Here is a 72,089-nt window from a genome sequence, read left to right as displayed (position 1 = left end):
AAATACAAAGCAAGAACGATCTCTACATAGGTCCTCAGTGCCAGGTGGCCACAGCAGTATCTCCTGGGGGATAGCGCTATGGCCAATTCGGAGTGGAATGCTCCTGAACCTGAAATCACCAGGAGTCATAGAACTAGATCCAGTTTTACTGGGGGCATTCCTGGTGGTAATAGTGCAAGGAGGAGCCGCCATTAGTAAAGTGGCACCTATTATGCTATTCCTGTATTCAGCAAGGGTTTTCCTGGTGGCAGACACAAAAGCAACTCTGTCGTCAGGAAAACAACCTTCCCACACTCACTGAAAGAAAGATAGAAAAACTGAGAAAAGCACTGACAGGACAGCCACCAGTTCCTTGATGATGTATTGTTACCAACCTCTTCTCAGTGACACAATGACCTTGGTATTCTCTGGGGTTAACGGGCTTTGTCAATACTCATAGATCACAGAAACTGATGCTTTCTTGTTAATGGTGAAAACCCCTCCCAGGAACAATGTTCTGCTATGAGACTATGACATATTAACAACCGTGTTGTACTGATAATATTAGGTATACAATAGTTCCTTAAGGTTTGGTGTCTAGTATGTAAGTGGAACAAGAAGGGCTATCTATATGCTCATAAATATTAAATAAGGTGTCCCCACCTGTAGATTTAGAAGTTATTGCAAGTCTGCCTATTCCCAACTTTTTTCTCACCCTTTGTACTCCTGTTTAGGTTGAGCATAGCATTGCACAAGCATTACTTTTCCAATGTGTTGGTATGTATCTGGGCTTTTGACCATGCCCACCGCACGCCCATCACTATCACTCGTTCATGGGCTTGCCCTTCAAAAGTCCTTTATTTTCATAGGTAAATGCTTTACATTTGTCCCTCCTTGGGCCGCTTTGAATCTGCTCGCTTATGTGAAACTGTATTACTTTTCATTTTCAATTTATGTGGCAAGAAAAGTCAGGTTAGGAGTTTACAACGCTAATAGCTCTAACTCGAGCAAATGAGAGTCCCATTGCATTGCAAATGCTTGTTGGTGAATTGCTGTGGGATGGAATAGAGCAGGCAGAGTGACAAGCTGGGCGAAGGTTGGAAAGGGGAGGTGGGCTGAGTAATTACCAGCAGCAGTAAAATATTTTCCAGACTGTCAGAGTCTTGCACTCAGTCACAGGCAGCAGTGCGATGTCCTTGGTACCGGTTGAGGGACAAAAAAGGCACAGAATGCTCAGACAGTTTTTGAGATAGCACATGTCTATCTCCCAGTTGTTACAAGCTCTTACTATTTAGAAGCTCCAAAGAATGTGCTTCTACAAAACATCATGATGAGACCAGTGTGTTTACAGACACCTTAACTCCTATTACCTACACCTATCAGATGAATATGGGCATAGGTAGGTTTATGTGAGTATTTTTTGTGTGACTATCAGATTTGATTCTTTGATATCCCAATCACACAGGTTTCATTTTTTGGATGACATCTGAAGTGCGCAAAGAGGCACGGTAGTATTTACAGACTGAGGCCCAACTGAAGACCACGAAAGCAATCAGCCTCTGTTTACTCTTGAGAAGCTTGATTGTCTACCCATTTGCAAAAATAGACACATGCACATTTTTAATATAGTAGTACACTTTTAAAATTTGCAAAAATCAAAAGAACAGTCTGAATTTCCTACAGCATATTTTCAAGGTACACTTTGCAGTATTGCTTTTACTCGGAGCTAAAGCGTCAGGCTGGACCTTGCCTTTCCCCAGGCTCCAGAAATGAGTCTTTGTGGGAGGTGAGTGTTTTACAAACATGAAACATCCTAAGCTACCACCCCACAGACAAGCATTTGCAGGCCTTTTTGTTGGAGGGGGCTGAATAATCAAAGGCCATGCTGTGAGAGGAGAGTATGGTGAAAAAGCAGCTGGTTTTATCACTCTGGTGAGTTTTTGGGGTCATCCCATCAACCTCTTCCTCCCCTTATGCTGACACAAGCAGAGAGAGGGCGGTGATTCCCATTACGAACATCATGGTGTATCAATTGTGAGAGTATTTGAGTATTCATAAGTGTTGCTTTATATGTACAGGCTTGTGATTTGTTAGATTGTGTGTAACTCTCTGTGGCTTTGTATATGGCTATTAGGTGTCTGTAATGTTGACTGTGTCTGAGGATTTGGTCTTTGTGCTGTTGGATGTATGAGGGTGTCACTGGTTGTATGGATAGGTAACTGTGGCAGTGTGTCAGTTTTGATTCTGAAGATGACGTGGTACACTATATATCGAGGGTGAGGTGACATATGAGATCTTAGGGCCTGATTTAGATGTTGGTGGACAGGGTACTCCCGTCCACTGAAATTTAAATCCCATGATGTGCTCCGGGATTTATATGTCAGCGGATGAGATATCATCACTGATGTGACAGTAACCCAACCGCCATATCTAATTCAGGTCCTTAGTGTCTTCAGGGCAACGGGACGCTATTTAGCTGTTTAGGGTGTGTGATGTGAATATTTTTCCTGGCTGGTGGGTGTGATCGTTGGTATTTGGTGGGAATTGTAAAAGTCTGTAGAATGTTGTGAGCTGGAGCAGATTGAATGTTTGGCTGAGTTTGAGGATGTTAGGTTGTGTTGGTAGAGTGCCTGTGGATATTTTGATGGTGATTGGGTGCATGTTGAGAGTCTCTGGGGTGCTTTGAGTGTGTGCACATACACTGTGAGTTACTGAGTGGCATTAGGAGGTTTTCTTTGTATGTTATGGGGGTGTCTAGGGAGCACTGGGGGTGTTCAGTGAAGTGGTAATAGTGCCTTTGATGCATTTTGAGTGTCATGGTTTTGATGGGATCTGGAGCGTATGCTTACAAGAGTTATTAGGTTAAGCTTCTGTGGCATTATGGGGCTGCCTGGTGTGTGTGATGTTAATTTCAAGGGTGTTTTTTGCCTGTTGAATTTATAAAGAGAGTCTGAATGGAGGTGGGTGCAATTCAAGGGGTGGAATGAACATGCCTTTCCAAAGTTAGTATGTGCAAAAGACTGTGACTAGGTAAGTTGGGAAAGTGTCAAAGAGCTCTTGGAGAGTCTTTGGGGGATGGTAAGGGAGTCAGAGGGCATTTTAAATATGTGAGTAGGTTGTGAGGGCTCCTGTAGGCTCTGTGAGAGCCACTGGGACTCTCAAGAGGGTGTCTGCATGTATTGTGATAGTCTTAATGTGGAGCTTTGGGGCTGCTTTGTATCTTGACTGTGTAAAGGTACACAGTGAGATTGCATGAATAACATTGTGAGCTTGCCTGAGGTGTGGGGTCTTGTGAACGATTCAGGATTCACCGGCATTTTAAAAGCGTATGGTGCATTGTGAAGGTGTAGGGTTGTTTGGATTGTTATAAGGGTCACGAGGAAGCTTTATGCAGCTCTCTAGGGTATGTAGTGGGACTCTTTAAGGTGTCCCATTTTGGGTTGTTTAGTAACTAGAAATTGGTATATGTGTGAAGGGGTGTTTTTGGTGTTGTAAGTCTGTTTGATCAGAGTAGATGTTTGTGGGAAGTGTGAGGGTGCCTTGTAGGTTTTTGGAGAGTGGCTGACTATTTTAATGGTGTATGGGTTCACATTGAGTGTTCTTGGATTGCTGGGGGGGGGGTTGGGTGTCCCGAGAATTTGTTGGCAAACTGTGAGAGTGTTTGGCATTGTGAGGGGTTTTGGGAGTGCTGATGGCATATTATAAAGTGAAGACTGTGCGTGAGCAATGTTGCAAATCTATATGGGTGCATTGTCAGAGTTAAGGTGTTTTGGTCTGTGGTAGGGGTTTTGAATGATGTTGGATAGTTTTGGGGACATAACACAGTTAGCTGAATGAATTGTATTACTATCTATTGAGCATCTGAGGTCTGAAAAGTGTTGTGTGCATCTCCAAGGGGATTTACAAGCATATCTGGAGCATTATGAGGGTGGTTGGTTGAACTGTAAATGTCTGAGCATCTCTGGAGGTTTTGGCTGAGTACCTGGTGATTTTGTATGGGATAACCCACTGAGATCAAAATGACCCTCAAAGTGTTTGAGGTGTGTATGACGTAGGGTTGCCTGATTGTATGTGGGCTTTGTATAAGTGTTTAGGGTGTGTGGCTCTCTAGCAACATGTTTGCACACCTTATACATGATGATGGAAAGTACATGAATGGGAGGATGTGTCAGTGTGTTTGTGCCTCAGGCTGATGATTTGGAAACATTTTTGTTAGTGCATGTGTTCAAGTGTGTGTCAGTATGCATGCATTTATCAACCAGTGTTTTTACCTTCTACAAAGCCCACCTACACTAGGCATACCACAGTTTTACAATGGCCAGAGCCAACACCTATTGTTCTTGTGAGACCCAAACCCAGGACCAACCAATCAAAGTTCCTGACTGCCATCTTTTGTGATTATCTCTTACCAAGCTAGCCATTATCAGTACTATGCTGTGTCTCTGTCATGGGTGGTTCTGTGTGAGTGCAGTGAATTTGTTTTTTTAACACTGTTGGTATGCTCACATTTATTAGGTTCCTGATGTGCATAGTTTTTTGGGTTGTATGTGAATGTGAAGATAAGTTCTGATGGTGTGTGTCTGCATTGGGGTTGCAGGATCCTTGTGGTTGATAGAATATTTCCATTGGGTGACGTTTTCAATATCAATCGCTTGGGCCAAACAAGGTCTGCACTTCCTCCATGAATTTCATGTGATTTTTCTATCGCTTGTCTTTGCTGGGAGGGAGTTCCATAGTGGTGCAGCTTGTGGGGAGAATGAGGTTCCACAAATTTGTATCTTGCTGTAAGGGGGTGGTCAGATGGGTTGTTAGTTTTGAAGACAGGCTCTTGTTCTGAGAATATTTTTGGCACTTAGCGTGTATAAACCATGGACTTTGCCTTGCATGACCTTGTGGACAGTGCAGAGTCAATAGCACTGCTCTACCTAGTATAAGAAATAGCAGTCTTACTTAATAGAAAATGATCCAGAGAAGCATACCGTGTTGACTGACAAGTGGGTGGATAGAAATCAGTGGTAATTCAGTCACGGTTGATGTGGAAGTGAGAGAGAACCAGGTCGATCTATTTCTTTTTGGCAGTGATTTGTTTGGCCTTGTTTTAGCATTATATGGTTTCACTAATACCAACTGAAGCGTTGTGTGAGTTAGTAATAACAGAACTATTTGGATCCTGTTGGAGTCTGTTGACCGGTGATGAAGGTATTAGAGCACAGTGAATTGAAGGCAGGTTTAGAATGTTGAATTTGCAGTTACATGCTGATGAATAAAGATGTGCAATACTAAGCTCAGTGTGTGGCATAGTCATTTCCATGAGTCAAGGCTGCGGAGGAAGCCACACCAAGCATGTCCTGCATGAGAGTTTCTGATGGGATGCTTTGCCTCTGAAAGTGCGCCTTAATATCCAGTTCTGCGTGGCAAGAGGGTGAGTGTGGAAGAAATGGATGCGTCTGATTTGTGAATGTGTGGCTATTAGTATTAAGTCGTTAAATTATGTTATTTCTTCAGTTGGTGGAAACTGTACACTTGAGAACACTTTGATGATGATTGTGATGGAGAAGAAGAAGAATATGAACAATCACGTGGCCCCAGTGACAAGACAGTTGGACATTGCCAAAGAAGCATCACTCAAGTAAGTTGGTGACTAGAGTGTATACCAAATCTGTAAGCCTCATGGGTAGCATCTTGGTATACGCTCTAGGAATCTGATCTAGTTCTTACTCTTTCAACATTAGAAGCATGGGGTCAGGTTATAGGCATACTCCTTTTTTCCCCCTCTTGGATGAAACAGGAACTTCAACAACCATCATCTATGCGTGTGTAGCCTAGGCACAGTTTTTAGGTTCATGGTTTGCAGCTTGCCTTGAGCTAATGCTGCCAAGAAACCCACTTTGTACAGTTGGTTCAAGGCAACCTCCCTCTCCGTTTGTTTCTCCAGGCTGTATCAAGAACGTTTAGTACAGGGACTGCTTGAAGGCGTGCTCTCTCTCTTTTTTCCTTTCTAGGTGGACGATTAACTTCAAAAACCGTCAGCTACACATGTGTGTCCTAGGGACAGTTTGTAGGTTCATGGTTTGTAGCTTGCCTCGAGCTGAGGTGCTTTCACTGGCGGGAGATCCACAGCACCACTTTGTTTAGTTGGTTCAAGGCAATCTCATTCATCTTTCGTTTCTTCTGGCTCTACCAAGAATGTTTAGTACAGGGACAGTTTGTGGGTACACTGTCTCCCTTTTTCCCCTTCTCGGTCGACCAGGAATTTTGACAACAGTCAACTACACATTTTTAAGCTTAGGGACAGTTTGCCTTCCACCAATGCCCTCACTGAGGTGTTTTTGCTGACATGAGACCAGTGACACCACTTTGTACAGTTGGTTCAAGGCAACCTTGCTCTCATTTTTTTTCTGCTGTCTGTACCAAGAATGTTTATTTAAGGGACAAGTTGTAGGCACACTCTCTCTCTTTTTCCCCTTCAAGGTGGACCAGGAACTTCGACAACCATCTACTACACATCTTTAGCCTAGGGACAGTTTATAGGTTAACTCTTTGCAGTTTGCCTTCCTCTAATGCCCTCACTGAGGTGTGTTTGCTGGCAGGAGACCCACAGCACCACTTTGTACAGTTGGTTTAAGGCAACCTGCATCTCATTTTGTTTCTGCTGTCTATACCAAGAATGTTTAGTTCAGGGACAGGTTGTTGGCACACTCTCTCTCTTTTTCTCCTTCTAGATGAACCAGGAACTTTGACAGCCATCAACTACACATTTTTAGCATAGGGAAAGTGTATAGGTTAATTCTTTGCAGTTTGCCTTCCTCCAATGCCCTCACTGAGGTGTGTTTGCTGGCAGGAGACCCACAGCACCACTTTGTGCAGTTGGTTCAAGGCACACTCGCTCTCATTTTGTTTCTGCTGTCTGTACCAAGAATGTTTAGTTCAGGGGCATGTTGTAGGCACACCCTCTCTCTTTTTACCATTCTAGGTGGACCAGGAAATTCGGCAACCATCAAACACACATCTTTAGCCTAGGGACAGATTGTAGGTTAATCTTTTGCGTAGGCAGAGATTACCCACAAAAATGTAACCATGATTTTATCTAAGTGGTGATTCAGGCTATAAATCACATGTTAATTAGAGACATCATTGTACATTTTATGCAACCAAGACTTGATGGGTAGGGCTAAGTTTTGTGTTCCACAGTCTAAGGATGCAGACCACTGCTGTGGCTAATGCTGTTGCAGTCTGTTGTGCCCATTAATAAAGCATCTCTGTGTACAGGTCAAAGAGACATACGAGAGCTGTCTGTGCTATTAGGCGGCCACTATGTCCACTGTATCCCTCATCTGTGGTCTGAAGGTTATTCAACATGGTATGTTCCCAGAGCAGTTATAGAGTATGTATAGTAATTGTGGCAACTGGAACACCAGCAAGTTTTGTTATGGTCACTAGTATATCGTCTGCATAGGATAGTGCCTTGGATGCCCCCCGAATTGGGATAATTTGTTTTGTCATTAGATTCTCAGGTAGCATTGTCAAGGATTCTAGCTTAAGTATAACTAGCAAGAGAGAAAGAGGGCACTCTTGTCTAAATCCCCAATTGATGTTAAATGCTGAGGATGTATATATAGCCTTTGCACATAAACGTAAGAGGTGGTGTTTGTATACCCATTTAACTCACACCATGATTTATATTCCTATTCCTACTTTTTCCATGATTCAGAACAGCTATTCCCATTGAACACAGGAAATGTTTTTCTCCATGTGGAGTGACATTGCCAGCTTCTTCTCCTAGTTTCTTTCTTTCATCAGGGTGTGATTTCCCTGTTTAAGGGAATATACAGTAAAGAAACTAGCAGATCTTTGTTTACTTTGTAATACTCTGCAGGGTATCCATTGATCCCTGTGAATATACTGTGGGGGAAGTTCTTTGTCACTGTCCCTATTTCATCTTCCAAGATTTTGTCATCTAGACTTTGCATCTTATCATGCATGAGCTATGGGGATAGGTCTCATTGATTAGTGACCTCTCAAGGTCAGTGTTTGATGAATCCTAATCATCAAGGTGCAGCACCCCCTTTGTCATATTCTGAGGGTATCGACTGTGGTCATAACTTGCCTCTGGATGAAAGAGGCATTTGCTGGTGCATTGATTTGTTCCCAATGGACCATTGCTTTGTTACATCTTCCAGCTAGTTCACTTAATCTCCTGACTGATGAAAGTGTAATCTTGTCAGTGGCATCCTGGGTGGGGGCTGCTGAAAGGTGACAGTCCAGGACTGTGTGACGGGCCAGGGTAATCCTCACTGTCCATACTTCCCTCTCCAGTCTCCTGAGTCTCCTGAGTGGGGCCTCTGTTTCCATGTGGGGCACTGGCACTCCTTGGCCTTTCCGTCAAGGTAGCATGGGTGGTGGTGCCTGTGGGGGGGAATGGACATGTATCTTACATGTACTAATTCGAATAAAGATACACAGCTCTGCACTATTTTTTGCTGTTTATTCCACTGCTGGGCCAGACGGGGACCTATTGTGGGGTTGTCTTAACATTTTGCATGGGATGTGGAGGGGTTGTGGGCATGCAGGGTGACTGGATGTAGTGATTGTGGCCTAGGTGAGGTAGTGGTCCTGGTGGTAGTTGGAGGGGTGGGGTGGTACATGAATTACAGGTGTGGTGGATATGAAGTAATTGTAGATGACTTACCCGAGTCCATTCCTCCAGTGAGTTCAGTGAGGCCCTCCGGGTGCAGGATGGCCAGTACCTTCTCTTCCCAGTCAGTGTAGTCAGGAGGTGTAGGTGGGGGTCCTCCACCGGTCTTCTGGACTGCAATGTTGTGCCTGGATGCCATTAACCTCACCTTCCCACGCAGGTCGTTCCATCTCTTGCGGATGTCGTCCCTTGTGCGTGGATGTTTTCCCACTGCGTTAACCTTGTTTACTAAAGTCTGCCATAACTCTATCTTCCTGGCGATAGGTGTGTGCTGGACCTGTGCCCTGAAGATTTGTTGCTCGACCTTCAGTATTTCATCCACCATTGTTCTTAGCTCCTTATCTGTGAAGAGGGGTGCTTAGGAGGTGCGTGTGTGTTGTGGGTGGTGTGTTGTAGGATTATTGGTGAGGGTGTTGTTGTGTGGTTTGGTGTGTGACTTGTGTGATGTTGCGTTCAGTGTATGCGTGTTGTGTTGTCAATCTCAGTTGTCCTATTGGCAATGCAAACGATTGTGGGGTGTGTATGTGAGTGTTTTATAGTGTGGATGAGTGTCAGGTGTGTCAGTTTCAAACGTGCCAATGTGTGCATTTTTTGCTGCTGGGTCCACTTGCTGGCCATGTCGTTCGACATCCACTATCCATTGCAGTGATTTGTGCATCATTATTTGGAGGGCGGGTGATTAGTCTGCTTGGCAGTGGTGGGGTAGGGTGTGCAGCCTTTCTGCCATCAAGGGCCCTGGCGGTGGCCTGAGATAGCAGAATTTTTGGAGGTTTATGATTTTGGCATCATTATATGGTGGTGGGCAGTTCACTGCCAATGGCGGTCTTCTGTTCACTGTCTCCCCAGCGGTCGGCGGTGTTTCCTTCCATGTTCATAATGACCACCATAGTCTCTACACTACACATACTAGTGGACGGAACATATGCCACGGTGTCATTGAGTACCCTGTGTGGCAAAATTTTAAAGGCGTGTGTGAATTTTGAAGTGCTTGTTAGGGAACATATGTATGCTACACAAGGACCACCCTGATTACCAACGAGAACCTGAGTGAGAGTAATAAGTCAAACAAATATCCTGTGGGACATATTCACCAACATTTCTACTTGCTTGAAAGTGTACAAAAAATGTTTAGCTTCATTTTCAAAGAAAAAGTTGAAATGTTGATGAAAGAGTCCATCATGATATTTATTTTGCTTTCTACTTAGAACGTAGGTAGTATTCACTATCATGTCTGCCTTGGTTTCAATGGTAGATATGCTCGCTCAGTTTAAGGAATGGGCCTCGCAAAGCTCACTGCCAACTTGCCTCCACAAAGAAAGGAAAGAGTTGGATTTAGCACAGTAAGTGCACTGATGGTGCATGAAAGATGTTTTAATGAGCTTCAAGTAGCTAGGGACCGAAAGCATTAGTATAGGTTCACTTGGCAAGGATTATTCAGGACTCTGATGAGGACAGAGATATGAAGGAGTGAGAAAAGCTTATGGTAGGTGTACTTTCCCAGGGATATTGCATATGCAGGAGGTGGATAGTAAAGGTAGTAGAGAGACACATCATTTACATCTATGGATTCAAACCCATTGGTTCAGCACTTGCACTGAATTACTATGACACGTATGGGTCAGTGTTTGACCTTCATTCCATGTTGATCCTTCGTCAGAACTTAGTAGATGTTCAATTTGCTTTATAATAAGTGCATTACAGTCACTGCACTGCACATGACCATGGCTGGTACACATGCTACATTCTCATGGACTACACTGTGTGACAAACACTACCCTTATTCACAGTTTATGAAGTTCTTTTTAGGGTACTTTGCAAAATTTCCCCAGCATGTCTGCCTTATTTTCAAAGGAAGGTATGCTCACTGGGTTTGAGGAATAGACCTCGCAGGGCATCTTCGGACACTCCTAGTTTGCATCCACAAACTGGAAGGAGTTGGATTTAGCACAATGAGTGCGCTAAAGGTGCATGAAAGACATGTCTTCCTGAGCCTCAAGTGGCTGTCATGGGAGCCATTAGTAAAGGTTCCTTACACATGCATTTGGTAATGTTCAGGAAGAATGGGGCGGTTACTTGACAGGTGGTAAAATGTAGTCAAATATATTCCATCCTGTGGTGTAGGAATTTGATGGCCCCTTGTCTGGTGGCAGTAAGTTGATCTGAGTGCAATGATCATTTGGATTGCACCCATAGCCGGTGGTCTGAAAGTGGTATGTGTTGTGTGTGAATGGCATATGAATGGCCCATTAAGTGGTTGGTGCCATGAGGCTTCAGGGCTCACCTTCAGAAGGCTTGGTTTCAATATTCAGATACTTTGATAAGTATTTATGCTTTGAAAGCAGAATTTGTGGAGGTGTTAAAACCAACCAGTGTGAGTGGTGAATTAATTTTAACATACTAGTACCAGGGGAGTCCAAGGGTTAGGACTTGTGTGGCTCTCACCAGTTTTTGTCTTTGTTCTATGCATTTACGTGCTGTATGTTGTAATAAGGTTTAGGGTGGTTTGGGGGTGTTTTCTTGGGGTTTTCCTTTTGTTTATTTTTATTTTTTGTTTTTTTATGTTTCTGATGAACTGTAATCCGCATCCCTATAATGGCAAAGTTATTAGAAAAAACTGTCTCTGCCTTTTTGGAGACTAATCATATTCTCCATGACTCCAAATCAGGCATTCGCCCAGGCTATAGCACAGAGACGTCCTAACTTGAAGTATATGAATTGATTAAAACAAATAGAGATGGTAGTTCTTAGGTTATGTTGGTACTTTTAGATCTCTCCCTGGCATTTGATATGGTGTCACATATTGTTCTGTTACATAGGCTAGAAATGTTGGGCATCACAGATCAAGCATTGCTTTGGCCTAAGTCTTTCAAGGCCAGTTGAACCCAGGCCATTTATCTTCCTACTTTCACCACAGAGGCTATGGCTATGACCTGTGGAGTGCCCCAAGGTTGTGTCCTCATCCCCACTCTTTTTTAACACTTATATGGCTACAGAGGCTAATTTAGTAGAACCCCTGGGCATGAAGTTAGTGTCTTATGCTGATGACTCTTTTTGTCCTTTCAAGAGAAGGTCCCATCCACATTAGGCTGATTAGTTGGTCATGGACTGGAGGAATTCCAGTTTTTTGAAGCTTAATCTTGCTAAGACCAAGAATCTTTTTTTGGCATTAAATCCTTTCCAGATGCTGGCCAATGGTGGCCTCCTGAGATGGGATCCCTCCTTGTCCTTCTACAAGGGCCCCGAGCCTGGGGGTTAACTTTGATGCTGATCTAAATTTTGAACCACAAATTAAGGCATTATTTAGTTCCTGTTTTTTTGACCTTGAGATCACTCAGACTTACGGTATACCTTATACCACTGGATGATCACAGAACCATTGTTCATGCCTTGATTTCTTCAAAATTGGACTAATGTAACAGTTGGCATTTAGGCAACCCGAACCCCTTGATACAGTGCCTACAGATTATTCAAAATGCAGCGGCTTGTTTGATCTTCAAGATTCCCCCTTGGGTCTCCATTTCTAATTATCTACGACAACTTTATTGGTTGCCCATTAAAAGCAGACTATGATTCATGGCTCTTACTCTGGCATTTCATATTTTTAACCAGAAAGGTCCCAGCTAACTTAGGAACAGGTTCAAAGTTTCTTTCCAACTACACTCTCTGCAGTCCCACCACTGCCAAACGTTTGTAATACCCAGAATTTGTAAGTCCAGGAGTGGGGGTCGCTCCTTTTCCTTCGTGGCAGCCAGGTTGTGTAATACCCTGCCTCTGACCCTTGGAAGTTCCCCGCCCTAATCAATTTTCAGGAAGATGCTAAAATACCTTCCTGTTCTACTCTCCTTAATAGTTCTTTGAGTCCTCTCATTGTAGTAGCCAGTTCCGCAAGCACCGAGACACCTTTTTGGTAGTGGGTGCGCTATAGAAATTAATTGTATTTTATTGTGTTGTCATATTCTAAATATCAAAAATAGTGCTGTTAGTTTGGGAGGGAAGTGCCCTACTGCTTTAAAAAAAAAAAAAGGTTTTGGGTGTATACATTGGCAATGCTTAAATCCTGTTAGCCTTGGCACAAGCAGCAGGCAGTTTTCCAGAGAAAGTCTGGTTAAGACAAGAATAAATATGTAAAAGACAATAAAAAGATTAAATTTAGAAAAGAGGAACCATATATATGACTGAGGTGAAAAGCACATAGAAAGTTCAAACCATCAAATGAGAAGTTGGCCATGACCTAGGCGCAACTTTAGGTCGACTGCAAAGGGGATGGAGATGGGTAGGCCAAGTGACTTGCACCAGTCAAAGTTTTTACCGCAGGACTAATTTTATTTTCTTGATCTCAAAGACCTCTAATGGGGCAAAGAAGCTGAAGCTTGCATTGGCACCTCTAATTCAGAAACATCATCATAGAACTCCAGCTGAAGCTTTGGTTTCTATGCCAAAATCTCACAGCCGGACAAATCAGGCACTAAAAGATTGCTTCACCGTTGGGGTAGTTTAGCCATCTTGCTCATTCCAGGCTTTTATCTTCAGACTGACTCACTTATTTGGTTTTCAAAATTCACCAGTGAGGCAGACCTGAAAGATGTAGCTGGGAAGTACTCCATAAGTTTGGATGCCTTTACCTTCAGGTCAGACTGCATCCTTTTTCAGGGTAGTAAAAACATCCATGGAGGACAACCTTGTTTTACTTGTGGAGACTGCACCCTCCCTGGGGGATCCTCAGAACATTGGCTCTATCCTTTGGTTGTGGAAACATGAGTCCCAGTTTTCTCCATCTGCTTTGAAGGAATCTTCTGTTCACACCTACAGCTCCATGGTCCACTGAGAAGAACTTTTGTCTGCCTGCCTCTCCCCAGCAAGGGATCCTGTGGGGTTCAATCCTCAATGGTCAGTTGGGCTTCCTTGGAGTTATGGGTCCCCCTTATATGCCCCTGTAGCAGGGAACAGGAGGCCAACTATTTGCCCCTTGAAGAGTCGTCTGTAAAAAAGGGGTCCCACTAATGCTGAACAAAGGCACAGAGATCAAAAACCCAGACAGGAGAATTCAGGATTGTTTTCTCCTAGTGGTGGACTCACAATAACAAGGTCAACACTGACATCAGTCTTTAGAAAATTATTCTCCAAGCAGAATGTTTTATTCCCACAGTTTCATTCATGGTTGCCTTCACCCTTTCCACTAGTGTATGTAATAAAGTCCCTTTCACCAAGACTGACTCCATCAGAATGGAAACACGTCTCCAGGTTGCTCTGCACAGCTTTGGGAGATATACAAACTGTACATGGCAGCATTAGAATGAAAGGGTCTGATGAGCCATAATACCTCCTGAAACAAAGCGTAGAAGTAAAATTCCAACCATGATGGTAAATTTGGAAATTCAAAGTGAGCAATCCCAGGGCCCTCGTGAATTAATGTAGCTACTACTACCAATGAGCAGAGAGAGGGCAATAATAATCTCCAACTAACCAAGAGGGTCAAGAGAGGAGAATGCTTTCATGGTTGCTAAAAGGAAGGACATTTCAGGATTCTCAACAATGTTTTGAGGGTTTCTGAAAAAGTGCTGTAGCTTCTGAAATGAAAGAGCTGGAGGTATTTTGCTAATCTTTATCAGCATACCTACATAGTCCGTTGTTGCCAGCAGGATTCAGGAGTCCTTGATTCTTCTTGCAGTATTCAAGCACAGTCTTCTTTCTTTCAGATATTTTCCTCCCAGATAGAACAATGTTCTGAGGAGGTGACATGTTAGTCTTCTACTGTGCACTAGTCAGTGATTAGAGAGTTCAGATACTCAGAACTCATAGCTCCTTTCTCAATACTTCCTTTCTCAGTTTACTGCAAACGCTAACAACCAACAGAGAGATGGAAGGATTGATTGAACTGATCTAGTCACTGGTGATGACTCTAAATGCATTCCAGTCCATTATCTTTCAGCTACTATGACACTCTACACTGAAATCTAGCTGCCCAAATGTGATATTTATGTGGCTGATGCTATATCTGCACGAGTCTCTTGTGGCCTTACCTAAAGTTTAGATAGGACAAATTGGGGTTCAGACTGGGAGACTAGATAGCATTTCTCCAGAGCACAGTCAAAAATGCCACCAGCGCCTGGTAAAAAATGAGGGACTACTGAATAGCGGCTAATGAAGGTGTAAGGGTGGCTGGTGAGCGGAGGCTTTTAAGTGGTAGTTTCAGGAGTGTATTGTTTTAGGGTACATACTCACCTACATATCCCTTCAAAGGTATGATATGAAGATGGCATGGCCTGACATGTTGTGGTTGAGCCAATTGTTGCATCGTTATGCATGGTGCGAAGAAAGCTTTCTATCATATGTATGGTGTTGTGTATGTCTTTTTATGTTATTTAGGCATGGTGAAGTGAAGTGTTTTTCAATGTAGTTTACAAAGGAAATTGCTGTATGGTGTTTTCCAGATGTTTATTGTTTTAAAGGTAGGTTAGAGGAGTGAGAGTAAGAGAAGTTAGATTTGATACTTGGACACACACCTAAAGAATAAACCAACAAAGCAACTCATTACTGTCATCCAAAGGCACACAACCAAAGAAAACTTGCTATTTTCCATGATATCAAATACAACATATTACTTTTCCTTATTAATAAAAGATGAGTTGGGAATAATGATGTTCTTGCCATCCTTTAAGATCAAGCATTGGCAATGTAACTAGGCCTCCCCTTTGCCGGTGCGATGGAAGCATATGCCACAAAATAAAATCAAAAAAACATGGGCAGCCAACTTAATGTGGCTGTTATATGCTCAAAATAAAGGTTTGATAATGTAAAAGGTGCTCACTGAGGTTGATATTTAACTATTGATGACATTTAAAAAAAAAAGTACAGGCATTATAGTAGTGCCATGCGTTTTAGTATTATTATTTGTTAAGACAAAATCCAATCATCACTAAGTCAGACACAATGCTATAGAGTCTCTTAAACTTTATTACAGCATCTTCAAAAAGGAGCGGTAAAATAGATCACCATGTAACTTGGAACCCTTTAGTTCAAGCAAAAATCTGTTGGTAGCATTTAAAGTTAGCATAAAAATAAATAGAATAACGTATACTTTGAACCAGCTTTGGCAATGAAAAGAAAAGAACTGTTTTAGACAGATGTAAACAATGGGCAAAGAGTTTGTGCAATAATTCAAAGTGAAATGAGCCAACAGGCAAAGTGGGCTTGCCAATTGCACATTGCAGTATGCATTCGGGCAGATACAAAATGTGAAGGGCGATTTAACAGTGCAATGGTTGGAGCCCACTGGCAAAAAGCCCCTTTCTACATATAGGCTATGCTCAAATTTTAGGAAAATTACATTTAAGCGAAATATCTAAAGCTGCCTCAAATGCCAGGCCTGAAAACAAGATTGGAGATTATCTTTGTGAGATTGTTCTTACTGGAAAGTTTATAGTTTTGGAGCGCTTGTCCTCCTCTCAGTCAAAATGATCATCTACATGAAACAATTTAAGCTAACCTTCTGGCCTAATTCAGTTGACATAAAAATGCAATGAATTATGGGGTATATAGTGAACGCGGATATACTCCTAAAATTGAACAACTGCCAAGGAGACTGAGACTTTGCCCAAAAGTATGATAAATATCAAACCAGATCATTGTTGAAATCATCCTTTGCACGTTCGAATGATGTGTGGACAATCGATACAGAACTAAGCAGTGTTGGTTAATTGTTGCCCTTGGGTTTCGTGTAGGATTTAAAAACATAATTCAGAGGCCATTCATCCCTGCGATAACATTTCAAACACGCTTAGCTCACACAAATAATATTTTGATAATATCCAAAGAGGAAAACATTAGCGGAGGTGTGCTTGCAGCTCTATACAACTCTGCCACACGTCCTGCAGTTATAGACGATCGATTTCCCTCTGTTTATTTACATGTTTTGCTCACACATTCGGCGTCTCACAGCACATTTGGTGTAAATCTATTAAAATTGCCTTTGCTTGAACAAAATCCCAAATGGCTATTTACACCAGATTTGTTGAGCCCTAACAACTTTATAAGACCAACTGTTCATCTGTTTTGAAATGCATTTAAATCCCATTGGGCTGCAGCAACGACAGCAGTACACAATACACGATTCTTCCCATCTAATCTGAAGGCAAATCTTAATTTTGTCACAGACGCGGAGGCGGGAATTCTGCTTCATCTCTCTTCACTAAAACTCCAGCAGCAAAAGCGGCAGAATACTTTTAAAAAACAAAAAATAAATCTTACAGTAAGAAGTTGGAAAGTGAACTTTCCGTGAAATATATTTATAAACATGCAGACAATGCAACTCTAAATGCGTTGTTCTTGCAAGGCTCATCCTTTTTAATCTAAACACAATCACAAGGAAATGACTACTGCAAAGTCTTTATATGAATTTATGAGGAAATGATTGGCCATAGATGAGTGGAGTCAGATAAAATATCCATGTAAAACTTTTGAATACTCAGGAAGGTCCTCATCAGAAGTTTATTTTTAATTCTGATTAGGCCGTTAGCAGCATTTGCCAAACAGAGCGAGATTATGGGGGTCATTCTGACCGGGGCCAGGGTCGGCGGGAGCACCGCCGACAGACCGGCGGTGCCCCGCAGGGCATTCTGACCGCGGCGGTTCTGCCGCGGTCAGATGCGGGAAACCGGCGGTCTCCCGCCGGTTTCCCGCTGCCCTGCAGAATCCTCCATGGCGGCGGAGCGCGCTCCGCCACCATGGGGATTCTGACACCCCAGGGGCCCCGCGGCACCCCCTACCGCCATCCTGTTCCTGGATGGCGATAGGGGGTGCCGTGGGGCCCCTGGGGGCCCCTGCAGTGCCCATGCCAATGGGCCCCACGAAGTATTTCAGTGTCTGTTATGCAGACACTGAAATACGCGACGGTGCAACAGCACCCGTCGCACCTTCCCACTACGCCGGCTCAATTCTGAGCTGGCGCCCTCGTGGGCAGGTTGATTTGCCCTGGGCTGGCGGGCGGCCTTTTGGCGGCCGCCCGCCAGCCCAGGGCAAATCCCAAAATACCCTCAGCGGTCTTTCGACTGCGGAGCGGTATTTTGGTGGGGGAACTTGGCGGGCGGCCTCCGCCGCCCGCCGATGTTAGAATCACCCCCTATGACTCATACAGGAACGCTGCAGGCCTATTTTTTCACCTGAGCATTTCTAAGATTAGGGGGGGGGGGTGTAAATAGTGAAAAAACAAGCAGAAATCAGTTAGGAAGACCTGAGAACCGCGTTATTATCCATTTGGTAATGGCAGTCGTGAAACTGACTAAGTAACAATAGACATACTTCTGTATGCGGGAATATTGATGCGGCTTTCCCACATCTTTACAGTGAGATGTATTATTTATAGTGCAATGTGGTTTTTACATTGTCCGAGAGGTAATTGTGGAATGCTCTACCATACAAATACTCAATAATATAACATAATATTGCTCTTAAAATGTTTGTCGTAAAAACGATCTTAAAATAATGAGAACAGAAAATTACATGCTACTAAAATCAAATGTTTCTTCAAATAGTTTGTTTGGAATGCAGTAAAACCACTGTCAGGAGAGTGCTGATTCAAACGAGTGCAACATGCATAAACAAGTAATGTTTAAACACACGTCTCTACATGAACACCATTGCTAAGGTTTTAGGCGCCCTGACTGCAGCTTGGACGTATCTACCTACGCAACTCCTGCTAGATGAAAGAGAAAAGAAACTTGAATGTGAAGCCATTACCTATTAAAAGAAAGTGCAATGGGAAATGCTTTAGATGGAAGGCCTAGGAGACAGACATATCTGTGCAAAGTGCTTCCGGACCTGGTGGTTAAACAGTGACTAACTGAGGCCCATATTTATATTAAAGTGTTGCAGCTCCAAAAATAGCAGCGCCGCCCTGAGTCACTTCAGAAACTCAGAGGTGCACCGTATTGGAAGAAATACACACAGGGTAAAAATGTTGTAGGACAACATCATTAGTAAATGTAAATGTTAAGCTCTTTGACAAGATTCCGGAAATGAGTCTGAAAAAGGTCTAAGCTGAATTAGTAAATATGGACCAGCCAGTTTTTATGGATGGAAACAAGTACCGATTTATTCTTAATTTCACACCTTGCGCTCCACGTAAACAGAATGTTTCAGTCATTCCTCCCAAACAAGCTGAGACATAACTAATAGAGCCAAATTGTTGTGCCTACCCATCGTGTGACTGCAATTTATCACCATTGTGTAAGTAACTAGAGTGCTCATGGGTGTCACTAGTTCATCAATTGGAGCTATAGAGTCATTGACTCTATGATGACATCTTCAGGATTTGGGCTGGGCTGTTTCAACTCCTTTGCCTGTGTGTGTGTAATTTGTATTTAAACGTGGTGAACATGTTCGCATTATTTTCACATTGTTAGATTGTAATTCCTTCTTTGTCACCTTGGTTTTACTCTGTCCTCCCTTTCCTAGTGATTTATTTGGATACAAAAGTTGTTGCCTCATCATCGTTTAACAACAATTCGTCCTCATTTAGCAAGTTTTTAATTACTGCGGCTGTAGGTTGATTTGGACCCTTCAGGAAGGGAGTACAACTTTTGCCTTTCTCCTACTCGTCCTGTGCAAAGCTGTCATATGGTATTCAAGTTAAACCAGACATTTTTAGTGTACCCCCACATAAATTAATTGAATTGTTGACTCTGTTGCCCAAATACCAAACACTAAGTTCCAGGTTTAAACGGGCCTAGCGCCTCCTTGTGCCACATTAGCGTATTTTTTCATGCTAATGTGGCCCAACAACTCCAAAATTGCCACACCAGATTTACAAAGTGGCGCAATGCATGAATTGCACCACTTTGGAACCCCTTGTGTCACATTATGCCTACGCCAGGCATAATGTATGCTAGGGGGGCGTTCCCCCTTTGGGGGGGGGGGGTGAAAAAATTGTGACGAGAAATCTAAAAGATTTCTTTGTACCATTTGTTGTGGCATTTTTAACACCTGTACAGAGCAGGCACTAAAAGAAGGCACACCATTATTTGTAATGGGCCTCAATTGGTTTTGCAGGATTAGTGCCAACATTTTTTATGCAAATCCTGCATAGCATCAAACTAGCGTCAAACATTTTGATGCTAGTTCCCTAACCACCGCCATAGTGTGCCGTATATTAAATACGGCACACACATGGTGGCATTAGGGGGTGCTATGGAGCACAAGAAAAGTGGCTCTGCAGTGGATACAGTGCAATTTTTCATAAATCAGGCCCCCTGTGTGAGAAAAGGGGTTACTGGTTGCCTGGGTTGTGACTCTGGTCAAGAAGCAACCACAGCCCACGTCAGGGTAAGGCACAGGCCATCCCTAAATTAACATGTTCTCAACTGTCTGGTAGCTTGGCACACAGCAGTCAGGATTAACCTTGAGGCAATGTGTAAAACATTTATGCGTCAGTTCAAACAGTAAAACAGTGAAAACACCACACAAAATGGATCCCACCCCAAGTTAGAAACATAGAAAAAATTTAATAAATAAAACAAGACCAAAAAGACAAAAATTCAATCAGTAGAAACGGAGCTATGCAGGTTTCAAGATTTTAGTAAAAAGAGCACAAAAGGCACAAAGTGCCAACAGTGGATATCTGGTTACACCAGACAGGGACAAAGTTACAAGTTTAGGCTGACCGCAATGAATCACAGGTCAGCTATATGGACCCAGTTAGGCCCGCTGAGTAAAGTACCTAAAATTCTGGTTTGTGAAGCGGTGCAAGAATTCTTGTTGAAGATGTGTCATGCAGCCAAAGTAATGCATTGCTTCCAAGATGCGTCTAGGCTGCAATGCGAGGGCCTGATTCATCGTTGAGGATCCCATTGACGGGGCTTACAATGCAAAGGCATGTGTCAAGAATGAGTCTTGCAGTTGCAGTGATGCGCTGGTTCCAAAGAGCTGTGAGGCGGAGTCAAGCAACATGGTTGAGTTTGCCATTGATAAGGAATGCCGAGGCCAGCACTGAGGATGGACTGCACAGTCAGGGTGATGTGGAAATTTCGAAGAGCTACACTGGATGGATCCAATCCATGCAGAAGTGGCTATGCGTCAGTTCTGCTTTGATCTGTGCCACACAGATGTGGAGATGTGTCTGTTCTACTGGATATACAGAGGCTGGCAAGTACCTTAAACCGACTTTCAAGTGTCCAGGACTAGAGTGGCACCCTTTGGCAGGGTAAACTCACAGATGGCAGAATCTGGGTGCCGATACAAGGTTTGGATGAAGTCTGTTGTGTCACTGAAGCTTCAGAGAAGGAGGCCAGCCAACTAACCCTTTGAGTTACTCAGGATTCTGGGTTCAAGAGGTGCCGGCCCAGTCCTTCTCACCCAGCAAGAAGGCAACATGGAAACACAGCAGGGCAGCAGTTCTTTAAGAGCAGCAGTCCAGCAGAGTGGCAGTCCTTTCAGCAGCACAGCTGCCCTTCACCTGGCACACTATGCACAGGTCCAGAAGCGTACTGAAGTAGTGGTGTCTGAGGTCCAGTATTTATACACAGTTGCAACTTTAAGATGGGGAGAAGCTTTACCCAGAGACGGACTGCAGGGACCAAATGGCTGAGGTAAAATAAATGCAAACTTTTTAAAGTGGCATTTTCAGAATTGTAGTTTAAAATCTAGCTTCACCATAAGTTAAGACTTGATATTGGGATTCCAGAGACACCAAACATGAAGGTGTTACCTGTTCCCATTTGAAAATGATTCATATAAAATGTAATACGCTAATACCAATGTTATCCTATGGGAGAGGTTGGGCATACAGCAGTGATAACAAATATATGAGGCTTTCAATACCAGGGCATGTAAAACTTAGAAGTACGTGTTACACCTTTTAAATATACTGCACCCTGCTCTTGAGGCTGTCCTACCTTAGGGGTGGCATACATATTAAAAGGGAAGGTTTGGGCCTGGAAAAAAGTTTACTCTGCAAGGTCAGAATTGTACTTTAAAACTGCACACATATAGGCTGCAATGGCAGGCCTTAGACAAGTTTAGGGTGCTACTTATGTTGGTGGCTGTAGGAGGCTGGCCTGGTTTGTAGTGAGTGCCTATGGTACTTACAACTTATACCAGGTCATGTTATCCCTTATTAGTGTAGTGTAGGCAGTATCTAGAAGCCAGGCTCTCTAGAGGTAGGTGTGGATGAGCAGCCAGCTCATGCAATACCACTGTAGTCACATAGTACCCACACATGACAGAAAATACTCAGTGTTACAAAAATAAAGGTACTTTATTTCAGTGAAACAAACACCAAAAATACAATTGAGACGATATTTCTTTAGGAGGAAAGTAATACACAAATTATATACATTATTATACAGAAATAGGCATAAAAACAGTTCGAAAATAGTGCAATTAGTGAAAATCACAATAGTTAGAATTGGGCCTGGGTGAACACAAACAATATACTAAGAAAGTGGAATGTGAATGTCGGTTCCCCCTAGGCAAGTGTAGTGAGTCGAGTGGAGCTTGGAGTACTAGAAAACCCCAAAGGTAAGTACTAGAACCCACCCCAGTGCCCAGGAAAGCAGGAGTAAAACACAGTAACTTTCCCACAAAACACACAGAAATCAAAAGAAAGATTATGAAAGAACCAGAAGAGACTGCAAGACACCAACAGTGGATTCCTGGATCTGAGGACCTGTGGAAGAAGGAGACCAAGTCCAAGAAGCACAGAAGAGTCCAGGGAGAACAGGAGCCCCTGCTAACCCAGATGAAGGTGCAAAGGAAGAACCACCGGTGAAGAAGAACAGTCAGTATTGCACCCAAGAAGACAGAGTCGGGTTTCTGGTTGGTGCAAGTGATGTCCCACGCCGGATGGAGGATTGCAGTCTGGTTTATGTCGCTGGAGTCTACCAACAAGCCTTGGCACACCCAAAGCTCACGATTAGTAGAAAATGGCACTCCCTGGGACCAAGAAGGACCAGGTGGACTCTACCCAGGAGGAGGAGTGAAGGGGGCTTTCAGCAACTCAGAGAGCCCACAGAAGACCAGGCAAAATGCAGAAGACTCCCACAGCATGGGGACAAAGCAAGGTGCAAAAGAGTCCCACGCAGCACTACGACAAGGGCTCCCACGCCGCCGGAGAACCACCCAGGAAGCTGTGCACTGCAAGATAGAGTGCTGGGGGCCAGAGCTGCAAGATGCATAAAAAACTTTGTGGAAGGATGCCAACAAGCCTTGACAACTGCAAAAAACACTGAGTAGGGGATACTGTCTTGCATGCGGAGGCAAGTTCTTATCTCCACCAAAGTTGAACAGTAGGACGTCAGGACCATTGAGACCACTTCCGTCTACCACCTGTGATGCAGGATCTATGCAGCTCCGCAGGAGAGGGGATCCACACAGCCGGTCATCATTGCAGTAGGTGCCTGCTGAAGCAGTGGAGTAACTCCTTCACCCCAAGGGAGACTCCTGCATTTGCTGGCAGGAGCTGAATATACAGTGTTGCAGAAGACATCTTGCTTCTTGTTTCACTTTGTGGAGTTCCTGAAGTGTCCAGATGCAGATTCTTCGGTGTGAAGTTGAAGTGAAAGATGCAGAGGATTCCTGCTGGAGTCTTCCAATCCGAATCTGAAGAACCACCCAAAGGAGGGACCCTAAATAGCCCTGAAAGGGCGATTGGCCAGCTAACCAGGTAAGCACCTATCAGAAGAGGACTCTGACATCACCTGCTTGCTTCTGGCTACTCAGATGCTCCCAGAGTTCCCTGTCAACTTGGAATCCATGATGGCAAAACCCAGGGACCCTCTGGAGGAGCTCTGAGCATCACCCCTGGGGTGGCGATGGACAGGGGAGTGGTCACTCCCCCTTCCTTTGTCCAGTTTCACGCCAGAGTAGGGACTGGGGGTCCCTGAACCGGTGTAGACTGGATCATGCAAGGTGGGCACCAAATGTGTCCTTCAAAGCATGTCCAGTGGCTTGGGGAGGCTACCCTCTCAAGCCTGTCACACCTATTTCCAAAGGGAGAGGGTGTAACATCCCTCTCCCAAAGGAAACCCTTTGTTCTGCCTTCCTGGACTTGAGCATTTTAAGCAACAGGAGGGCAGAAACCTGCCTGTGAAGTGGCAACAGCTGGGGCTGCCTGTGAAACCTCCGAAGGCTGTAATGGCAGTACTGGGGGTCCTCTAACGAGCCCCCAGAGTGCATGGGATCATACAACCAATGCTTGCAAAAGCATGGGGGTATGATTCTTACATGTTTGATACCAAACATGCCTATGTTCAGAGTTACAATTATGTAGCTGGACATAGATAGTGACCTATGTCCAGTACATGTGTAAAATGACGTCCCCGCACTCACAATGTCTGGGAAAATGGTCGTGGAGGTAGTGGGGGCACCTCTGCTAGTGCAGAGATGCCCTCACACAGGTACTTTGCACCCTGCCCTAAGGGCCTGCTATAGGAGTGACGTATAAGTCACTTGGTGTAATGGCACTGAAAGGGTGCATGCACCTTTTCATGCAGACTGCAATGGCAGTCCTACTGAAGCCTTTGTATGGGCTCCCTATGGGTGACAAAATATATGCTGCAGCCCGTAGGGATCCCCTGGAACTCAAATGCCCTTGGTACCTAGGTACCACATACTAGGGACTTATAAGGGGGCACCAGTATGCCAATTGTGGGTGAAATACTGTGTTAACCAAATGAAAGGGACGGAGCACAACTACTGGGGTCCTGGTTAGCGGGATCACAATTATCACAGTCAGACACACTGACTAACAGGCCAAACGTGGGGGTAACCAAGCTAGAAATAGGTTACTTCCCTACAGTGGCACAATCAGTGCTGCAGGCCCACTAGTAGTGTTTAATTTACAGGCTCTGGACAGAAATAGTGCCACTATACTAGGCATATACAAGTAAATTAAAGATGCCAATTGGGTATAAGCCAATGTTACCATGTTTCAGGGAAGGAGCACAAGCACTTTATGTAGCAGTGTTAAAGTGCGCAGAGTTCCAAGGCCAGAAAAATAGGAGGTCTGAAGGCAAAAAGTTAGGAGAAACCATACCAAGGATGTCAGGTCTAACACTAGGAAAAAGAAGAAGTTACAGCATAGCTCATCAATTGTCAACTTTCAGTTAAAAACATAATTAAAAAAATTGCATTTGAATATCTCATTGCTCCAGGAAACCACCCAATGCCCTTCAGAACTTTTAATAAATCAAGCCTTGCTAACACGTTCTCTGAATCACACCTATCTTTGTGTTCTATGGAACAATAATCCAGTAGCAGAAAAGGGACAGATAAATCACAATGGGACAGTCCCGGGTATAAAAAACAAACACTGGAAGCACCCTATCAGTAAATTCAAGTTTTAAAACCGGATTTTCGAAAAACTTTTGAAGTGACAGTTGTGAGTTGTCAAGTAAAAATGACAAATTGGTTAGGACCCAATGGGCACACAGGTCAGAAGCCACATTCCAGCCAGCAGAGTAGCACAGTGCCCAGCCCACACAATGACAAAATCTGCTAGGTCTGGCTTGAAATGAACAGTCTCATTAGATAGCCTGACTAACAAACAAGACCCAGACCACCCTTTCTATCCTCTGGTAGGCCACAGATGGGTATGCCTTTAGGCCAGGATTTGTCAAGGCTGAGGACATGACACTGAAGGTGGAAGATCTGGGTTGGCCGCAAGGCAGCTGTAGAGGATGTTGGGCCTAAAATCTTATCAGAAGCTCCTGGAGATGCCAGGACAAAAGTATGAAAATCATATTGAAAATACTTAAAATACATGTTTGTGAATTGGTCACTTAAACCCACCAGGAAAAAATGACCATACTTTAACTTATTGCACATCATAGGTATGACAGAACTTTGTTTTGAGAAATGGCAGAAATAACATTTGTTACAGAACATGAAATTGTTATATAAAGCTTTGTAGTCAAAGTAAGGCAAATCCTCAATGTCTGTAACACACAAGGTGAAAGCTCTTTAGTTCAGGACTGTCACCCACCTATTATGGCATGATTCATCATCTGGCTCCTCTATCTAGCAAATAGGAAACGTTGTGTTATTGCACATGACATAGTGATATACACTAATTCTTCCCTAGACCTATGCTATCCAAGACTAAAGACTCTAAACACTTAGTAAAGATGAGAAGGAGCCAACTGCAATACATTTTATTCCTGTAAATATTAAACACCTTGAGAGGCCACATCCCAATAGGGACTCTTTTCCAATATATCCCAATGTGTGGGATATCAATGTGTTTCTGCAAATATTTCTTCACCTATTAGAGCCTGATGCCTGCATCAGGACATCTTCCAATATATATCTCATTGGTGTCATGTCAGCCCCCCTGAATAAAAGAAAAATTCAATGTACATCAGAGAAATAATAGGGATCACTAGAGCTTGATCTATAATTCATAAAGCATTGTACCTAACACCACTTTGGTTTTATATATATATACACACCACTCTGACAGTGTTTATTCCCCAAATCATTTTTTAACTTAATAACCACTCAGTTAATCATGATGCTGGCATAGGGGAGCAGGATGTGCATGGGGAAACAGACCTTGAATGTTACTCTATTGCTTGCTATATTGCAGATATTCCATTATTTTTGCAAAACAATATGTAGCATCATAGGAAATGACCCAATACCAAAAATGACCACACCTGTTTCCAAATCACATTTCTTCCAGCAGTTCTTGCTGACAGTTCGACATCGGAAATGGTGCACTTTATTCAATTATTAATGACCTCCATGTTGCAATTATTAGCCAAACAGGCTATTACTCCGAAACACTTTAGACGTTTTTACAAGCACTTGTCATTAATACACCTTCAGGACAACCGGTCCTCATGAGCTTAGGTTAGATAGGCCCCAGAGCCCAAGTTTAATGACTTTTATAATAGACTTCAACTCACTGATTGCAGTTTCCCAAGATGTCCTCCCACTTCCAGGTGTTCTTTAAAATAATGTAGTGTAGTATGTCTCTCATTAAAGATTTATACAAGTTACTCAGGCCGTATTGAGACTATTACTTCTCTGGATCCTTATGTCATTCCTTATTTCATTGTTATGAAGACATTTTCCAGTAAACAGAACAAAGAGTATATTACAGAAAGCAAAATCCCACAGTAGCTAAAAAGGAAAGGAAAGTATGCCATTTGTAGGACTAGCCAGAGTAACAGCCATCCACCCTATCAGATATCCTAATATTTGACCACTTGATCAAAAGACAGCTGTTTTCTTTACTTTATTAAAGGATCAATTTCATTTTTAACAAGGGGAGGTGACAACTAAAACAAAAACTAGCCATTTCTAAGAAAGTAGAGGTGGCACCTAAGACAACAACTAGCTCTGTTCTAGCGACCATATCATGAGTTGGTATTTCTAGAAGTCTATTAGTTTATTACTTTTAACATGCCAAATATTCCATTATTAGCTATTGTTAGTATTGTTTCAAACTCAGGCTACTATTTTCCAATTAATGGATCTTATTTTCTTGAAATTTGTCAATAAATTCTTTGCATTAAGAACTAGTTATTCAACTGATTTGAAGCTGGTTATCTTTCAGAAATTCAGTACTGATGTGTGTAACTATGCATGTTCATAATGTGAAAAATGTAGGAAATGGTTTGCTAGTTGAGGGGATGAAACCCTACTCAAGCAGCAATCACAATTCCTGACATGGTGAAGTCACAAGCAACCCCAAATTAACCTGTGCTGAACCGTTCAGTAGCTTGTCACAAAAGCAGTCAGGCTTAACTTACAGACAATGTGTAAAGCATTTATGCAGCACTTTAAAAAGTGAAAACACAACACAAGAAAAATATCACAGCAATTTAGAAACATAAAGTAAAACATAATAAATTGTGTGAGACCAAAACAACAAAAATCCAATCAGTAGAACCAGGGATATTTGATTACAAAGGTTTAAGTAAATATAGTGCCCAAAAGCACAAAGCATCAACTGTGTTTATCTGGTCATGCCAGACTGAGACAAAATCACAAATTCAGTTGGACCACAATTTACCGTGACTGAGATAGCGGTACCAAGTTAATCCAGCTGCACAAAGTGTCTTAAATCCTAGTTGTGAAGCATTGTGAGATCCCACTCAGAGTTTGTGTCATGCAACAGTGCTTCTGAAGAGCTGTGTGTGGAGATGCAAGTTCCCACATTGAGGTGGTGGTTCAGATGAAGTAGTTGACAAGGCTTGTGATGTGAGGTCCACCGTTGTCGTCAAGGATACTCTCAACAGAGGCTTGACAAGCGAAGATCGGCATCTGGGATGCAGTACACAGCAATGGTTCAGAAGAGCAATGGCCTGCAATACCTGGTCCAACATCGGGTATGCATCAGGCAGCAATGGTTCCGAAGGGGAGCTGTGAGAGGGTGCATTGGGTTGTGTTAGATCTGGCCAAAAGACCACAGCTAGGCTGTTAGAGAACCTCCAGACCCAATTCTTAGGGTGCAAGACTAGGGGTGCAGACTCACAGCAGGCAGAGTTGAGGTGCTGGGTTCAAAAGTTTTGGATCTTTTTCTGTCCATGAGGCCCTGATAAGGAGGCAAGACAATTAGCACATGAAGTCACTCTGTTGGACCTTGGTCCAAGATGCAGGTCCATTTCTTCTCACTCAGGCAGCATGGCAGCAGATCAGCACAGTGGTCCTTATGAGTCTTCCACAGGTCCAGAGGTATAGTGAAGGGTCTAGTATTTATACTTGGTGACAGCTTGGTGTGAGCTTTGAAGTAGGAGGAGGTTTGGGAGGTTTCCACCCTCTGAGGTGTTTGGAAATTCCTTCCACCCTGCCCTGGCCCCAGCTTGTCTAGGGGCACAATAGACTAGCGTGAAACCCTTCAAGAGTGTTCTGAGACATAGGTTTTGTGATGTGCAAATGTGGTAGATGACAACATCATCCCCCTATTAAATGAGAGATGGCCCATGCTGCCAATATCTATTCAACCTTTTTCTCACTCTCTAAGAGTAAAACACAAAGACCAATTGCCAGCTACACCTATTCAAGTAACATAGGGTACAGGCTGCAGGCACCAAATGGTTGGGATGAGAACATTTCCAACTTTCTAAAGGTGGCATTTTCAGAATTACAAATCTGGCTTTACTATCAAAGAGGGTCATCAACAAGAAAGATGGTTTTAAATTACAATACTTTAGGCACCAAACTCAACATTTCTCCCTACTTCCAATTAAAAGTTATCACTCATTAAATGTAATAAAGTAACTTCTATGTTATTCTATGGAAGAGGTAGGCCTTGCAGTAGTAAAAAATGAATCTAAGAGATTTTCTCTACCAGCCCATGTAAAGGTTAAAAGTACACATCCAACATTTTAAATACACTGTATCCTGCCCTATAGGCTGTTTAGGGTCTGCTCCAGGGGTAGCGTATATAGATTAAAAAAGAAAGTTTAGGCCTGACAAAAGGTTTATTTTACCATACCAAAATGGCTGTTTAAAATTGTACCCACAGGATGCAATGCTGCTTAAGTGGGTGTCTTAATGTGTGCTGCAGGTCCACTATTAGCATTTAGTTTACAGGCCCTGAGTAGTATCAACTGACTAGGGACTTATAAGTATCAATTGATTGTAAGGCAATTTCACCATGTTTAAAGGAATGAGCATAAGCATTCTGCATTGGTTAGAAGTAGTAAAGTGCACAGAGACTTAAAAGCCAACAGAATCGGGTTCAGCAAAAAGGAGAGTGAAAGCAAAAAGTTTGGGGATGAACCTACAAAAAGGGTCAAGTCCAGCAATAGGACAGCATGCAATCATAGTTTGCCTCAAGAGAGTAGATGTTCTTATTCTTCATATTTAGTCTTGGACATTCACAGAGGATCAATCAATGTACTACTGTCGATGTAAATGCAGTCTGTGATGATATGCAATGGATGAAGAAAGCTTTACCTAGGAGAGGACAAGTTATAAACATTGTGTCCAACTCGAAATAAATGCTTACATATACTATGCTTGACTGTCACTAGAGGTCTTGTTTATTTTCCACTGGCATAAGTCTAATTCCTGGTTACCATATAAATTTGTTTATGAGAAACTTGGTTAAATTCAGATTTACCAATGAATGAGAATGTTATTCAATAACAGTGGTTAGGTGTAAAACTAACAGTGATCAGAATCAACTTATTGATACAATAAATATTAACTGTGAACACATATTAACCCTATGTACTACCTGATTTGTGGGATACCATTTCTAACCCACGTAGATCACACATCACTAAGTTGGTACATCATTCTGGTAGGTCTTTCATTGTTACGTCATCAGATTGTAGCTCTGATATTTTGTTTAAAACTCATGTCAGCTACATTTCTTGTCATAAGATTAACCAAATTAGTTTACTTATTTAGGTTAACTTCAGAACCTAAATGTGTCAGTGCCAAGACTGCTGCATATACTATTACTCATATGCTGTGTAACAATTATAAAAAATATGCTTAGCATCCCCAGGTTTGCCTGAAAAAGCAAACATTATGTATGGAAAGTGACTATGTTAATGCAATATTCAGGAGACAGAGTGGTATTTTGTCTATTGCCAACTCACAACAAACATCGGTGAGAGAGGGTTGCAGCTGTATGTCATACCTAATGGCAGTAATCATATCGAAACATACATAATATTAATGGCGGTAGGGATAAAATATAAATCCCAGACCATTCCCCCTACATGTGGCGTAGACTTCCACCAACCCAAAAACCACAGGACGCCTTGCAAGAGCACTACAACCATTCAGCAGTCAATTTGGAGATCAAAGATTAGTAATATGTAGTTTGGAATCAAGAATGAATATAAAATCCCTGTTCGGGATGGCTTGCCCAGCCCACACTGAAAACAACTCTCAGCAACTCTACCAACTATATTGAGTGTCATAAGAGTTTAGTTCATAAATTGAACACTTGATATACAACTGGCAGCCAACCACATTTATGCCATTAATCATCTGCAGGTTCATCTTCTGTTCAGCAGGGTTGGATCAGAATTGCAGAATTGCAGCACCCCATAAAGAAAATATTTGAGTAAAGCATACACATACACGCATACTGTTATTTCATATCAAAGTTGTGAAATTGTCATGTGGGTTGCATGTAGTTGTCACTTTAGATTTGGCTCCCTAAAGTTGGCATCTCTTTTCTCCCTTCAGTAGTAACCTTTGACACACTTCAATGTGTGAATGTGCTGCATGTGCATCTTTTTTAGGCCCTATCACCCTGAAGTCTGCACAGCTATTCCAGGGTCACATACTTGAGAACATAATGTCACCTGATTCCTTTCTTAGTGTGCTCATAAGTAGACAACTTATTTCAGCCAAACCCCACAAATATGTTGCTCTGCATCTCTCTCACAGTTTATTAAAAGCTTTACTTTATCATATAAAGTGCTTCCATGTTAGTAGTCATTGAGAGGGTCGCTTCTTTGATGGGGCTATCACAATACCTCAACAAGCTGTGACTGAGATGCAGCCCTGCTGACTTCAACCATCATCCTGCCAAGGAGAATGAAGAATTCTGGCTTCCAGACACCTAATACCATTGTATGGGGTTTAGACCATCCCAACTGATCTGGCATTTGGTACGTCTGCTAAGCTCTCTGTAGTATTGTGAGCTGATGTCATACTGCCTGACATCAGCTCAGAATGGAATGGGATGGAGATTCTATGGGGGTTAGAGAAAGAACTTGAGAGTGGTAGAGATGGACGGCTGAGCTGTTTCTCCCTGAGTACTTTTAATAAACACCTATCCTATCAGAGAATTGCAATGTCTAAAGTCTATATAACACTCTCTTTAAGATAGGCCCAATTGCAGGTAGGAGCATATTAGCATTAACAACAATTGCCATGGTTAAACTGTTTATCTTATTAACCATTTTAACAATGTTGGTTACCTTAGTATGTCTAATCTTCCTACGAATGACAGCACATGCTTTTTATACAAAAATACTATAATTTCAATAAATGTTTGAAAATGCTTTTTGTATTGTTCTTGTGTTTACCTGAGGCATGCAAGAGTAACTAATGAAAGGTCAAAACTGTTTCCATGGATTCCTTGGGTATCAGAGTTTCATGTTTGAGTTTGCCAGCAACATCTTTACTCTGATCTGTTTGGGGATTGGATACGGTACTGAGAGCTAGCCGACATACAACAATTAATGATAGTATAAATAGACTTAGGCCCTCATTCTGACCTTGGCGGTTGGCGGAGAGACGGCGGTCGGACCGCGAACAGACCGGCGGTATTAAAAATGGCATTCTGACCGCGGCGGTCACCGCCGCGACCGACCGCCACTTCCCCACTCCGACAGCCACGGCGGTCATGACCGACGGGCTGGAGTCTGCGCACTCCGGTCCGGCGGTCGACCCAAGACCGCCAACGGTATCATGACCCTGCTTACCGCCGCGGTTTCTGGCGGTCGGGAACCGCCATGCGAACCATGGCGGTAGGCACTATCGGGGCCAGGGAATTCCTTCCCTGGCACTGATAGGGGTCTCCCCCACCCCCCACTGCCCCCCCGAGTCCTCCCCCCACACCCTCCACCCCCCTGCCACCCCCCAGAGGTGGTACGAACCCCCTCCCCACCCCCACCCCCACCCCGACATGCACATACACGCACCCCGACATGCACACACCCCCTACATGCACATATACACACCCCCTACACACACACATACACAACGGGGACACATACCCGCACACATACATGCCGACATGCGCACCCGCCGAACTACACACATTGCCCATAGGCACAGCAGCACTCCCCGCCCGCATGCACGCACTCACACACCCCCTCTACACACTCCCACGCACACCCCCATGCACGCACACATCACACAACACCCCCCCACCCCCTCCCCTCATGGACGATCAACTTACCTTGTGCGTTGGTCCTCCGGGAGGTGACAGGAGCCATGGGGAGGTGACTGCCAACAGAAGACCGCCAACAGAAGACCGCCACACAGAAATGTGGGTCGTAATTCTGTGGGCGGTGTTCTGCTGGCGTGGCGGTGGAGGTTGACCAGTCTCCACTTTCCCGCCGACCGCCAGTGTGGCTGCTGGCGGTTTTCCGGCGGAACGCTCCCAGCGGTCAGAATGCGCACAGCGGCATACCGCCGCGGTCGGCGGTCTTCACCGCGGCGGTAACTCGGCGGTCTTGCGAAAAGACCGCCAAGGTCAGAATGAGGGCCCTAGTCTCTATATTGTGAAGTTCATGTTGGTCTAATACAAAGTCCTGCTATATTTGTAGGAACCGTATAACACCATGTGACATGAGCACCAGAAGCATTGTGAGTCACCTCAAAGCAGATTATATCAGCCTTATATTTCTGAAGTTCTTGCCTAATCAATCAATATTTAGTGTAACTGTTTAAATATTTTACCTTCCAGCTAACAATCTGTAAAATAATGATAGAGACAACTGGGAATAGTATAAGTCACAGGTACCAACTACACTTGTACTTATTGCCAATTATTTTACTTGCTTATTTACCTTCTTAATTTGTTTTATTTTGTCTGCTGCTGCTCCCCTCACCTGTGAACCCTCTGCCATTCAACCCACCTGCTCAGAAAATTGAATGTACTTTGGGGTATTTCATACAATAAATGTACTGCTCCTGAAGTCTGCAATAATTCCCCTTCGGTAGCAAACTGCCACACAGCTTAATCATAACTCATCCAAAATGTTTTAATATTAAACACTCCCTTTGTGATTCATAGAGATCTTGCTCAGTTTTTAAATCTGCAAACATCAAATATCAGATTCTAATAGCAAAATCAACCCTGTAAACAGCAGCTAAATTGTTTTGTTGTTCAAGTGCCCTACAGGAAACTAGATGGGCCTCATTCAGTATTTATGTTCTGTATCTATGGTTAATACAGGGCTGTTTATCCTTTCCTATTTTCAGTAAACACTAGTCACTTTAGTCATATCAACTATTCCATACTTAACCTTGAACTCTACCTTGCACAGTATTTAGAGACAGGAGTATTGTACTATTTACACATGTACTCACTGCTGGAAATTACTATCTTTTGTGCGCTATTCCCCAAGAGTTTTTTTCCTTTACTAACCTATTTTTGTGCTGAATCCATTTTTGTCAGCATTAGGACTCTGCATACTTTACTTGTGCTAATCAGTGACAATGACTTTCACAAACAACTACACAATTCCCCCTGAGGTTGGGGTTCTAGTGTTCCCTTGATGGTTCCCTGCCCTACTTCTTCCTTGCTCTAGCGATAGTCCCTGAGCAGGCATCAGAGCAGCAGCAGCTGCTCTAGGTTTGTTCACCGCACAGGGTACACTTGTTGGTCCCCAATCTCTTTCACATAAAGTCATGCTCCTACAGCAACCAGAGGTTGCTTGTGTCTCCATGTTGCAGCTAAGTGTTTTTTCTCTCTCCCACTGAAGAGGGAAAGATGACGAGAAGTTGCAGGTGCTGATCTCTCATCTTGGGGTAGATGTGTGGGGTGGTCCACGGTGGCCTCATTCCTCTGATGATTCTCTGGGACAGTATACACTGCTAGGCTTAGTGAGCCCCCCTGGAATGCGGGGTCACTACTTCCATCCTGTACATGACATTGAACCACTAAGCACAGCAGATGTCAGAATGGCAGCCGCTCGTAGCATACTGGGTTGCTGATCATCAGTTGCATACAGGCTCCTGCCCAATTGGTACAGTGTTCAGCAATTTTCTGGCATACAGGGTTGCCAATCCTTAGATGCACAAGGACTCTGGCCCGATCTGCACACTCCCCGGGCACTCTCTCCTGGCATGCGGTTGTCGCTGACTTTGTCCTACACATGGGCAATGACTTGATTGGTGCATCAGCTGTTTCATCACACTTGGCAATGGGAATCCACTTGACATGATTCCCCACTGAATCTCCCTCCCTCCAATGCTCTCCTCTTCTTTATAGGGCACACTGGTCTTGGTCAGCAGGTAGGCAATGGTGCTCCATGTTCCAGGGCAGGTGGTAATTGAATAACTGGGTGACATCTCCTCACCCAGCAAGGAGACTAGCAACATTTGATCCCAAGTCCTGGTCAAAAACAGAAGTTCTGCAGTGCTTCCCCTTCTCACACAGCCCATGTGGCTTGGTAGCTTGGGTCTTAAACTCCCCTTCCTGTAGTCCATTTCCAGACATCAAATGTGATTTAGAGTCTGGGCCTTTTAATTTTATGTTGGGGGCTTCTTTTGAAGTGCCATCTCCTTCTTCATCTGTCACAGCAGAAGTGCCTCCAAAGCTGATAGCCCCAAAACACAGTGATGTGTGTATCAAAATGTTAGTCCAGAGCCCCTGCTCAACACTCTATGGTTTTCTTAGCAGCCTCATCTCCTTCCTGGGACATGCCCAGGCCCCTTCCTTGTGACCTGACACTGAATCAAAGAGCACCATTTGTAGTGTATTGGGGAAACACTGGCTCTCCCCTCTCCAGAGTGTGTCCCTCCCAGCTTATATACTTTCAGAAGCCTTCCATGGTCTTTAAGTTATTCAGGTTTGCTGAATCCCATGATGGTGTCTGTCTCCACCGTGAATACATCCTCCCCACCTATTTATCGGTTTACCATTTGCAGGTTCTGACTACTGTAGTCATATGGTTTCCCCGTGTGTTGGGGATCAGCCCTCTATTTAGTGTTCCTGGGTATGCTTTTGCTCCTACTGTCTGTGCACCCACCATGCCTGAGAGCTCTTGCAAGATGATGAATGCCCAATCATTAATGATAATTAATTGTGATGCCCAATAGTATTTTTAAAGACTCTGAGATGCATTCCTCTATCATAGATGCCTTGCATAGGTTGGTCAGTCAACTTCTATCTGTTCTCCAATCCCCTATCAGGGCGTGTGAGTTTCTGTAGTTTTTAAAATCAGCTGTCTGGTCCACTGTATGCAGTGTTTTGAATAACATCTAACAAACCAGATAAGACAATCAATTTAGAGAAGGTGGTTCTGCCCATCAGAGAGAGTGGCAATGTGTTGCATCAGCTTTAAAGCCCCCAGGAAGGATCATCAGGTTTTGATCTATAAGCTTTTCTTTGTCTCAGGCCAGTTACTTTACAAAAATATCAAAAGTCCTATTAGGAAATTTGCAAAGGCAAATTTGTATTTTCTGGGAAGGGGATGGGAAAGAGGGGCCATTTCACCATTTTGGACAAGGTAATGGGATATCCACTGTATCCCATATGTGTTTATTATGTTAAATGTTTTAGAAATCTAGTTTATGAAATCAGTCAGTTATAGAAGCAGATCATTGGAAGATAAGGAGATAATGTCTTCCAAGTCTAGATCCCAGCCTCTATTCAGAGGTTATTTTCTGGTTCAGCATGTCATTGTCTCAATGGCCAATTCTAAAAGGATTAGCAAAAGGTGTCATCTCTGCATAGTACTGCATCTCTTGAAAAAGAGTTATGATACAGTGCAATTTGCTCTCTTTCTATCTGTTGATGGTGCAAAGGGACATGATCCCTGATATCAACCCAAGGCCATAGCCCTTTCTTTTGAACATAGCTATGATTTAGGTCTGATCAATGAACTCAAATGCCTTCTCACTCACTATGTGTAGGATGACTGTGAAGTTCTTGCAATCTTGGTTTCTCTATTTAGGCAGCCATACAGAAGTTGCAAATAATTGTATTGAATTGGAAGTTTACTCCCTTATTGATCTTGGTGTATTGAAGTATCTGCAGTTCAGCATTGCCAATTAGCAAGAATGTTTGCAAATATTTTAGCTTCTATTTCCAGAAAGATGGCCATACAGGAGATGTATTCCAACAGAGGATTTCCTTGTTTATGTATGAGTGCTATCATGTCTGAATGTGTGCCTAGTTGGAGACAACCCTCTTCCTTTCCTTATTGAGCATACACTGAATCAATCCCTATATTTTGCTTGATTGACTGTTGATTAACTTACTGGGTAGACTGTTTAGATCCAAAGGATTTCTTAATTTCAATAGGGCTATTGCCTGTGCTATTTATTGCTATAGAAAGTTATTTCCCCAGTTTCGGTCTACCCTTCTGTGCCAGGTTGTAGGCAAACATATGCCCTGCAAATCTATCCCATCACCTTGTGTGACATGTTCAGAACTATCCATCATCCAAATGCTGAAGATGCTTGTCACCTGCCTATTTTTAACTATTCAAAACATTTAGAACTATATTATGGGCCTGATTACAACTTTGGAGGACGGTGTTAATCTGTCCAAAATGCGATGGATATCCTGCCCACCGTATTACGAGTTCCATAGGATGTAATGGACTCGTAATACGGTAGGTGGTATATCCGTCACAATTGGGATGGATTAACACCGTCCTCCAAAGTTGTAATCAGGCCCTATGTCACTTATTGACTGCTCTCCAGTTTTCAGATGGTGAAGAGCAACAGTAGTCTTAGAAAGCTCTAAGGGCCATAATCCTTCCAGCATCCCCATGGCTTAATTGCTTAGTTGTCCCAATGCCAATACGGACCTTTCTTTGGGGATTGTGCACCAACTGTAGTGGCAGATGTTCTCTAAAATTATTCCTTTCTATATTATATTTGTGAATTAATGATGAGCACCTCCCCACAAGCAAGGCGAGCACCCACCCAGTTACTACCTGGCATATCCCTCCTGATTTGGTCTTGGTTTTTAAGGCAGCCATTTTCCCTGATGGTTCTCTACCACAGTTATCTACGTCAATTTCTTAGCTTTGTCTTTATAGATTCAAGTGTCTTTTCTTCTCAACGTTTAGCCACCCATTCAGCCATTTCCATACCTTCTCAGGGATAGTGAAGTGCCATGAGTATTCTTCCACTGGAATTCACATTTTTGTTGACAACTGCATCATGCATTTAATGAACGTCTTCTCCAGTTCTTCCTTCATGTTGTTGAAGGATCCTCACTAGGAATGGACAGTCTGTGTGCACTCAAGGGACATGAGTCTATGTGTTTTTTAATTGAGTGGGACCTTCAGTTCTGGTTGTTGGAAGGGTTGTGTGTGTCCTGATTCCTGCAATTTAGGACATGTGCTATTATGACTATCGGATATTGTTTGATTTTCAGGGAAGGCCCTGTAGCTCTGTGTACTTTTTCAAAAGCAAACAGTTTGGATAGTTGTGCAAGTCTAATATCGTTAACAGCAAACTGTTTAGATAATAGTTTTACTGCCTTTCACAGGCCCTCAACAAGGTATATATTGTTCCTTTTCTGAGTGGACCTCTTAGAGTAACCAATGAGTGTCCTCCTTTAACTGTTTTACTTCCTCCGGCTGGCTTTTAAAAGTTGATTTCCACCCTCCCACTAAGCGTTTTAACACTCCTACTCTGTCAGATACTAAGGTCCATTCTGAGCAGGCTAATGTTCAAAGCCTCAGTGTCAGGTTTTTGTTCTGTATCTGATGTGGATTAAACGACCTCAATGATGACATCATGCAGGATTTGTTCCTCAGGCGGTTGCAAATCTCTGGGTATGTCAGCCTCCTCAAGAGAGTATTCTCTCTGAAAAGAGTACTCTTCTAACAGATTTTGCTGTGTGGTTCTCTCCCCCCGCCTCTACCCATCTTATTTTCTCTTATGTTGCATACTGAATGATGCCTGCCTGTACGGTTTTACTCAAGGGCTCTGTTGTCTCTAGTTCAAACTGGTGCCTGTTGGTTGTATCTAGGTTATGGCCCTTGAAATCACTAGTCTTTCTTTTGATTGTTTTTACCCTCATCTGTCCCCCATCTCTTGGTTCCATTCATTAATGTTGGTTGTTATGGATTCCCTAACATGAATCAGAGATGTAAGGTTTTATGTGGGAGTGCGGTTTTGTTTTGTGAATTTCCTGGTGCTTTATTTTGCCTTGCTGACTTATTCACACTTTTAACCTCACCAATGACAGCACTGCAGTGCATTCTCCCTTTCTCCTCAGATCACTCCACTAACACAGTTTGTATTTTTCATAGTATTTACACATGAGTACCTCTGTCCCGCACTGTTGGATTTCTCAACCTTAGGGTGGTCTTCTACCAAACCTTTTCCTTCTCCCATCCTGTTTGATGAAATTCCCTTTTGTTCACTGTAGGACTCTGTTTACTTTATCACTGCTAACCATAGCTATAGTACTTATACTCACCCCTTAAAACATAGCAAAATTGGCCTGCGCTTGATTGTCAAATTTCATTTACATTCTCTAGTCCATGGTAAAATGATACATTGGCAAATTTCATTTACATTCCCTAGTCCATGGTAAAATGATACAACATATAAACAAGGCCCGTATATTAAATGCTACCAGTAGGCCTGATGCACTTGTTGTGCCACCCACTTAATTAGACTTTTAAAACATGTTCTCAGGCCTGCCATTGCAACCTAAGTGCAGTTTTAAACTGCCAATTTGACCTGACAAAATAAATTTTTGCCAGATCTAAAACTATCTTTTAATACATACAAGATACCCCTACGGTGAGCCCTACACAACTTATAAGGCGGGATGCAATGTATTTGAAGTGTCGAACAGTTACTTTTAATTTTTAGATGACCTGGCAGTAAAAAACTCCCACATATTTTTTTCACTACTCTGGGTAACATAGGGTAACATTGTATTACTTTATTACATTTAATAAGTGCTAACTTATTTACGAACAGATAAATATTTTTGTTTGGCATCTAAAGAATTACAATTTCAAATCCTCTATAAAGGTAAACTTGGGTTTTAAGTCACAATTCTGAAATGCCATTTTTAGAAAGTGGCATTTTTCAGGCCTGCAGCTTATAGCCTGGGTCAAGTAACTGTGATTAGAGTGACAATTGGCCTTTGTGTATTACTGCCAGACAGTGAGCAAAACAGGACTAGTGTTGGCAGGATGGGCAATCTTGCCAGGCTGGAAGGGACTGATCTGTTCATGCCTTATTTACATTCCAAAGAAGCTGCATCAGCACACTCACAGAAACATTACACCAGTCTTTTTTTTCCCTATGAGGAAATTCCAAATCCAGCTGTACGGGTGGAAAAACTTTAGAAGTTTCTCCCACTTCAAAGCTGGCATTAGCTATAAAAATAGGACAGCCATACACACTCTTCAGTTCACTCGTGGACTTCCATAGGACATTCAAAAGGCCTGCCTTGTTGTTCAGAGAGCTGCCCTGCTGCTCCCAGCAACTGCCTTGCTGCTTGAAATCCTTGATACTTGATGCCTTGATCCTTCAGGTGACTGCCTTTCTGCCTCTGGACTGCCTTGCTGCTTAAAATCAGGACTACCAAAGTGACTCCAAGGGCTGTTTGTCTGGCCTCATTTTCTGAGCTAAGGAACACGAAAAGCTCCAACAACATGAACCCTCCACCTGGAACCTGCCTAAAGTGAGTTCTACACTCCAAGTGGTGCTCAACTAGGCTTAGACCGGCCAAAACCCAAAACTTGTGACTTCTAATATTTTCAGCCAAAAAGTGCTCTGAGAACCGACGTGAGAGAGGAATCTACCTGCTCGCCGAGCCACCCAAGCTACGTCACCAGTTGGCTTGACTTTACAATAGCTTCAGCTATGTCCTTCTTCACAGTGGAAAATCCTGTTCAACAGCTCCTTGCAGAAGGACTACCAGCCTTGTAGAGCCCTCATTGGTTACAGCCTGCAAGTTCATCCCACTGACGATTGTTGACTTCCAAAAAGGTGACAAAATCCAAATATAGAAATCTTCACTGTGACTTTGTCCAGCAGCTCCCTGACAAAGACATTTCCTCCTCAGACACCACTGGCTCCCTTGTTCTGCTGAACTTTTACCTTCTCAGACATTTTTCTTCAAACTTTTTCTTAAGCCTAAAGGTAAGCTATGACTATGGCCAATCCATCTTGTGTGTCTGAACCACCAACCTTCATGGTTGGATTATACTTTTGACTATACCCTGGTATCACATGACTAGCTGTCTGCAGACAAAGTATACAAAAAAGTGATGGATGGAATACTTAAAACAATACAACAAGTGACTGATTGTCAGGTTGATCTGAATAGGCACAGATGACTCTACTGAACTCAGTGCAAAGGTGGAGGACTGCTATCCCATTGGCACCACAAAATAAAATCTGGCCTGACAGGTGTGTTTGAACAACATTTAACACTTTGGCACAATTGAATAGGAGCAAACGGGACGCCAGAACAATTCTTGTGTATGCCATGTCACATTTCTGAAAGACATTTATTTTGTTGTTTCAGACATCTGTCTCCTGCTTTTATGGTGGTTACAGGGCCTGCTTCAAACTTAATTTTATTGCTAAATTACCATAATGCACTCCCCTATACACAAACAACCCCCTTGGCCCACCTTTATAGGCGTATTTATCGAGGTTTTATGTCACCCTTGCGCCACACAAAAGGACACAAGGGTAATTCAAAACCTAAATGAGAGTAATCAAGCAACGCAAGGTCACCTTGTATGGCCCTGAGAGAGTTGATAGAGTTAGAGTAAAGTATGGCTGTGCAAATCACTGCCCTGTGTTAATCTGTGGTAGGGAGAAGCAGCATGGGAGGAGTGTAGGTGATCCCACGCATCCACCCATGAATTCTGACACATTCCTAGAATTACCAAAATTGGTAGACCTGAAAATGTGTCAGAATTGTACACCTCCCAGAGGGTCATTATCTTTTTTTCACCTCTTGTCTCACCTTTCTAAGTGTGCTGCATTTTGCCAAAAACACAACACAATAAAAATCCTACTCCAATTTGTACAAAGAATCCTTTATTGAACAAAATGAAACCAATATGACAACAATCCAATAAGAGAAAGTGGAGATATGATTTTTTAAATTTTAAAATCAAAACAGCATGAAAAACTCACAGTACCAGCTGCGGGCAACTAGTTACTTTAGACTGTTGCAAAATCAAATATTAAGGATGATAGAGAATCCAAAGAGGGAGCACCCTGTCTTACATTTTTGCTCGAATAGCCCTAAAGCATCATGGTAAATGCAGTCATTAGAATGAATTAGAATAATATTTCAAAAGACTTTCACCGTAAATGGGTGCAGCCAGTGCTGTAACATTGTAACAAATTGTTCACCATATGTTGGTGCAGCAAAAAGCCGTATCTCCGGACACATGTTTCTGGCTTTCGGCCGTCATCAGCAGAGAGCAGAGTGTGGCAGACGGGGTTACTTGAAATGCCGCCTAAAAGTATTCTCAGGTTTTTGTACCACTCAGTAGGCGCACAGGTGCTTCACCAGAGCTCGTCAGCTCAAAGGTTCACGGGAGCCGTTAAATACACAATCCAATGAGGGAGCACCCTGTCTTGCGATTCAGCTCGAATAGCCCCAAAGCATCATGGTAAATGCAGTCATTAGAATGAATTAGAATAGTATTTCAAAAGTCTTTCACCGTAAATGGGTGCAGCCAGTGCTGTAACATTGTAACAAATTGTTCGCCATATGTTGGTGCGGCAAAAAGCCGTATCTCCGGACACGTGTTTCTGGCTTTCGGCCGTCATCAGCAGAGAGCAGAGTGCGGCAGACGGGGTTACTTGAAATGCCGCCTGAAAGTATTCTCAGGTTTTTGTACCACTCAGTAGGCGCACAGGTGCTTCACCAGAGCTCGTCAGCTCAAAGGCTCACGGGAGCTGTTAAATACACAATCCAAAGAGGGAGCACCCTGTCTTACATTTCAGCTCGAATAGCCCCAAAGCATCATGGTAAATGCAGCCATTAGAATTAATTAGAATAATATTTCAAAAGTCTTTCACCGTGCTATTTTATGCTGGAGTGTGAGGCAGTGTGCTCCCTTTTTTTGTGTGTCTAATTGACGGCTCCCGTGAGCCTACGAGCTGACGAGCTCTGGTGATGCCCCTGTTCGCCTACTGAGTGGTACAAAAATCTGTGAAGACGTTCGGGGGCAGTTCAAGCAACCACTTCAGATATATTTTCTCTCTGCTGATGACGGCCGAAAGCCAGAAACACGTGTCCAAAGATACGGCACTTGCTGCACCTACTTAAGGTGAAAGACTTTTAGTAAACTTTCTCTATCTTTAAATCAAATGACTGCATTTACCATGACGCATTGGGGCTATTTTATGCTGGAGTGTGAGGCAGTGTGCTCACTTTTTTGTGTGTCTAACTGACGGTTCCCGTGAGCCTATGAGATGAAGAGCTCTGGTGATGCCCCTGTTTGCCTACTGAGTGGTACAAAAACCTGTGAAGACGTTCGGCGGCATTTCAAGCAACCCCTTCAGATATATTTTCTCTCTGCTGATGACGGCCGAAAGCCAGAAACACGTGTCCAGAGATACGGCACTTGCTGCACCTACTTAAGGTGAAAGACTTTTTGAAAAATGTCTCTAGCTTTAAATCAAATGACTGCATTTACCATGATGCCTTGGGGCTATTTTATTCTGGAGTGTGAGGAAGTGTGCTCCCTTTTTATGTGTGTCTTCAGGATGATAGAGGTCGATAACCAGTTGGACATAGGGACTGGGTTCATCCCGGTCAAAGAGTTACCTTCTTTTTTTAGAAACAATTCTGGGCCATGATGGGATCATCATGGGTTCATTGACTTTGATGGCAGAAACAGAAAAGGGGTTCAACTGCACTGGATTGCTGGAGGGTGGAGTGCTGATGCAGTCCTCCACAAAGGTAGTAAGGCTCAGCCCAAAAAGGTCTTGATTGGCTTTTGATTGGTTGTGGATCTGTGTTTGATTCTGGTGAAGTCATTGGGGGCCGGTCTCCAACACATCTCTGGAGCTAGCGATTTCCTCAGCAGATCAAGGCTGAATTCGGTGAAAGGTTTGATGTCACTGGATGTGGATTCAACACTGTCCCCATTGAAAAACATAGTGAGAGCTGCGGGAAGCCCAATCCCACCACTAATGCAGATTGTGTGTCAGGTAGGTCCCAATCGTATGTTGATTCTCCTGCAGGTAAGTTATCAAAAAAATTCTTATTTCCCACTTTTAGTTTTAGAAAGGAGGAGTACACTTTAACACCAGCCAAGGGTGCCAGGACCTCAGCAACAGGACTTTGGGGTCAATCTTCGCTCTGCCAAAGACACGTGCAGGATACAGACTAGGTCAGGTTAAAACTTGTCCACTCAGCTCTTTCAGGAAATTGGGCTTCTTCCAGATTATGTGTCCCAGTAACTTAACAGGAGCTCAGCCAAATTATACTTATAGTCGACTTCTTTGTCCTGGGTGCACATGGGAACTGGTGCAACCATTAGGGTTCTCCTCACAGGTCTCAACAGCGAGTTCAGTCCATCTTCGGTCTTCCACAAATCTTATCCAAGGGTGTCACTTTTATGCCCCGTAACAGCTTGTGGGTGGAGGGCAACCCTTTATCCACCCTATAAACAAGTTATGGGCAGTTCTCCTCATTCCACTGGGGTTTAAGCCAGTCTGACAAGGAGGACAAAAGGGAGGGATGTTCAGGTATGAGTTACATCTGACAATAAAGGTGTAGACATCAGTAGTAGGAGGGGATACATTTTCTCATCAACTGTAAAGTGACAGTTATCCTGCCCCGGAAGTGACGTCACTTCCATTACTGGGACTTCCGGTGCCCCAGAGAGCCCAGCTCGGAAGTGACGTAGGTGTAGAGTTATCACGTGGTTTGTGACCTCATGGTGTCACGTGTTAGCCATGTGCTAGGGTCCTAGTCCCTGGGTATTGGTCTATGGGCTATGTGAAATGAATGCCTTGGTGTTGTGAAAGCAGTTTCAGAGCCTAAGAGGACAGTTTCAGAGTCTAAGAGGACAGGTCTGGACATTACATTCAGGACTGAGTGGCTTCTTGGGGTCCCCTCACAGGGCTGCGAAATGGGTAGGCAGGCCAGACCTCCTCACTGTTTGTTAATCCAAAAAGAGGGGGTGGTCAAATGATGCAAAAAACGTGACATGTGGTTAGCACCACGTGTAACCCGGCAGAGTATTAGAGCAGCCAATGTGAGCATGTAGTAATTATGGGTTGTAGAGGCTTATGCCCTTTTTGAACCGCCAAATTCATATAAGGGGCAACATGTCAAACCGTGATCTAGCATTGGAACGGGGTGTCTAGGCAACATGAAGAGATACAATCTGATAGCCAGAAAAGCCACGGCCTCAGGAGTCCCGAACCCTATCAATAGATACTATCGGACCCTCGCACCGTTGGTGATGGATGAGAATGCCCAGCAGACTCCACCTAAAGACGGTGGATCCGACGTTACTGGGTTGCATGTGGAACTCTGCCAATGGCTTGAAAAGCTCAGCCTCAAGGTTCTGCCGCAACTGGTATCCCCTATCAAGGTTGACAAACTAAGTGATGCAATCAACTTGAATGACACTGAAGATGTTCAAGAAGGTGTAGCACCACCAAATTAGCCAATATATGAAGACATGGGTTTTCAGGAGGGCCAAGATACATAAGCCATCCTGATGCAACCAGCAACTGTAAAATCCAAAGTCACTTAACCACCAATAGACCTGTGCGACTCACAAGATTTCAGAGGCGCCACTGAGGGTGGTGAAAATGTTGAGGTTAGTAAAAACTCTATAGACAATTATCATGTATACATCATTATAATACTTTTAAATAATAGTGTGTCTTTTGCTTTCTGTTTGAACCGTAGAAAACAACTGCAGAAAGAGATGCACTAGAGGGGTCTACGCCAAAGGTTAACAACTTAATTTTTACTGCTTATGCTGTTCCAGACAGTCTGAAAGTATTACAAGCCAGAACGAAGAGCAGCATAAGAAATGTGTCAGCACTTAAATTAGCACTGATTATGAAAAGGAAACGCCGGGCGTAGCCTACGATGCCATATGACCAGATAAAGGTTTTGCGGCAGCAGTTGTGAACATATGTGTTAAACGTGACTATTATACCTGTGTTACGGGCATAAAATTAACAAGCCACAGCAGGAGGCTCACGACTGTCTATACAAGTTGTACACTGCCAGAACAATTCAGAACATATGCAGCCATTTAGACCCGCACAAGATATATAGGTTGTTAAGGGTCGTGTACTGGCTGGCAGCTGTAAAAAAAGGAGTCCACGTCGATATGATTAAGATCTTGGCCAAAACTGTCCATGAGATCCGATATGCTTCTGAGCCCTACTCAAAACTGAAGCGCATGCAGGGGTTATGTACCTATTTTGACAAAAGTTTGATAGAAAGGGTCATAGAAAGACGTATGTGTGATGTTTATTATAAAAAAAGAAGAATTCTGTCTTTAGCCCCCCAAAGTTGTTTAAAAAAAAAAAAAAAACAGAGGTCATGGATAACAGACCATAACGGTGTTACTTAACGCTCCATACTTACTCACTTTTAGGACGAGAATCAGAGTGTCGCGGGGCAAGATGTCTATGAGTTACCCACAGGCTACATCTGTATCAGGAGATTGATATGTGTGCTGGTTAAAGAGAGAATAGCTGAAATACACCCTGTGACTCTGCGATATCTGAACATTACGGAACCGGAGGTTGCGCTGCAGTGCAACAGTCCTGTATTATCGCCAAATGGTGTATCAACGCGTGGCTACCCGCAGTGGATAAATACGGGAGCACGGCCCGAGACTGGACGTGTGAGTTAAGACTTTCACCACTGACAGGGCTACACAGTGCTGTGGAGCTCATGACTGAAGATTATTTCACAAATAAAGGTCATATACTGTCCGACCTAGAACTGTATGAGCTTGTCAGTATCCTGAGTGTCCAGAGTTATAGGCAAGGGGAGAGGGAGGTCATGTCTAGAGCTATTGAGAGTATAGCTATAAAAATATCAAAGCTTGTAACACTGAGCCCTGGTAAAAGGAGCAACTTGGAGTAATATATGTAACCTGTGTCGTGCTATGTATACGCTGGCATATGACCTCAAGGTGATCAGCAGTCTTTTATGTTTTTTATGTTTAATAAAACAAGTTTACACAAAACAATTGTCTTTCATTTCATGGTTGATGTGTGTGACAGCATGACAGGGGGTGCTTTAAGGAGGCTTTATTACAATGCACGCGGGGTTGGAAGCTTCAGCGGCACCGAAGCTCTATTTAGAAGGGCTCGAGTTGAAAATGGGTCTTTAAACCGCTCAAAAGTGAAAACATGGTTAGCGGGGGAAGATGCGTATTCCCTCCACAAGCCAGCCAGGAGACGTTTTAAGAGGCGGGCCACAGTTGTTGGCGCTGAGCTAGATTATCAGTGGCAGGTGGACATAATCAGTCTTCAAGATCTAGCAAAACATAATAACGGTGTGATATATATATTAACAGTCATAGACGTATTGTCCAAGTATGCCTATGCAGAGGCGTTAAACAATAAAAATGGTAACATCGTCACTGCTGCCTTGGAAGACATCTTTGCAAGAGGTCGAGTACCTCAAAAACTACAAACAGACGCCAGAGAGGACTTTTTAAGCAGACCTTTCCAGAAATTATTAAAGCAACACGCTGTTCAGCATTTTGTAATGCACACAGGGGTAAAAGTGGTGGTTGTAGAGCGTTTTAACAGAACTTTTAAATCAAAGATGTGGCGATATTTCACAGCCAACAATACCTACAGATACGTGGATGTTCTTCAGGCTTTTACAGATGTTCATAATGACAGTTACCATAGAAAAATCAAAATGGCCCCCGTGGAGGTGACAGCTGATAATTTGTTAATGGTGTGGGGTACCGTGTATGCAGTCATCTCGCATCAAGGGTCAAAAAAATGGTTTTAAAAGAAGGGGATCATGTCAGGGTTTCAAAGTTGAAGGGTGTCTTCACCAAAGGCTACCAACAGACATTCAGCGATGAGATATTCATAGTGGAAAGTGTGGAGCTTAAAAAAGGGGTATATATTTACAAGTTGAAGGACTACGCTGGGGAAGAGGTATCGGGTGTCTTTTACACCGAAGAGTTCCAAAATGTGCCCTACGATCCAAACAGGGTTGAAAAGGTTCTGAAAAGGAAAGGCATCGGAGCTAAGAGACAGGTGTTGGTCAAATGGCGGGGGTGGCCCAAGAAATTTAATAGTTGTGTGTTGGACAGCTCGCTGCACGGGGTGTGAGGTTGTGCTGTAAGCGCTGCGATGCAGAACTCACCTTTTTATATTACGCTACCGTCCAACGCTTCGAAGGGCATGTTCCCCAGCAATCAGATTTCATAATTATACGCTGAAACTGACGAAACCTGTGGACTTGAAAGGGCCATGGGACGTGGCCCTAATGGAGATACAATACCCTAGAATGTGGAATACATTTACAAAACACAAGGCTAAATTTAGTATAAAGCGTGAGCAGGACCCTCTGGGCATCCATGTGGGATTTCCTCATGGCTATTACCCAACTGTTTCATTGGTGGTCGACGCCATCAACAAATCTATTGGCAGCATTGAAACGTATGCAAATATACATCTGGTATCGGATAACGTTAGAAGAAAAGTGTTTCTCAAAGCCCTGGAGCTCAGTACAGTGTTTAACTGTTCCGGTAAATTACAAAGGGTTTTAGGGACTGTACAACATGTGAAAAGGCAGGTGGATCCAGACCCTACGTGCCCTGATAATAATGGCGGATTTTATAAACTCTACGTGTCTAGCGACATCGTAGAACCACAGAGGATTGTGGACAGGTCTTTGCCGTTGTTGAGATGGGTCCCTGTGAAGGGGGAAAATAACACGATGGTTAATATACAACATCACATACCCAACTACGTGGCAATTTCCAAAAAACATTTTGACACTATAACCATCATGATCTACGACGATCAATCAGAGCCGGTGGCCTTTAAATACGGGAAAGTTATTGTTAAGCTTCATTTGAAGCAGAGCCGTGACGGTGACTATTAGGCAGGTGCAATGGTCATTATGAAAATGTACGGAGATCCCTTGATGTACAGCGATTATTATAGAGTTCAGACCGGTTAATGGGGCCCACCGCCCTACTTTCAAGGGGCCCCCATTATGTACGGTGCCGGGTTGGGGGTCTTCTTTCGGTGATTGTTTAGAAGAGCCATTCCGTTCTTGAGACGGGGATACGAAATTTCAAAATCTCATGTTAAAACCGCTGCCTCGAACATAGCCCATTACATTGTGGGCTCTGTAATGTCGGCGGTCACCGAGCGCCGAGTGCATGAACAAAAAACCCCAGGAAGGAGCAGGCTTGTTGTACAAGGCACACACTGGTGTTAAAAGGAAGCTTCGAGGCGTAGGGTCCTGCCAATGACCTATAAAAAACAGAGTACTTCTTCAAAAGACCCACACAAAAGAAGAGTTGTAAGATGGAGGAGATCCTCCAAGAAGAGACTGCGTTATAGTGCAAATATTTTTTAAAGCTGCTATCATGGCCTTCATACACTGTGCCTCAAGTGAATGTGCCAAATCAGAGCTAGATCTGTTTTCTCTTAAACCCACACAGACCAGCATTGAGAACAGTGTTTTCATGGACGTATCGCCTCTAGCCGTACTGACACCTCTGGCGCCGATAGAGTTTTATGTTCAGGGTCAACGGATATGTATCTGGATCTCAACAACACCCTGTTACACCTCGTATGTAAAATAACCAAAGCGAATGGCACCAACATCGAGGAAGATGCTAAAGTGGCGCCGATCGCCTACCCCATCGCAACCATGTTTAATCAAGTGAAACATTAACCTGGGTGATCGACTCGTCACGCAGAGTGATAACCTGTACGCCTACAGGGCATACACAGAGAGTACTCTAAATTAAAGTTGCGAATCCCTGGACACACAACTTTTAGGGGGACTCTTCTACAAAGATACTGAATCGAATTTTGAGTACAAGGCATTGGACGGCTTAAACGCTGGTTTTACAAAAGAGCCAGCTTTGCAACCGGCAGTAGGCAATTTGATCTCCTGGGGCGCACACATTCAGACCTTTTCTTCCAAGATAAGCTTCTAATCAACGTTATAGATTTTAAGATCAAACTCAACCGCAACAAGGACGCCTTCAGTCTCATCAGCGGCGATGCGGAACTGGTTATATTGTCCGTGAGTCTGTTTGTAAAGAGAGTGAAAGTGTCACAGAGTGTCAGACTGGCCCATGCTAAAGCTTTACAACTATCAAATTCAAAGTACGCCATTGAAAGAGTGACTTTGAAGATATTCAGCATCTCCGCTGGTACTAGATTAACGCAGCAGCAGAATCTATTTCTGGGCCAGTTACTGAAACTCATCATCATCGGGTTTGTGGACAATACAGCTTTTAGTGGACTCTATACCTCGACCCCTTTCAACTTCAAACACTACGATATAAACTACGCAGCTCTATCCCTGCAAAAGCATTCACTCAGAGTTTTGGAACATCCAATTTTGTCAGGGAATATCTCAGACTGGTCTCGATAATGGAGAAACATCTGTGGGACTCAGGAGTCACTGTTTCAAGAGAGGGGTATGGGACTGGCTATACGTTGTTTGCGTTCAACCTGGCACCTGATATACCACTACAACTTGATCAAAAAGAGAAACCTAAAAGCGGAAATACGTTTTACACAGGCCTTGGCTACCAATGTGAATATGGTTTAGAAATGTTTAAAATCTGTATTCCGCTGATCTAGTAAACAAAGACGGTATTGCTATGAAATTTGTGAATGAAAAGACTAGGCCCATGTCAAACATTGTTAAACCAGAATATGGTGTATGCCAAAGGTGTAAAGCTTTGTAAATCCTCTATTGTACTGATGACTGTCTAAAATAAAAAAACATTGTAACCTGAAAACAGATTATGCATTTTTATTCCCCACCACTCATTTTGAAATCATTTTAAGGAAAGAAGATGTTGGACTACTGATGAAATGTTAAACGTCTTTATTAAAAACAGTTTTCACCACAAACATGTACATGGGTAAAAAATAAATGAAGTGAAAATCTTTCGACACGCGAACCTTTTAACAATGCTGTATAATGGTTCAAATTTTGGGATTACATTAGATCGGTAACCAGGTGTCCATTTTGAACAGTCTCTTTTTATGCGCCAGTTGTAGAGCGTTGATGCTCCTAGACGGTGTTAGCTGTAGGAAGAAAAGCGATGTCGGCACGAGGGGCCCCCTGGTAAAAACACCAGTGGAGGAATCATTCAAACTTTGAAGCCTTCGCCGATGGTCGGCATTACCGATGATCGTGGAAGGGATATTGAGCTCTGCAGTGATGCTTAGGAACTGCTCCCAACCTCTAGGAGCGTCTTGTGTCGATAGGGTTTTACCGTGCGTGAAGCCTCTGACCAGATCGTACATGTGATCCAGCAACCGGCTACCCCTTGTAAACGAATTCACCCCTGTTATTCCAAGAGGTCAAATCTTTAGTAGCAGCCATTTTACTGAGCAACATTTGAGCAGCCCCTCTATACTTCTGAATTATATTTTATAAAAGGTCTCCGACAAAGGCATCCATGGTGGGTGATGGCCCATGGTCTTGAGGCGCTACTGGGTCAGCTGCCGGCAGTTCCTCGCTAGGGAGTACAGAGTTAGTTTGTTTTTTTCATTGTGCAGTTGCTTGTAATACTGTAAAAAGTTTTGAAGTGCTCCTGAGTAAAGTCCAGCTTTGTTGAGTGGTTTTAAATCGGTTCGGTCCAAAATGGTTTTGATCTCAGCATCGAGACCCTGTGTCTCGTTTCTGTGGATGTCTCAAATGTCGGCGGTCGAGGGGCCCAACTGTTCCAGCTGATGGTGAGGCACAAGGTACATTTTTTGGGAGTGCTCCATCATGTCCTTGACAGGAGACCTGTTACTAAGGGTATAGCTATACCCAGCAGCGAACCTATAAAGCCTCCTGACTGTTTGACCAGTTTCCTTTTAGAAAGGAGCAACGCCCTTTTATTGCTGAGCTTCTTAAAAATGTCCCGCTTCTTCTTCAGCACACAGAACTGGCTTGTCGATATCAGAACATTACCTTTTAGAGTGTTTAGGGCTATTTCTGAAATAGCCGCAAATAAATCGTCCGAAGCAGCGCATAGGATAGCTTTTCTTTTCATGGGGCTAGCTGTGACCAGCATTATTAGGAGGTCTAAATTTCGCCGTAGCCGCACAGACATTGTGGTGACCTTGTATTACAAGGTTTAGAGTATAAATGTTATAAAAGTCTTCTTAAGGGGTCTTTTGATGAACTTTGGAGGCTGTTCTAGGTATGTAAGCAACTGGAAAGTCCGGGGGTTAAAATACCGGTGCGTAGTCTGTAGTCTTCTAGAGTATTGAGTTTTAAATCGACCAGTAAATAGCCATGGGATTTTACCGTGGCATCGTTAAAAGCTTCCATGAAAAACTGGGTGTTTCCAGGGTACATCTGTTTAGCTATAATTGCTATCTGTAGCTTGTCGTGTTTTTTTTTAAATGAGACCAAGTATGAGGCGTTGAGAGGCATAGAACAACTGCTTTTTCCCTTGTAAAACAAGTTCTGCACGATGTAGCATATACTCAGATTATGATGATGCTCTCGATCTCGGGGTGGTCCCCTCCTTCATGCATGAGATCGTCCACAACAACCATGTTTACAAGGTGCTTAGGTAACAAGTCGTCGTCATTGAGGTTATTGGGGATGCCTTCTATAAATCTTATGTGTGGGAACTTTAGGGACAGTTCTGTGTAAAGATCTTGCCAGCAAGAATAAAGCCATACAATGTTGTTAGGGGTCTGAGCTAAAACACCAGGAGCATTTTCAAGCAGTTTCTTTATAAAATAACTTTTACCGCTATTTGAGGGTCCACTTAGAACGCATAAGAATGGGTGTTGCAGCCTGGTGTATAGCGGTTGGGGGGCCGTGACGCTAATGCTTTTTCCTAACCGTACGGTAGTGTTTTGTAGTCGTCAGAAAAAACCTGTTTATCAAACAGTACGTGCAGAGTTTTATACAATGGTTCTGTTGTAATTTCCCACCTCTTTTTCGACCTGACTATGCTGGGGTGATTTACGACTGTTGCTCGGCTATTTTCATGATCGCTCGATGTATAGTACTCATGCACCAACCCCTTCAGACTGTCAACATTTATTTCAACTGTATTGTTAACGTTTGAAGTGATGCCTTTGACCTTCATGCAGACCCTGTTGTTAGAGGTTTTGTAACTGTAGGTCTTGGGCCCTGAGGATGTGTATTCGAGTATGAACTCATATTTTTGACTTCGCTGGTCAAGTCCCCTAGATAATCACCCAACGGCGGATCTTCATCACCCTCTTTACTAACAAAAATAACAGAGTCTGTGTCATGGTACAAACATCGATCCTGAAGCTTATCCAACAGTCTGTAAGGCTCTAGAGGAGCGTGAGCGGTTGTGAAGCACGCTATGAAGATGTTTATATTGTTACAAGAAGTGGGGTACTCTTTGGCATATTTCCAGCATAGAACAGCCATCTCATCGTCTGTAAATTCACAACTGAACACGTCATAAGACGGGGCAAATAGATACTTACAAAGCTCATCTCGGTCTGTGACGATGGATGTGTTTGACAGATTGGTGCGCTGTGCGAATTTACCCCACAAGGAATTAAGACAGAGCTTGGCGAGCTGGCATCTGGCGGGGTTAACCTTGATGAACTCTGGACTCAACGTAATACCCTCGTGAGCATGGTAATCAGCGATATACTTTTGCTTTGAGGGTTCATCGATGCACCAGTCGGGATACGCCAATGCCTCCTGTTTGTCTCTGAGAAACAGATTGATGTACTCAGAAAAGAATCGAGTTGTGGTGTGTGGCAAATCTCCAGTATTTTGCCAAGACGGTAACCTTTCTTGCAGGCCGCTTGTACCTCGATGGTACACCATGTCCCCTCCAGCAGCCTTTGCTCATCACTATGTCTACACAAGCTGGTCTGTTTACTTTCAGCGCATGTTCGACATGGGGGATGTTGGAAAATGGGTTATTGGTAAGGGCAGGTAGGTACCTACACTTAGCAATAGGCCATTAACCTCCACTAAGGTCCAGTTAGGTCTCAGTAAATTAAACCCAGCTCAACCCTTGGTAGCTTGGCAACGAGCGTCAAGGCTTAACTTAGGAGACAGAGTGTAAAGCAGTCAAATATCACAAAACAGTAATTAAATAAAACACAGGAAACAGTTCAAAGATCCAAAACCAATTTGTAAAAATAGATTATATTTTTATCTTTAAAATGACACAAAAACGATTAAAATCGGATAAGGGGAACCGGAGATATGAATTTTTAAAGAATTATTATTTTTTTAGCACCTAGAAACAAAAAGCGCCAATCAGGTCATCTGGTTGCACCTCGACCGGAGCAAAGTCAAAGTTTAAGGCTGACCGCGATGGAGCCCTACTCGGCTACAGGTCACGAGAGGCCTCGGTTAAAAGTTTACCTTCACACACAGTCTCTTTTTTGAAGATTTTCTTCAGCGGAACAGACCTGCCAGTCCAATCCGACCTCCTGGAGCCCTCCTCCGGATACACGTTGCGGGAATCCTCGGTGGAGCTTTTTACCTTCAGACGTAGTCATTTTTGCGAGGTGAAAATCCTTCGACCGGGGTAAACCTGGATCTTGATCCGACGTCCCTGGGGCCCTCCTCGAATACGCTGGCTGGGAGGTCCCGGTCAACTTTTTACCTTTGGACCTAGTCTATTTTTCGGAGATTTTCTTTACCGCGACGAACCAGCAAATCAGGCCGGGTCGAGGTTGAGGCAAGCCAGCTAGAGTTGCAGCGGCGGTTCGGTCCCTCTATGAAGCTTTTTTTCAAAAGTTCTCCAAACTTCTGGGGCTTCTCCCAGATGTCTTTTTGAGGTTCCTTAGAGGTCCACAGCTCACCCCAAGGGTCCAGAAGTTCTGACATGGTCCTTGGGGGTGCAGACTACAACTCCCAGAATGCACCTGGCGCAAACTCCTTTTTGGCCACTGGACAATGGTCAGCTGGTTGATTTCTTCAGGAGTTGGTGCAGGGGACTCTGGTTAGCAATTTTTCACCTGTAGCAAACAGGGAGTCCCTCCTTGAACCACTTGAAGCCAGGCAAAGTCCTTCTTGTGGTGAAGCCTAGGTGTGCAGCTGGTGCAGTCCTTCTGAGTGCAGGTTCCAGGTGCAGGCCAGGGGTCCAGCAGGGCAGTCCTTCTTCTTCTGTAGTTCTTCCTTGTTGGATGTGGTAGGGAACTGAGGTGTGGGTGCAGGTCTGCCAGTTTTATCCTTGCTCCAGGGTGAAAAGCAGGGGGGGTCCTGGTTCTCCAATCAGGTGCAGGGTCCTTCCCCCTGTGATGACCACTTCCTGGGAAGTGTGGCAAAAATCAATCCCAGGAGGCAACATTCTCCAAAAATCCATCATGGCTGAATCTGATTTTTGGAGGTTACATCTGGCTGAGCCCACCCACTGGTGTGGCTAAGAATCATAAACACACCCCTCTCCTGCCCTCTCCTAATCTAATCAAGGGGGCACCTAGTTGTCTGGGGTTGCAGGATGTGGAGGTGTTGCTGGTTGCTCCAAATGTCGTTCTCTGCCTTTGAATACCATTTTGGCTGCCCTCCCCCTTCCTGCCTCGCCATCTGCTGAGGGAGATTCTCTCCCACAGGCACATTCCTTTGTGTGAAGCCAGGCCACTTCACACCTCATCAAGGCAGCCTGGCCAGGCTGCTAGAGGCTGGCTAATCCGAGCTCAGCAGCAAAAACAATGCAGGGCTGAGATTGGCAACTTTTCAGGTAAAGTTTAAAACTCTTTATCTGAACAAGTTATATTAAATCCAACAACTGGAAGTTGTGGGATTTATTTTAACAATTAATTTGATTCGAAACTCTTGGTATCCATCATTTAAGGGGACTTTAAAAATTAAGCTAAAGTCTCCCCATTCTAGCCTATGAAGGCCATTTACTACAATGAGGGAAAAAAAAATGTGGCTGTTTTTACCCCACCAGGGCTTATAAAACTATTTTTATAAGGTCCCTGCTTATTGTTACATGGCACCCAGCCCTAAGGGCACATAGGGCACACCTTAGAGGTGACTTATATGTAAAAAAAAGGTAGTTTAAGACTTTGGAACTACTTTTAATTCCAAAGTCGAATTTGCATATAATTTTAATTTAAAAGCAGCCAGCAAGGCAGGCCTGCCTTTAAAATGACACTGGGCACCTCACCGGGTTGCACTACCTATGCTGTGGTCCCTAAACCTACATGCCCTACCATATACTATAGACTTATAGGTAGGTTAACTTGGCCAATTATAATTAGCCTAATTTTCATATTGATTTTACACAGAGCACAGGCCCTGGGACTGATTAGCAGTACCCAGGGCACCATCAGACTCAGGAAAACACCAGCAAAAAGTGAAAAATGGGGGCAAAAAGTTAGGGGGCTCTGCAATCAGCCCTGTTTTCTCACAGGGGGACATTAGCTTGCCGTTGACTCTGTTCAGAAGTACTGGGAAGTAAAGCTTCCGTTGAGGGTGAATTTGACACTTAACGAGCCCAAAGTACTTGTTGAGGGGCTTAATGATCCTATATATGATCCAAGGATGCCCCACTGGATACAACTTCACTTTGTTCACATAGGGATACAGACTGGTGAAGTCATAGTAGTGTATTTTCTCACCCTCACCAGTGACACAATACAGTTGTATGGCATTTATACGACTGCCGAATCAGACTTCGCGGGGTTCCAGAGGTGCTGGTAACTGTTGACTCTTAATAAAAGTGCTCAGTTCAGCATCTTTTGATAACTCGTCTAACCACTCGTGCTCCCAGAGGGGTCTCAAAGCAAAACCGCTGTTCTCAATATACTGCGCCTTGGCCAGAGTACGATGGTGCAGATGTTCAAATGTAGTGCCCTGCAGTCTATTATACTCATGGGGCTTGTAACAACCCAGGAAACCATGATAAAAACAACCGTTGAACTCAAAGGAGGTTGGCACCCCATTTATTAGCGCATACTCGACTAGGTAGTAGTGGCCCAGACGGTATTCACCACCCTTCAAAGCGTGCTGAATGAAGATGTTCTCTTTCTCTGAGACATACATGAGCCACTGAATAGACGGGGTGGAGTAGCGTTACTGTATACCGTTATAGAGGTCGGGTGGTACTAGAGCTATGGTTCAGGTTTTAAAAACATGTGCTGATAAATAGACATGCACATCGAAGCCAGAGAAATGTTCCTAAATGGGTCTAGGTATTCAATTATTTGTTTTCTCTTGCGGGATTTGGTTTTAATAATCCTAACCCGCTTTGTCATCTCTACCACAATGTCTCTGAAAAGGTTGCACGCTTTTCACAAGATCATGACATCTGCCTTACAGTAAGCTTTCAACTCTGTTTGAAAATGAAACCAATTTTCACGGTTTCCATCGTACCATTGTAGAAAGCTCTCTTTTTCAGATGGCATCATGTACTCAACGCCGTAACTGTCTGGAGGAGGCGTAGGACCGCGGTAATTCTGATTAGCCCACATGCTAAAAAAGTGAGGGAAATAACCTTTACAGCCTTCAAAACCAAAGGCTTTTGGCAACTTGCTCAACTTCATGAGCAAAACATTCAAGGTGTCTATGAATCTAATTTGAAAAGGCACAACCTTTACCAGCATCAGTTTGGAACCCTGGGTGATGAGGTCCACAGCCAACTTTTCACAAATCAGGTGCTGGAGAATAAAGAACGAGTCGTATGCTTTTGAGTTGTGCGCTAGCATTGTATACTCGTAGAATTTTGGTGATACAGTTTTCATCGGATGCTAGATGATGGGCATAAATGTAGTTAGGCTAGTGCACACATGTCTCCTGCGTACACTCAACATCGAATACGATATAGTCTTCTGTTTTTTTCTGGGGGTATCCTACGAGCATGTAACAGTTGTGTTGTGATGTGGCTTGGAATTCATGTGTGTCATGTGGAATCCTCTGACGGATGCCTGATGATGTCTAGGCATTCCACATGACACTTACGGATTGAAGCTTGCTCTTCTTCTCTCTCTGTGCCCTTTTTAATACTTTACTTCCATGTAAATGTTTTGCATAACAATAAATATCCTTTTACCTGGATCGCTATTGTTGGAGCAGTCATTTCAAATTTGGCGACGAGGATGGAGCGGAGTTTATGAAGCGGAGTTCGTGGACTGCAGCTGTTCCTGATTCTTGGTTCCGGCGTATGTTTTTCATCTCGTTTTCTAACATTTGTTTTACTTTTTGTTTTACTGAAAAAAGTAGAGTGTATATATTTTTGATAAGGGCACAGAGCAGTTTTGAGGATTACCGTTAATCTGAACGGTTTCCTCGGCGCGAGCACAGCGCAACAGCAGCTGATTGTTGGGCGCGTGCACCAGAGCTTTATCAGCTCGTGTGTGCTGCAACGCGCACACAAGTCGGCGCTGTTTAGCTATTTTATCGGCTTTCAGCGCATTTGGATACACACGCTGGATTTAACGCTGGAGTAAACGCTGGATTCATTTGCCTGCACCTTCCGGTTTTGGGTTTTTGTTGAAGAAAAAAAAAAAACATAGAAGAAGGTCACCGGCTTGGTCATCAAAAGAGAAGACGGACTTTTGAAGAAAACAATCAGCCATCTTTACTTGGTCTTCGTTATTATAGTTTTTTATTGTTTCTGCTTTGTGATTATTTCTGACTTTTGTTTTTTATTATTAAGACTCACTAAGAAATGCAGAACGTGTTGCCGCCTTCACCTTTTCTGCAAGATCCTGGTGATCCACCTTTAGAATGGAAGTTATGGATACGCTCATTTAAAGCTTATTTAGGAGCGATAGATGGTCACAAATTTAGGCCTGAGAGAAAAAAAAGTTTAATGTTCTACTATTTGGGTGTGGAGGGACAGAACATTTTTGACCATCTACCAGCATATGAATTACGTGAAGAGGAGGAGTTAGATGAGTTTGAGATGGCTGTTGCGCAATTGGACAGGCATTTCACTAAAACTAAGAATGTTGTAGTACACAGATACAAATTTTTTACTAGGGCGCAAAATCCTAGTGAAAGTGTGGATTCATTCATTACAGCATTAAAAGTGTTAGCTGCTAAGTGTGAATTTGAAAATTTTACTTCGCAGCTTATACGTGATCAGCTGGTAGCGAGATGTTACTCTAAAAGAATCCAAGAAAAGTTATTGACGTGCAAGGATCCGTCTTTGGACAAAGCCATAGACATAGCAAAGAGCATTGAATGCTCTTTGGAGGATGCTAAACAGTTGGAATTGTCTATGTCTAATGCTTCCATTTCAGGTGCTGTAATGAATACACAGAACAACGATCTCAAGAAACAGTTTCGTGTTGAGAGAAAACAAGATTTTGTTACACCTTCGAGGAACGTTTTATCTTTCAAGGTCAACCAGAAAACTATGTGCTACAGATGTGGTTCTTTGAACCATGTTTCCTCATTCAGGAATTGTCCTGCGGCCAATCAACAATGCAGGAACTGTAATAAAATGGGACATTTTTCTCGTGTTTGTAGAGGTGGGAAGAGAAGCAGTGTTCGATGTATTCTTGATGCAGATAAGGAAAATGTACAAAAGGATGATAATGAGTTTGTATTAGTTGTAACGGACAACATTTCCTGTGGTAGCAAAATGGTAGTAGACCCGGATATTGAGGTACTTGTGGGGGGTGTGGCTGTCAAACTATTAGTGGACACTGGAGCACGCTTTACAATCGTATCACTAGAAAAGTTCAATGAGTTTTGGAGTGATAAAACTCTTATTCCGCCTGATATTACAACACTAGCTTTTGAGGGGAGCAAAATTGATTTGGTTGGGTATTTTTGGACTTCATTGTCCATCTTTGGCGAGACGGTTCATGGCAAAGTGTATGTAGCAAGAAAAGGCATTAATGTTTTGGGCTTAATTCATCAAGCCGAGTTTAAATTAATCATTAAGCCAGGAAGGGAAAGACCTGTATCTATTGACAGGAATAATACCAATTGTATTAAAACATCCTCTGATGTGACTTGTCCTTGGCAACAAAAATTTAAGGGATTGTTCCAGGACAATGTGGGAAAAATAACCAATGTCACACACACGATCAGGTTGAAACAGGGAGTAGTCCCAGTTAAGCATAAACTAAGAAATGTTCCATTTAGCATAAGGACGGAGTTGTCCAAATTGTTGAGGGATATGTGTGAACTGGGCATTATAGAAAAAGTGGAGGCCACCCTGTGGTTGTCTCCCATTGTTTTAGCGAAGAAAAGCTCGGGAGACCTGAGGATGTGTGTGGACTTAAGAAGTGTGAATGAGGCAATTTGGGTCGATAGTTTTCCATTGCCTAGAATTGATGATCTGATGGCTAAAGTGGGTTCGGCCAGTTGGTTTACGAAGTTGGATCTTAAATCTGCGTACCATCAGGTGGAGCTTGACGTTAATTCTCGTTATCTCACAGCTTTTGTGACACCTGATGGGACTTTTCAATTTTGCAGATTACCCTTTGGCCTAGCATCTGCAGCTGCTGCTTTTCAAAGAATAATGACAGACATGTTCCCCAACAATCCTAACGTTGTCATATTTCAGGATGATATCTTAATTTTTGCTGACACAGATGTGGAACATGATAGAGTTTTAGAGGGGGTTTTGAAAACTCTAGAGGAAAGGGGGGTTATTTTGAGAAAAGATAAATGCCTCTTTAAAACTCGGGAGGTCGAGTACTTAGGACATGTTTTATCTGAACAGGGTGTCAAACCCAGACCTAAATTTGTTAAAAGCATTCTTGATGCTCCTGCACCTAAAACTAAAGAACAGTTGCTTTCTTTCCTGGGCTTATGCGAATTTTATGCGAAGTTTATAAAAGATTTTGCTAAGACTTCTGAGTGCCTTAGAGCCACGCTTAAAAGGAAACAAATGATCTGTTGGTCCAAAGAGTGCAATGAAGCTTTTGAGCAGATCAAGCAACAGATTATCAGTTCTCCGGTTTTACAACCTTTTGCGGATGGTAAGAAGACCATAGTAACAGTGGATGCATGCGATTATGGATTGGGTGCAGTATTGACACAAGTTTCTAATGAAGACAAAGAAAGCACCATTGGGTTTGCTTCAAGAACATTGCGGGAGGTTGAGCGGAAGTACTCTGTAATTGAAAAAGAACTCCTGGCTTGTGTATGGAGTGTAGAAAAATTCAAACAGTACCTTTGGGGTAGACATTTTATCTTGAAAACTGATCATCGTCCCCTGGTGGAAATTTTATCAGGAAGAAAAGTTAAACGCTCTACTGCTCGCATAGCCCGTTTATCTGCCAAATTATTAGAGTTTAATTTTTCAGTTGAGTATATTCCTGGGGGAAAAAATGGTAGGGCGGATTGTTTATCCCGTTTACCTGTTTTAGATGAGGAAGAACAGGAGTGGGAAACTGAGGTAGAAGAGTGTTTGATAGCATGCATTGCTGAGACATTAGATGAAGATGTTTGGATTAAGTCATTACATAATGACATTTTGTTGTGTAAGGTGATTCATTATGTTAAGACTGGGTGGCCAAGAGAGAAAACTCTCTCACCTGATTTACAACCTTTTTGGAAAGTTTCTGAGGAGTTATCTGTTGAGGGTGACAAACTCATTAGATGTGACAGACTGATTCCACCTGTATGTCTCAGGAAAGATTTGATTATTAAAGCACATGTGGGGCATCTGGGTTGTACTATTACCAAAAGGAAGCTGAGATCAGATTTCTGGTGGCCTAGGATGGATAAGGAAATTGAAGAATTTGTGAAGAGCTGTTCGAGGTGTTGTATGAGTGATAAAGTTCTGGTTACTCAGGGAGCATGTGATTCTTTTGTTCTGTCACCAGTTAGAGCGTGGCAGAAGATTGGTTTGGATTTTCTTGGTCCGTATCATGTGCTACCACCAGACATGAGGTATTTTATGGTAATAGTAGATCATCTCTCTAGATGGGTTGAGGTTTTTCCTATAAGACTTCCCACCACTCAAAGTGTCATTAAATGTTTGAAAGAGGTATTTAGCCGGGAAGGATTACCTGAACAAATAATGACTGACAATGAGGTACAGTTTGTATCTACAGAGATGTGCCAGTTCTTGAACAGGTGTGGTATCAAACACATAAGAACTCCTCTCTATCATCCCCAGAGCAATGGTGTTGTTGAACGCTTCAATCGTGTGCTTGTTGAGTGCATCCAGGCAGCTATTAAAAGTAGTATGTCCGTGAGACTAGCCATTAATGATCTCATTTGGTCTCATCGCACGACGCCTCATGTTGCCACTAGCAAGACTCCTTTCGAATTAATGAGAGGAAGGATTGCGACCACAGATTTATGTCCTTTTTGGATGGTTGAATTATTTCATGAGGGGTGTAATCTTAGGGAGGCTTGGCAGGTAGCAAAGGAGAATTCTGATGATTTGGGAAGAAGAAGGTTGGAAGTGACACCGAAGAAAAATAATGGTTTACAGGTTGGTGATTGGGTGAGAGTTAGAGATCCCTTAATAGTTAGAAAAGGTTTTTCGAAGTTCAAGGAATCTCAACAGGTTATGGAGATACGTAAAAATGCAGCCAGATTGTCTGATGGTTATTGGTGGGGTGTCACACGTTTAGCTTTAGATCCCAGTGTTCGAACAAGGGGTGAGTCGGATGGTAGTCAAACTTGTAGCAAGGATGTTGGGGTTTACAATCCTTCCGAATGTGTGAAGAAGGATTTGCACAGTATTATTGGGAATAGGAGTAAGCGGGAATCCCGCAGACCCACTAAGTTCTGTGATTATGATTTGTCGTGAAAACAATGTTGACTGTGAACATTTATTTAGTAAGAGGTTATTTTGTGTATTGTAACATAGTGTATGGGTTTTAGTTGTTCAGTTTAAGGTGATGGTTCTATTGTTTTCAATTGTTAATGGAAAATTCTTAAATTAATGAAAGAGGGGGGATGTTGTGATGCGGCTTGGAATTCATGTGTGTCATGTGGAATCCTCTGACGGATGCCTGATGATGTCTAGGCATTCCACATGACACTTACGGATTGAAGCTTGCTCTTCTTCTCTCTCTGTGCCCTTTTTAATACTTTACTTCCATGTAAATGTTTTGCCTAACAATAAATATCCTTTTACCTGGATCGCTATTGTTGGAGCAGTCATTTCAAGTTGCGACATCCAGGGTATAAAATACGCTTTACATCGGGGAAATTGCATACCTTTACAATCATGGTCTTCGGCCTTGTAACGACTGCAAGCCCCACAGTCTGATTTACGGATGCACTGTGCGAGGTTTATGTGCACGTTAAAGCAGGCTTGCGATCAACAGAACATCTTGCACATCGAACAGTTCACCTAGTGAGCGTCACTGGTGACACACCCGTCCATCTGACACATTTTACAGTGCATTTCACACTGGTGTCTTGTCCTGTTGTTGTATATGTGATCGCAGTGTTCGCACACATACTTGGCTCCTAGAAAACCCTTTAGGTTCAAGATACCGTAAAAGTGTTTTTCATGATGTAGCACATAAACAGTCTTGTTTCTGACACATTCATTGGTTGTGAAGTACTTCCAAGAACCGCTGTGGTACAGAAATGTTACCGTAACAGCAAAATGGTTCTCAAAAAGGCCCAGGTCCCCAAAACCAACCAGTCTGTCGGGTGGTAGTTGAAGCATCTCATGGGCTGCAACCGCCATAGACATAATGACGTTGTCTGGGGTGGCCCGGTCCACCAACAATCCTGCAATGCTTGCCACCAGACACATGTTGGTAGCTCCGGTGTTAAAGTCGAGCAACCAGCGACATTTTTTACCAATGATTTTACTATACATGATGCTCATAAAGTTTCTGGAAGCACCGACCTCATGCCCCTAACAACGAGGGTGATGATTCTAAAGGTCCTGTATGCCAGTAATTCAGCTTTTCTCTGTAAAAGCTTAGACAGGTTTTCTAGAAACGTCACAGCATCAAAAACATCTCGAGACGACAGTCTGGTGAACAGAGGACTATTGAGACCCTGCCCTTAAAAATGCATCTGAAAGAAATCGTTAGGCCCTACATCTTCTAACAATCGTTCTATGAGCGTTTGCACTGCCTGATGTATAGCTATAACACCATGGTCGGAGGAGTTTAGGCGGTCAAGGTTAACAAACCTAAACTCCTCATAGTGCTCTGTAGCGATAAACTGCTCTGCAGTATGACTATCTTCTCACACTTTCCAAAAACACCTGTTCTGAAGCCTCAGCTTGAGAACTGTCAGTAGTTGGAGGGCCCCCCGTGGTATCATCCGCAGGTAGCTGACTAAGGTTAGCTGTAGGTGCGTTTTTATATCTCCTTGTAATGCTTAGTCTGGCTTTCTTTAACTTCCTTATTATAAGCTTGTGGTTTCTAGCACTACCAGCCCACTTCTGTTTCTTACAAGCCCAATTGGTTTTTGGCAGCTAGCCACAGCCTGTCTGAATAACATTTGAGATTTACAATTGATGACATTGACCTTTTTTACCTAATAAGGGTGGTGAGCCTTCAGATTGTTCTGGGTTGAGCCGGCTCTGAACTTTACCCCCTGAGGACCTGTAAATGCCCTTAGCATCTCCTAACTTTATATTTTGAGGCCTTATGGGATGTGTTTTAGGTGTTGAGGGTTCTGTTTTTACGAGTTTTAAACCGTTTGGGGTTGGCTCACACTGCTTTTTAGTTTTTAGCGCCCATAAAAAAATTTGCGCTTTACTAAGCACATACTGGGTCTTTTTTTTATATTTAGACCTAGGGACAGTACTATTGGTAAATGCGGGTCTTTCAGTCCCTAGGTCGGTCTGCATGCATAGTCACACGGTTATAATACTCATGTCCGCAACTGCTGAATCGCAAGCTTGGACCACCTCGCTTCTACACTGGGCCAACCGCTGTATTAAAGCCATTACGGTAGCTCAGGAGGCGCTAGTATTGTAACCGTTTTTACCCAGTTTTAAAGTCTTTAGACGGAGTCTGAATTTTAACTGTCTAACAGACTGATGTATTTCTTTTCTATAGGTTTCCAGGACTCTAGTACGGTCCATAGGGTCAGTTTCTAGGTCATTATTTGAGAAGTTATATGTATTAGTGACAGGTCCCTGAGCAGCCCCAGCTATAGGACCCTGGTTAACATTGTGACCCTCTTTCTGAGTGGACGGACTGGCGCGTGACGTAAAAACACGGTTCCAATGTGAACACCCAGGGGTTTGAGATGCCTGATCATCGCTAGACGGGGTACCAAATTGTGACTATGTGATCCGCTACATCCTATACTGCTGGCAGAGTATATTGAGGAGGATGGTGAAGTCCACTTTGCACAGGCACTTGGTGCAGAGGTGGTGGGGTTGTATGCCCCCGGTGGTGTAACTGGTGACATCAGACATGGGGAGGTTAAATGCTTATCTTAATAACTCAGGGCCTCGGATGCACCGGAAATGCTGTGGGTGGGTGATGATGATTGTAACCCTGCTGACTGCAACCTTGAGTTGCACATATTAGAAGTGTCACAGGGTGCTGCTGTGGCTTCAGAACCCCCCACTGCAGTACCAGATAACTCATTTAGAAGCCTTATAAAATGGGAAAAAGGATCCTCTATGTGATGCTCATTTTCGAAGTCTGTGCCCCAAAGACTGTGATGAAACATTACACTGTTTGTTGGTGGTACGTTGCTGACAAGCCCTCCCATATTAGACTCCGACTGTGTTGAACATTTAGAACGTTGAGGGCCTGGTGGTGTAGTCTGAGCCTTAACAGCTTTTTTAAAACACAGGTCTATAGGCATGGCCAGTAGCTTATGGGTTTGCAACTTCTTCTTACGATTCTTTAAGGATAGGTGCTTTATTTTATGATTGATGCAGTGCTTAGGGGTCCCATCTGAGGTTTCACAGGGTACAAGCTGCTGTGTGTCTGGGGTCATGAGCATGACAATGTCAGAGTGTCCAAGTCGCTGCCCGGAGGTAGGCTGTGTAGAGGTGTTTGCGGTATTGGACATACCATTTAAGACGGATGATGTGTTGTAGTTAAGAGCTGTACCTGGGCCATGACCATTGTCTGTAGAACCGCTGCATGGTAGGTCCTGCGCTGTTCACGAATACGGTTGGCGCCATGAGGTTTTGAACAGCCCCGTTGTTGACCTTTAAAGACAACTTCGACCATTTATTCGGATGACCGACTCCTCCAGAGCTCCTATGTGATGACCCTAGGATGTAAAGATAGCAAAATACATACTAGGGGCTGTTATAGCCGCTATACCGCTGGGGTGAAAGAGGTTTGAGACACACTGAGGATTGTATTCATCTGGCTCTACAGTTTCTAAAAAGGCATCTGGGGCTTCCCAGCGTGAGGGGCCATTCTTAATAGGTAGTCCATCGTTAGACGCTGGGGTCTTCCTCTTGCATACAGTGTTTTTAACGTTCACATCCACCTTCTGTGGGCGTTACCCCTGGAGTTGCAAGACCCTCAGGGGGACCCCGGGATAAAAAAAAAAAATGTTACATTTACAATATAACACATAGGCTAAATGAGTTCTCTGTGGGCTCCAACGTTGCAGGGTTTATCAGGTTTTTTAGATTATCAAGACGTTTACACAAGGACTCCTTTATTTACCTGCATAAGCGGGATCCTGAAACAATGTGCATGGACCGTCTTGAACCTGGTGGATCTGTTGCAGAGCGTCAACCGCAAGCTGTAGTTCTGCATCATAACCTGTACAAGCACACAGACACATGGGAAACCATTAATGGTAAAATAAAAAAATTACAATCATGACAACTCTGTTTAGATTGGCCTGTGTCCCGTAGCTCATCCTGTTGCACTATCTCCATTTCCTCTAGGGACGTCGCTAGCTCTTGGAGGTCCTTTGTACAAAAGAGACAGACTTGACTTTAAACACAACTCATTTAATGTTATATGCATAACCCTTTCATAAAACCATGCAATGTGTTGAAAAAAATAAATGAATAATAAATAAATAAAAAAAGTCTCTCAAGAATAATCTTGTTGCGCCCCTATGTTCTGGAAGTATAATACACAGAACCTTTGTAGATCTCTTCTCAAAAACTATACACTGTTTTATAAACAAAGTCCACATGGTGGCGCTCTTGTACAACACAAGCTCTAGGATTCTCTCTATAAGGCATTTTTATATAATTAGAAATGCTTCACAACCTTATTTTACTCTTAATATAAGGTACCCAAAGGTCTTTATAATGCCATATAATTACACCAGTTATAAAAATATATAACAATGCACTACTTAAAAACATTACAATTCCTATACATACACAATAGACCGGAAGCCGAATCCTAGGATCCAAGCCACGTTTTCACCTTAGCTCAACAAGGCTCCGAACCATGTGTGGGGGCGGAGCCCAATCTAAACTCCCACCCCCAGGGTGGAGCAGTCAGGCTGAGCCAGTTCCAACAGCCGTGACACAGTCTTTTTTTTTAAAATGGCCACCTGAGGTAGCACCATGTGTGGTGACCAGTGTTTTTCACTGTACATGCCTTGGACACCAAATCCTCCTGAACTACGGTGAGTGGCTGTGGGCTTCTGGGGCCTGAGCCTACTGCTCAATACCCCCACAGTCATTGCAGTTTAGGTATTTTTTTATTTATTTTATTATTATTATTATTATTATTATTATTATTATTATTATTATTATTATTTCATTCAGTGCAGTGTTTTTATTTTTTAATTTTATTTATTTGTTTTAAAAAAACTGCCTCGTGCTTAGGGCCCCCAGGGTCACACATGACTTATTTTTTATTTATTTTTGTAAAAAAATCTGCCCTATGGGTCCCGGGGGGGCCCTGAGCCTCATGCTCAGGGCCCCCAGGGTCACACAGGACTTATTTTTATTTATTTATTTAAAAAAAAAAATTGCCCTATGGGTCCCTGGGGGGCCCCAAGCCTCATGCTCGGGCACCCCAAACGCCCAAACTCACTTTTTTTTAAACTGTAAGGGCCCAAGGGCCCAAGCACCAGAGGCACCTGCCCTCAGGCCCTCACCAGTAGCATCTTTCTGTTTTTTCAGCCACCATCAAGTGATGGACGGAATGCTGAACATTGTCAAACACTCACCCCCAGTCATAGATCTGGGTTTAATCCATCGTTTTTTTGCTCACCATGCCACCCCAGCTTGGACCCAGCCATATGCAAATCAGTCTTGACCCTGTTCCTCATGGGAACAGTCCAGACCGAACTGCCAAGCCAGGTCCTCACTGGACCGGAAACAAGCATCCTGGGACCGGTTTCGGGCACAAGGGCGGTCTCAGAGACCGCGAGGGACACCCGTGACCTCTGAGAGTCGGTCGGAAGGTTTATTAATCCCTCCGACCTGCTCTCAGAGGTCGCGGGTGTCCATCGCAGCCTATGAGAGCTGTGCTGCATTGTAGCTGTAAACAGAGGTCTCCGAGGCGTTCAGCGCCCGGAGACCTCTGTAATTAACTTAACAAAGCCATTTTCAGAGACCGCGTGGTCTCTCTGAACGGTTTTGTTAAGTTAATTACAGAGGTCTCCGGGCGCTGAACGCCTTGGAGACTCTGTTATCAACAAAGCCGATCAATTCTCAGAGGCCTCGTGGCCTTTGAGAACAGATCGGCTTTGTTGATAACGGGTTCTCAGAGGCACTCATCGCCCGGAGACCCGCGTTATTAACCTACCAAATCTGCTCTCAGGAGACCGTGCGGTCTCTTGGGAGCAGTGCAGAAAAGTTATTAACGAGGGTCCCCAGAGCACTGAACGTCTCTGGGGACCGCTGTTATAAACTTTTCAACGCTGCTCTCAAGAGACCAGCGCACTCTTGAGAGCAGCGCAGAAAAGTTAATAGCGAGGGTCCCCAGAGTGTTGGACGGCTCTGAGGACCGCAGTTATTAACTTTTCAGCACTTTTCTCAAGAGATCGTCTCTTGAGGGCAGCGCAGAAAAGTTAATATCGAGGGCCCCAGAGCATTGGCCAGCTCTGAGGAACACAGTTATTAACTTTAGAGCTCTGCTCACCGGAACTCGGAGAGCAGAGCTCTAACGTTATTAACTGTGCACCCCAAAGCTCTCCTCTTAAAGACACGACTGCTGCAATTAATTGTGTGAGCACAGAATACTGAGGCCAAGTGCCGCTAGCAGCGACACCTTGGACCTCTTCAAAACAATTAAGGCCCCCACTCCACCTAGAAGCACACTCTTAGAGTTTTCAATTTTCCCCACCCATTGTAGCACCTTTTCGTTTCTCTTAACCAATGTATTTCCTATATGTACCTTTTGACCACAGTAAAATGTTTGAGGCAGAACAATAAATGCAGACTAAAAAATAAATAAATACATACACAGCACCAGAACTACCATGTACACATTAAGCATGGGCTCCAACCACCCAAAATAAATGCAGACCAACAGAAATACGAATGGATGGGCAGCACCAGAACCAGGAAGTACAAATTAAGCATGGGCTACACCCTCAAAATAATTGCAGCCCCACAAAAATACAAACCAATGAACAGCCCTGGAACCATCAAGTACAAATTAAGCATTGGCTCCACCCCAACAAAACAAGTGCAGACCCTCAAAAATACACACAAATACGCAGCACCAGAACCTACAAGTACAAGCTAAGCAATGGCCTCCACCCCACAAATGAGTGCAGACCCTCGAAAATGCATACAAATGCGCACCCCCAGAACCTGAAAGTACAAATTAAGCATTGCCTCCACCCCCCAAAATTAGTGCAGACCCTCACAAATACATACAAAAACACTTCACCAGAACCAGTAAGTACAAATTAAGCATTGTCTCCACCCCACAAAATTAGTGCAGACCCGCAAAAACACATACAAAAACACAGCACCAGCACCTACAAGTACAAATTAAGCATGGCCTCCACCCCACAAACTAAGAGCAGCCCCACAGAAATACATGCAAATATATAGCCCCAGAACCTACAAGTACAAATTAAGCAGTGCCCTCCACCCCACAAATGAGTGCAGACCCTCACCAATACATACAAATACGAAGGCCCAGAACCGGGCAGTACAAATTAAGCATGACCACCACCCCACAAAATAAAATGTAGGCCCACAGAAATACAAACAAATGTTCAACACCAGACCCAATATGCAAAAATTAAACATTGTGTAACACGGATTGCCGCCGGCCCCCTCCAACATACATTAATATAATTTTAAAAACATGTGCATATTACTCTGCTATGTATAGTTAAACAGGCTGGTGCTCATGTCAATGTGAAACTATCTTAGAACACATACAAACACCACACTGTTACAGACTTTAAGTAGAAGAGGTTTAGCAACACCAGTCTGTGCTCTGCCCTTCATGTTTTCAGCCATGATGTCCTGATCGTGCCCTGCTTGCCGCAAACTTCAGTATGTATTTCAGAAAAAAGAGGTCTGTTAAGGTGGGGGCTTTTATACCAGACTCACTGTGCTAATTATGCCTTGGCTTTGTGGTGGGTGTGGCCTGGAAATAGACATCTGTTTTAGGTTGGCACTGTCTACCCCCTGATTGTTTCAAACTTGTAATTGCATGGTCAGCTTATAATCTGACCACTACTGAACCCCTTTGATGCATGTCCTGGAAAAGTCCTGGGGGGGTATACATCTGTTTTAGATTTGCAATGTCTGTCATCCTTCGAGGCCAGTCCTTGGGGCCTACATCTGTTTTAGATTTGCAGTGCATGTCATCCTTTGAGGACTGTCCTGTTAATTCATTAGAGGGCATACATCTGTTTTAGGTTTGCAATACTGGGCCATTGTTTTGTTTCAAACCTTTAATTGCATGGCCAGTTTATAATTTAACCTCTACAGAGCCACCTTTGAGGGCTGCCCTGGAAAAAGCCTGTGGGGTGTACATCTGTTTTAGCTTTGCAGTGCCTGTCACCCTTTGCGGCTTGTCCTGGGAACACTTGGGGCTATATCTGTTTAAGTTTTGCAATACTGGTTCATTGTTTTGTTTCAAACTTTTAATTGCATGGTCAGTTTATAATTTAACCTCTACTGTGTCCCATAGAAATCCTGGGGGCATATATCTGTTTTAGATTTGCATTGCCTGTCACCCTTTGAGGTTTGTCCTGGGAACACTTAGGGCTACATCTGTTTTAGGTTTGCAATACTAGTCCATTGTTTTGTTTCACACTTTTAATTGCATGGTCAGTTTATAATTTAACCTCTACTGAGTCCCCTTTGATGGCAGCCCTGGAAAAGGCCTGTGGGGTGTACATCTGTTTTAGATTTGCAATCCCTGACACCCTTTGAGGCCTGTCTTGGGAACACTTAGGGCTACATCTGTTTTAGATGTGCCTCTCTAAAATGATCGGCTGGCTCTAACAATAGCATCATTTGACCATCCCTTCTTTTTGGATTAGCCAACAGTGAGGAGGTCTGGCCTGCCCACCCATTTCGCAGCCCTGTGAGGGGACCCCCAAGCAGTCACTTGGTCCTGAATGTCTGACATGTCCAGCCATGTCCTCTTAGGCTCTGAAACTGATTGCACACACCAAGGCATTCATTTTACACAGCCCATAGACCAATACCCAGGGGCTAGGACCCTGGCACATGGCTAACACATGACACCATGAGGTCACAAACAACGTGACACCTCTACACCTACATCACTTCCGGGGCGGGCTCTCTGGGGCACCAGAAGTCCCAGTAACGGAAGTGACATCACTTCCTGGGCGGGATAACTGTCACTTTGCAGTTGATAAGGAAAGGCATACCCTCCTACTACTGACATCCTTTGAGGCTCAGGAAGTGGCTGAGCACAGCTCCTGGCCATCCTGCTCAAGGAAGAGAGACAAACACCCACTCTCAAAGCCCTGTGTTCACTGGTGGCTGGGAGAAATCCATCTCTCATTCCAGGGAGAGCCATCAAAGATCAGATAATGACAGGACACTTGCAGCAAAACCTTTTAGTTTTAGGGAGATAATAGATAGTGTCTGATCCTTCATAGTAACATTCAACTTTATCATTTACTTTGTGTTTTAAATTACTAATAGAATGAATCCTTGAATCACTTTTCCAGCTATTTCTGAATTGAATTTAGCACTTATAAAAGATAAACATGTAAACTAGGGTTAGCCAATGGGAGAACCAGACTTGCTACAATGAAACATAATTATGGAGGTTTTCATTGGCATGGAATGTAAAACATTAAACATATATGTTCTGCTTCTAAATGCCATGCTCCTTTCCCAATGAGTATTTAAGGCCACCATAGATGGGAAATATTTGTTTTACAAAAAGGAAGGTTTAGGCAAGTCAAATGGATCATCTTGACAGATTGAAAAGGAAGTTTAAAAACAGCATGACCATACTGCAGTGGCAGGCCTGGAGACATACTTTCTCTAGTCACTGTGGTGGTGACACGATAAGTGCTGCAGTCCATGGATGAAAGTTAACTTAAAAGCCATGGGTACCCGGGATACCTAATTCTTGGGGCTTATAGGTAGGTTAAGGCTGACAATCAGAGAATTAGCCAAGTCAGTGTGTTTTAGGGGTCAGAGAACATGTACTGTTGCCCTTGTTAGCAGAATCAAAGTGCACACAGTAAAAAAAAAAACAGTGTCATCAGTCTAAACACTATGGGGGGGGGGTGATTACACAAAAATAAGTATTTTCCTGTAATACCAATTTGCATGTATAAGTTGAGGCTTTATATATATATATATATATAGATAGA

This window comes from Pleurodeles waltl, chromosome 7 (assembly GCF_031143425.1).
Source record: "Pleurodeles waltl isolate 20211129_DDA chromosome 7, aPleWal1.hap1.20221129, whole genome shotgun sequence".
Taxonomy (NCBI): domain Eukaryota; kingdom Metazoa; phylum Chordata; class Amphibia; order Caudata; family Salamandridae; genus Pleurodeles; species Pleurodeles waltl.
This window is presented reverse-complemented; position numbering follows the sequence as displayed.